At 44.2% G+C, this 72,089-nt stretch overlaps 1 protein-coding gene across 5 annotated transcripts; it reads right to left on the bottom strand.

The window, feature by feature from the left end:
* Positions 1-21,094: 21,094 nt before the first annotated feature.
* LOC142912577 (uncharacterized) lies at positions 21,095-53,680 on the bottom strand. Of its 5 annotated transcripts, none has more exons than XM_076060709.1 (16): positions 53,299-53,538; positions 44,181-45,061; positions 42,634-42,713; positions 35,718-35,882; positions 32,526-32,593; positions 31,218-31,291; positions 30,808-30,866; positions 30,606-30,675; positions 30,235-30,308; positions 29,469-29,577; positions 29,234-29,328; positions 28,150-28,325; positions 24,900-24,967; positions 24,669-24,721; positions 22,142-22,246; positions 21,099-21,949 (listed from the first exon to the last, which is right to left on the bottom strand). In XM_076060709.1, exons 2-16 carry the CDS (start codon positions 45,022-45,024, stop codon positions 21,842-21,844), a joined length of 2,148 nt encoding a protein of 715 aa, XP_075916824.1. In that variant the 5' UTR covers positions 45,025-45,061; positions 53,299-53,538; the 3' UTR covers positions 21,099-21,841. The 5 variants fall into 5 exon arrangements, with proteins under 5 accessions (XP_075916829.1, XP_075916824.1, XP_075916828.1 ...); XM_076060713.1 differs by having other exon boundaries at positions 21,100-21,949; positions 44,948-45,061; XM_076060714.1 differs by lacking the exon at positions 44,181-45,061 and having other exon boundaries at positions 21,095-21,949; positions 53,299-53,680.
* Between the last annotated feature and the right edge of the window lie 18,409 nt (positions 53,681-72,089).

Below are 72,089 nucleotides of genomic sequence, written 5' to 3'. Positions count from 1 at the left end.
CTGTATGTAAGTGTCTGTATGTAAGTGGATGTAAGCGTCTGTATGTAAGTGTCTGTATGTAAGTGTCTCAGTGTCTGTATGTAAGTGTCTGTATGTAATTGTCTGTATGTAAGTGTCTGTATGTAAGTGTTTGTATGTAAGTGTCTGTATGTAAGTGTCTCAGTGTCTGTTTGTAAGTGTCAGTATGTAAGTTTCTGTATGTAAGTGGCTAAGTGTCTGTATGTAAGTGTCTTTATGTAAAAGTCTGTATGTAAGTGTCTGTATGTAATTGTCTAAGTGTCTGTATGTAAGGGTCTGTATGTAAGTGTCTGTATGTAAGTGTCTGTATGTAAGTGTTTGTATGTAAGTGTCTGTATGTAAGTGTCTCAGTGTCTGTTTGTAAGTGTCAGTATGTAAGTGTCTGTATGTAAGTGTCTATGTAAGTGTCTGTATGTAAGTGTCTGTATGTAAGTGTCTGTATGTGTCTGTATGTAAGTGTCTGTATGTAAGTGTCTGTATGTAAGTGTATGTATGTAAGTGTCTGTATGTAAGTGTCTGTATGTAAGTGTCTGTATGTAAGTGTTTGTATGTAAGTGTCTGTATGTAAGTGTCTCAGTGTCTGTTTGTAAGTGTCAGTATGTAAGTGTCTGTATGTAAGTGTCTATGTAAGTGTCTGTATGTAAGTGCCTGTATGTAAGTGTCTGTATGTAAGTGTCTGTATGTAAGTGTTTGTATGTAAGTGTCTGTATGTAAGTGTCTGTATGTAAGTGTCTGTATGTAAGTGTCTCAGTATCTGTATGTAAGTGTCTGTATGCAAGTGTCTGTATGTAAGTGTCTCAGTGTCTGTTTGTGTCAGTATGTAAGTGTCTGTATGTAAGTGTTTGTATGTAAGTGTCTGTATGTAAGTGTCTCAGTGTCTGTATGTAAGTGTCTATATGTAAGTGTCTGTATGTAAGTGTCGCAGTGTCTGTATGTAAGTGTCGCAGTGTCTGTATGTAGGTGTCTGTATGTAAGTGTCTGTATGTAAGTGTCTGTATGTAAGTGTCTGTATGTAAGTGTCTGTATGTAATTGTCTGTATGTGTCTGTATGTAAGTGTCTAAGTGTCTGTATGTAAGTGTTTGTGTGTCTGTATGTAAGTGTATGTATGTAAGTTTCTGTATGTAAGTGTCTGTATGTAAGTGGCTAAGTGTCTGTATGTAAGTGTCTTTATGTAAGAGTCTGTATGTAAGTGTCTGTATGTAAGTGTCTGTATGTAATTGTCTGTATGTGTCTGTATGTAAGTGTCTCAGTGTCTGTATGTAAGTGTCTGTATGTAAGTGTCTGTATGTAAGTGTTTGTATTTAAGTGTCTCAGTGTCTCTAAGTAAATGTCTAAGTAAGTGTCTGTATGTAAGTGTCTGTATGTAAGTGTCTCAGTGTCTGTATGTAAGTGTCTGTATGTAAGTGTCTGTATGTAAGTGTCTGTATGTAAGTGTCTGTATGTTAAGTGTCCGTATGTAAGTGTCTGTATGTAAGTATCTCAGTGTCTGTATGTAAGTTTCTGTATGTAAGTGTCTGTATGTAAGTGTCTGTATGTAAGTGTCTCAGTGTCTGTATGTAAGTGTCTGTATCTAAGTGTCTGTATGTGTCTGTATGTAAGTGTCTGTATGTAAGTCTCTGTATGTAAGTCTCTGTATGTAGGTGGCTGTATTTAAGTGTCTGTAAGTGTCTGTATGTAAGTATCTGTATGTAAGTGTCTGTGTGTAAGTTTCTGTATGTAAGTGTCTGTTTGTAAGTGTCTGTATGTAAGTGTCTGTATGTAAGTGTCAGTATGTAAGTGTCTGTATGTAAGTGTCTTCGTGTCTGTATGTAAGTGTCTGTATGTAAGTGTCTGTATGTAAGTGTCTCAGCGTCTGTATGTGTCTGTATGTAAGTGTCTGTATGTAAGTGTCTCAGTGTCTGTATGTAAGTGTCTGTATGTAAGCATCTGTATGTAAGTGTCTATGTAAGTGTCTCAGTGTCTTTATGTAAGCGTCTGTATGTAAGTGTCTCAGTGTTTGTATGTAAGTGTCTGTATGTAAGTGTCTCAATGTCTGTATGTAAGTGTCTGTATGTAAGTGTCTGTATGTAAGTGTATGTATGTAAGTGTCTCAGTGTCTGTATGGAAGTGTCTGTATGTAAGTGTCTCAGTGTCTGTATGTAAGTGTCTGTATGTAAGTGTCTGTATGTAAGTATATGTATGTAAGTGTCTCAGTGTCTGTATGTAAGTGTATGTAAGCGTCTGTATGTAAGTGTCTATGTAAGTGACTCAGTGTCTGTATGTAAGTGTCTGTATGTAAGTGTCTGTATGTAAGTGTCTTAGTGTCTGTATGTAAGTGTTTGTATGTAACTGTCTGTATGTAAGTGTCTTTATGTAAGAGTCTGTATGTAAGTGTCTGTATGTAAGTGGCTAAGTGTCTGTATGTAAGTGTCTTTATGTAAGAGTCTGTATGTAAGTGTCTGTATGTAAGTGTCTGTATGTTTGTTTCTGTATGTAAGTGTCTGTAAGTGTCTGTATGTCAGTGTCTGTATGTATTGGTCTGTTTGTAAGTGTCTGTATGTAAGTGTCTCAGTGTCTGTATGTAAGTGTCTGTATGTAAGCGTCTGTATGTGTCTATGTAAGTGTCTCAGTGTCTGTATGTAAGTGTCTGTATGTAAGTGTCTGTATGTAAGTGTCTCAGTGTCTGTATGTAAGTGGATGTAAGCGTCCGTATGTAAGTGTCTATGTAAGTGTGTCAGTGTCTGTATGTAAGTGTCTGTATGTAAGTGTCTGTATGTAAGTGTCTGTATGTAAGTGTCTGTATGTAATTGTCTGTATGTAAGTGTCTTTATGTAAGAGTGTATGTAAGTGTCTGTATGTAAGTGGCTAAGTGTCTGTATGTAAGTGTCTTTATGTAAGAGTCTGTATGTAAGTGTCTGTATGTAATTGTCTAAGTGTCTGTATGTAAGGGTCTGTATGTAAGTGTCTGTATGTAAGAGTCTGTATGTAAGTGTTTGTATGTAAGTGTCTGTATGTAAGTGTCTCAGTGTCTGTTTGTAAGTGTCAGTATGTAAGTGTCTGTATGTAAGTGTCTATGTAAGTGTCTGTATGTAAGTGTCTGTATGTAAGTGTCTGTATGTAAGTGTCTGTATGTAAGTGTCTCAGTATCTGTATGTAAGTGTCTGTGTGTAAGTGTCTGTATGTAAGTGTCTGTATGTAAGTGTCTGTATGTAAGTGTTTGTATGTAAGTGTCTGTATGTAAGTGTCTCAGTGTCTGTTTGTAAGTGTCAGTATGTAAGTGTCTGTATGTAAGTGTCTATGTAAGTGTCTGTAAGTGCCTGTAGGTAAGTGTCTGTATGTAAGTGTCTGTATGTAAGTGTCTGTATGTAAGTGTCTGTAAGTGTCTGTATGCAAGTGTCTGTGTGTCTGTATGTAAGTGTATGTATGTAAGTGTCTGTATGTAAGTGTCTGTATGAAAGTGTCTGTATGTAAGTGTCTGTATGTAAATGGCTGTGCGTCTGTATGTAAGTGTTTGTATGTAAGTGGCTGTAAGTAAGTGTCTACTTGTCTGTATGTAAGTGTCTGTATGTAAGTGTCTGTATGTAAGTGTCTGTATGTAAGTGTCTGTAAGTGTCTGTATGTAAGTGTCTGTGTGTCTGTATGTAAGTTTATGTATGTAAGTTTCTGTATGTAAGTGTCTGTATGAAAGTGTCTGTATGTAAGTGTCTGTATGTAAGTGGCTGTGTGTCTGTATGTAAGTGTTTGTATGTAAGTGTCTGTAAGTAAGTGTCTACTTGTCTGTATGTAAGTGTCTGTATGTAAGTGTCTGTATGTAAGTGTCTGTATGTAAGTGTCTGTATGTAAGTGTCTGTGTGTCTGTATGTAAGTGTATGTAAGTGTCTGTACGTAAGTGTCTGTATGTAAGTGTCTGTATGTAAGTGTCCGTATGTAAGTGTCTGTATGTAAAAGTCTGTATGTAAGTGTCTGTATATAAGTGTCTGTCTGTAAGTGTCTGTATGTAAGTGTGTGTATGTAAGTGTGTGTATGTAAGTGTCTGTATGTAAGTATCTGTATGTAAATGTGTGAATGTAAGTGTGTGTACATGAGTGGCTGTATGTGAGTGTCTGTACGTAAGTGTCTGTACGTGTCTGTACATAAGTGTCTGTACGTAAGTGTCTGTATGTAAGTGTCTGTCTGTATGTAAGTGTCTGTATGTAAGTGTGTATGTAAGTGTCTCAGTGTCTGTTTGTAAGTGTCAGTATGTAAGTGTCTGTATGTAAGTGTCTGTCTGTATGTAAGTGTCTGTACGTAAGTGTCTGTAAGTGTCTGTATGTGAGTGTCTGTATGTAAGTGTCTGTATGTAAGTGTCTGTAAGTGTCTGTATGTAAGTGCCTGTATGTAAGTGTCTCAGTGTCTATGTAAGTGTCTTTATGTAAGTGTCTGTATGTAAGTGTCTGTATGTTTGTTTCTGTATGTAAGTGTCTGTAAGTGTCTGTATGTCAGTGTCTGTATGTATTGGTCTGTTTGTAAGTGTCTGTACATAAGTGTCTCAGTGTCTGTATGTAAGTGTCTGTATGTAAGCGTCTGTATGTGTCTATGTAAGTGTCTCAGTGTCTGTATGTAAGTGTCTGTATGTAAGTGTCTGTATGTAAGTGTCTCAGTGTCTGTATGTAAGTGGATGTAAGCGTCTGTATGTAAGTGTCTGTATGTAAGTGTCTCAGTGTCTGTATGTAAGTGTCTGTATGTAATTGTCTGTATGTAAGTGTCTGTATGTAAGTGTTTGTATGTAAGTGTCTGTATGTAAGTGTCTCAGTGTCTGTTTGTAAGTGTCAGTATGTAAGTTTCTGTATGTAAGTGGCTAAGTGTCTGTATGTAAGTGTCTTTATGTAAAAGTCTGTATGTAAGTGTCTGTATGTAATTGTCTAAGTGTCTGTATGTAAGGGTCTGTATGTAAGTGTCTGTATGTAAGTGTCTGTATGTAAGTGTTTGTATGTAAGTGTCTGTATGTAAGTGTCTCAGTGTCTGTTTGTAAGTGTCAGTATGTAAGTGTCTGTATGTAAGTGTCTATGTAAGTGTCTGTATGTAAGTGTCTGTATGTAAGTGTCTGTATGTGTCTGTATGTAAGTGTCTGTATGTAAGTGTCTGTATGTAAGTGTATGTATGTAAGTGTCTGTATGTAAGTGTCTGTATGTAAGTGTCTGTATGTAAGTGTTTGTATGTAAGTGTCTGTATGTAAGTGTCTCAGTGTCTGTTTGTAAGTGTCAGTATGTAAGTGTCTGTATGTAAGTGTCTATGTAAGTGTCTGTATGTAAGTGCCTGTATGTAAGTGTCTGTATGTAAGTGTCTGTATGTAAGTGTTTGTATGTAAGTGTCTGTATGTAAGTGTCTGTATGTAAGTGTCTGTATGTAAGTGTCTCAGTATCTGTATGTAAGTGTCTGTATGCAAGTGTCTGTATGTAAGTGTCTCAGTGTCTGTTTGTGTCAGTATGTAAGTGTCTGTATGTAAGTGTTTGTATGTAAGTGTCTGTATGTAAGTGTCTCAGTGTCTGTATGTAAGTGTCTATATGTAAGTGTCTGTATGTAAGTGTCGCAGTGTCTGTATGTAAGTGTCGCAGTGTCTGTATGTAGGTGTCTGTATGTAAGTGTCTGTATGTAAGTGTCTGTATGTAAGTGTCTGTATGTAAGTGTCTGTATGTAATTGTCTGTATGTGTCTGTATGTAAGTGTCTAAGTGTCTGTATGTAAGTGTTTGTGTGTCTGTATGTAAGTGTATGTATGTAAGTTTCTGTATGTAAGTGTCTGTATGTAAGTGTCTGTATGTAAGTGTCTGTAAGTGTCTGTATGTAAGTGTCTGTATGTAAGTTTATGTATGTAAGTGTCTGTATGTAAGTGTCTGTATGAAAGTGTCTGTATGTAAGTGTCTGTATGTAAGTAGCTGTGTGTCTGTATGTAAGTGTTTGTATGTAAGTGTCTGTAAGTAAGTGTATACTTGTCTGTATGTAAGTGTCTGTATGTAAGTGTCTGTATGTAAGTGTCTGTATGTAAGTGTCTGTATGTAAGTGTCTGTATGTAAGTGTCTGTTGGTAAGTGTCTGTGTGTCTGTATGTAAGTTTATGTAAGTGTCTGTACGTAAGTGTCTGTACGTGTCTGTACGTAAGTGTCTGTACGTAAGTGTCTGTATGTTAGTGTCATTATGTAAGTGTCTGTACATAAGTGTCTGTACGAAAGTGTATGTACGTAAGTGTCTGTGCGTAAGTGTCTGTATGTAAGTGTCTGTCTGTATGTAAGTGTCTGTATGTAAGTGTGTGTATGTAAGTGTCTCAGTGTCTGTTTGTAAGTGTCAGTATGTAAGTGTCTGTATGTAAGTGTCTGTCTGTATGTAAGTGTCTGTATGTAAGTGTCTGTAAGTGTTTGTAGGTCAGTGTCTGTATGTTTGTTTCTGTATGTAAGTGTCTGTAAGTGTCTGTATGTCAGTGTCTGTATGTAATGGTCTGTATGTAAGTGTCTGTATGTAAGTGTCTCAGTGTCTGTATGTAAGTGTCTGTATGTAAGCGTCTGTATGTGTATATGTAAGTGTCTCAGTGTCTGTATGTAAGTGTCTGTATGTAAGTGTCTCAGTGTCTGTATGTAAGTGTATGTAAGCATCTGTATGTAAGTGTCTATGTAAGTGTCTCAGTGTCTGTATGTAAGTGTCTGTATGTAAGTGTCTATGTAAGTGTCTCAGTGTCTTAATGTAAGTGTCTGTATGTAATTGTCTGTATGTAAGTGTCTTTATGCAAGAGTGTATGTAAGTGTCTGTATGTAAGTGTCTAAGTGTCTGTATGTAAGTGTCTTTATGTAAGAGTCTGTATGTAAGTGTCTGTATGTAATTGTCTAAGTGTCTGTATGTAAGGGTCTGTATGTAAGTGTCTGTATGTAAGTGTCTGTATGTAAGTGTATGTATGTAAGTGTCTGTATGTAAGTGTCTCAGTGTCTGTTTGTAAGTGTCAGTATGTAAGTGTCTGTATGTAAGTGTCTATGTAAGTGTCTGTATGTAAGTGCCTGTATGTAAGTGTCTGTATGTAAGTGTATGTATGTAAGTGCCTGTATGTAAGTGTCTGTATGTAAGTGTCTGTATGTAAGTGTGTGTATGTAAGTGTCTCAGTGTCTGTTTGTAAGTGTCAGTATGTAAGTGTCTGTATGTAAGTGTCTGTCTGTATGTAAGTGTCTGTATGTAAGTGTCTGTAAGTGTCTGTATGTCAGTGTCTGTATGTAAGTGTCTGTATGTAAGTGTCTGTAAGTGTCTGTATGTAAGTGTCTGTATGTAAGTGTCTCAGTGTCTATGTAAGTGTCTTTATGTAAGTGTCTGTATGTAAGTGTCTGTATGTTTGTTTCTGTATGTAAGTGTCTGTAAGTGTCTGTATGTCAGTGTCTGTATGTAATGGTCTGTATGTAAGTGTCTGTATGTAAGTGTCTCAGTGTCTGTATGTAAGTGTCTGTATGTAAGCGTCTGTATGTGTCTATGTAAGTGTCTCAGTGTCTGTATGTAAGTGTCTGTATGTAAGTGTCTGTATGTAAGTGTCTCAGTGTCTGTATGTAAGTGTATGTAAGCATCTGTATGTAAGTGTCTATGTAAGTGTCTCAGTGTCTGTATGTAAGTGTCTGTATGTAAGTGTCTATGTAAGTGTGTCAGTGTCTTAATGTAAGTGTCTGTATGTAATTGTCTGTATGTAAGTGTCTTTATGCAAGAGTGTATGTAAGTGTCTGTATGTAAGTGTCTAAGTGTCTGTATGTAAGTGTCTTTATGTAAGAGTCTGTATGTAAGTGTCTGTATGTAATTGTCTAAGTGTCTGTATGTAAGGGTCTGTATGTAAGTGTCTGTATGTAAGTGTTTGTATGTAAGTGTCTGTATGTAAGTGTCTCAGTGTCTGTTTGTAAGTGTCAGTATGTAAGTGTCTGTATGTAAGTGTCTATGTAAGTGTCTGTATGTAAGTGCCTGTATGTAAGTGTCTGTATGTAAGTGTCTGTATGTAAGTGTCTGTATGTAAGTGTCTGTATGTAAGTGTCTCAGTATCTGTATGTAAGTGTCTGTATGTAAGTGTCTGTATGTAAGTGTCTGTATGTAAGTCTCAGTGTCTGTATGTCAGTGTGTGTTTGTAAGTGTCTGTATGTAAGTGTCTGTATGTAAGTGTCTGTATGTCAGTGTCTGTATGTAAGTGTCTGTATGTAAGTGTCTGTATATAAGTGCCTGTATGTAAGTGTCTGTATGTAAGTGTCTCAGTGTCTGTATGTAAGTGTCTGTATGTAAGTGTCTCAATGTAAGTGTCTGTATGTAAGTGTCTGTATGTAAGTGTCTCAATGTAAGTGTTTGTATGTAATTGTCTGTATGTAAGTGTCTTTATGTAAGAGTCTGTATGTAAGTGTCTGTATGTACGTGTCTAAGTGTCTGTATGTAAGTATCTCTATGTAAGAGTCTGTATGTAAGTGTCTGTATGTAAGTGTCTAAGTGTCTGTATGTAAGGGTCTGTATGTAAGTGTCTATATGTAAGTGTCTGTATGTTAGTGTCTGTATGTAAGTGTCTGTATGTAAGTGTCTGTATGTAAGTTTCTGTATGTAAATGTCTGTGTGTAAGTGTCTGTATGTAAGTGTCTTAGTGTCTGTATGTAAGTGTCTGTATGTAAGTGTCTGTTTGTGTCTGTATGTAAGTGTCTGTATGTAAGTGTCTGTATGTAAGTGGCTGTATGTAAGTGTCTGAAAGTGTCTGTATGTAAGTATCTGTTTGTAAGTGTCTGTATGTAAGTTTCTGTATGTAAGTGTATGGTTGTAAGTGTCTGTATGTAAGTGTCTGTATGTAAGTGCCTGTTTGTAAGTGTCTGTATGTAAGTGTCTGTATATAAGTGCCTGTATGTAAGTGTCTGTATGTAAGTGTCTCAGTGTCTGTATGTAAGTGTCTGTATGTAAGTGTCTCAGTGTCTGTATGTAAGTGTCTGTATGTAAGCTTCTGTATGTAAGTGTCTGTAAGTAGTGTCTCTATGTAAGTGTCTCAGTGTCTGTATGTAAGTTTCTGTATGTAAGTGTCTCAATGTAAGTGTCTGTATGTAAGTGTCTGTATGTCAGTGTCACAGTGTCTGTATGTAAGTGTCTGTATGTAAGTGTCTCAGTGTCTGTATGTAAGTGTCTGTATGTAAGCGTCTGTATGTGTCTATGTAAGTGTCTCAGTGTCTGTATTTAAGTGTCTGTATGTAAGTGTCTGTATGTAAGTGTCTCAGTGTCTGTATGTAAGTGTATGTAAGTGTCTGTATGTAAGTGTCTGTATGTAAGTGTATGTAACTTTCTGTATGTGTCTATGTAAGTGTTTCAGTGTCTGTATGTAAGTGTCTGTATGTAAGTGGATGTAAGCGTCTGTATGTAAGTGTCTGTATGTAAGTGTCTCAGTGTCTGTATGTAAGTGTCTGTATGTAATTGTCTGTATGTAAGTGTCTGTATGTAAGTGTTTGTATGTAAGTGTCTGTATGTAAGTGTCTCAGTGTCTGTTTGTAAGTGTCAGTATGTAAGTTTCTGTATGTAAGTGGCTAAGTGTCTGTATGTAAGTGTCTTTATGTAAAAGTCTGTATGTAAGTGTCTGTATGTAATTGTCTAAGTGTCTGTATGTAAGGGTCTGTATGTAAGTGTCTGTATGTAAGTGTCTGTATGTAAGTGTTTGTATGTAAGTGTCTGTATGTAAGTGTCTCAGTGTCTGTTTGTAAGTGTCAGTATGTAAGTGTCTGTATGTAAGTGTCTATGTAAGTGTCTGTATGTAAGTGTCTGTATGTAAGTGTCTGTATGTGTCTGTATGTAAGTGTCTGTATGTAAGTGTCTGTATGTAAGTGTATGTATGTAAGTGTCTGTATGTAAGTGTCTGTATGTAAGTGTCTGTATGTAAGTGTTTGTATGTAAGTGTCTGTATGTAAGTGTCTCAGTGTCTGTTTGTAAGTGTCAGTATGTAAGTGTCTGTATGTAAGTGTCTATGTAAGTGTCTGTATGTAAGTGCCTGTATGTAAGTGTCTGTATGTAAGTGTCTGTATGTAAGTGTTTGTATGTAAGTGTCTGTATGTAAGTGTCTGTATGTAAGTGTCTGTATGTAAGTGTCTCAGTATCTGTATGTAAGTGTCTGTATGCAAGTGTCTGTATGTAAGTGTCTCAGTGTCTGTTTGTGTCAGTATGTAAGTGTCTGTATGTAAGTGTTTGTATGTAAGTGTCTGTATGTAAGTGTCTCAGTGTCTGTATGTAAGTGTCTATATGTAAGTGTCTGTATGTAAGTGTCGCAGTGTCTGTATGTAAGTGTCGCAGTGTCTGTATGTAGGTGTCTGTATGTAAGTGTCTGTATGTAAGTGTCTGTATGTAAGTGTCTGTATGTAAGTGTCTGTATGTAATTGTCTGTATGTGTCTGTATGTAAGTGTCTAAGTGTCTGTATGTAAGTGTTTGTGTGTCTGTATGTAAGTGTATGTATGTAAGTTTCTGTATGTAAGTGTCTGTATGTAAGTGTCTGTATGTAAGTGTCTGTAAGTGTCTGTATGTAAGTGTCTGTATGTAAGTTTATGTATGTAAGTGTCTGTATGTAAGTGTCTGTATGAAAGTGTCTGTATGTAAGTGTCTGTATGTAAGTAGCTGTGTGTCTGTATGTAAGTGTTTGTATGTAAGTGTCTGTAAGTAAGTGTATACTTGTCTGTATGTAAGTGTCTGTATGTAAGTGTCTGTATGTAAGTGTCTGTATGTAAGTGTCTGTATGTAAGTGTCTGTATGTAAGTGTCTGTTGGTAAGTGTCTGTGTGTCTGTATGTAAGTTTATGTAAGTGTCTGTACGTAAGTGTCTGTACGTGTCTGTACGTAAGTGTCTGTACGTAAGTGTCTGTATGTTAGTGTCATTATGTAAGTGTCTGTACATAAGTGTCTGTACGAAAGTGTATGTACGTAAGTGTCTGTGCGTAAGTGTCTGTATGTAAGTGTCTGTCTGTATGTAAGTGTCTGTATGTAAGTGTGTGTATGTAAGTGTCTCAGTGTCTGTTTGTAAGTGTCAGTATGTAAGTGTCTGTATGTAAGTGTCTGTCTGTATGTAAGTGTCTGTATGTAAGTGTCTGTAAGTGTTTGTAGGTCAGTGTCTGTATGTTTGTTTCTGTATGTAAGTGTCTGTAAGTGTCTGTATGTCAGTGTCTGTATGTAATGGTCTGTATGTAAGTGTCTGTATGTAAGTGTCTCAGTGTCTGTATGTAAGTGTCTGTATGTAAGCGTCTGTATGTGTATATGTAAGTGTCTCAGTGTCTGTATGTAAGTGTCTGTATGTAAGTGTCTCAGTGTCTGTATGTAAGTGTATGTAAGCATCTGTATGTAAGTGTCTATGTAAGTGTCTCAGTGTCTGTATGTAAGTGTCTGTATGTAAGTGTCTATGTAAGTGTCTCAGTGTCTTAATGTAAGTGTCTGTATGTAATTGTCTGTATGTAAGTGTCTTTATGCAAGAGTGTATGTAAGTGTCTGTATGTAAGTGTCTTTATGTAAGAGTCTGTATGTAAGTGTCTGTATGTAATTGTCTAAGTGTCTGTATGTAAGGGTCTGTATGTAAGTGTCTGTATGTAAGTGTCTGTATGTAAGTGTATGTATGTAAGTGTCTGTATGTAAGTGTCTCAGTGTCTGTTTGTAAGTGTCAGTATGTAAGTGTCTGTATGTAAGTGTCTATGTAAGTGTCTGTATGTAAGTGCCTGTATGTAAGTGTCTGTATGTAAGTGTCTGTATGTAAGTGCCTGTATGTAAGTGTCTGTATGTAAGTGTCTGTATGTAAGTGTGTGTATGTAAGTGTCTCAGTGTCTGTTTGTAAGTGTCAGTATGTAAGTGTCTGTATGTAAGTGTCTGTCTGTATGTAAGTGTCTGTATGTAAGTGTCTGTAAGTGTCTGTATGTCAGTGTCTGTATGTAAGTGTCTGTATGTAAGTGTCTGTAAGTGTCTGTATGTAAGTGTCTGTATGTAAGTGTCTCAGTGTCTATGTAAGTGTCTTTATGTAAGTGTCTGTATGTAAGTGTCTGTATGTTTGTTTCTGTATGTAAGTGTCTGTAAGTGTCTGTATGTCAGTGTCTGTATGTAATGGTCTGTATGTAAGTGTCTGTATGTAAGTGTCTCAGTGTCTGTATGTAAGTGTCTGTATGTAAGCGTCTGTATGTGTCTATGTAAGTGTCTCAGTGTCTGTATGTAAGTGTCTGTATGTAAGTGTCTGTATGTAAGTGTCTCAGTGTCTGTATGTAAGTGTATGTAAGCATCTGTATGTAAGTGTCTATGTAAGTGTCTCAGTGTCTGTATGTAAGTGTCTGTATGTAAGTGTCTATGTAAGTGTGTCAGTGTCTTAATGTAAGTGTCTGTATGTAATTGTCTGTATGTAAGTGTCTTTATGCAAGAGTGTATGTAAGTGTCTGTATGTAAGTGTCTAAGTGTCTGTATGTAAGTGTCTTTATGTAAGAGTCTGTATGTAAGTGTCTGTATGTAATTGTCTAAGTGTCTGTATGTAAGGGTCTGTATGTAAGTGTCTGTATGTAAGTGTTTGTATGTAAGTGTCTGTATGTAAGTGTCTCAGTGTCTGTTTGTAAGTGTCAGTATGTAAGTGTCTGTATGTAAGTGTCTATGTAAGTGTCTGTATGTAAGTGCCTGTATGTAAGTGTCTGTATGTAAGTGTCTGTATGTAAGTGTCTGTATGTAAGTGTCTGTATGTAAGTGTCTCAGTATCTGTATGTAAGTGTCTGTATGTAAGTGTCTGTATGTAAGTGTCTGTATGTAAGTCTCAGTGTCTGTATGTCAGTGTGTGTTTGTAAGTGTCTGTATGTAAGTGTCTGTATGTAAGTGTCTGTATGTCAGTGTCTGTATGTAAGTGTATGTATGTAAGTGTCTGTATATAAGTGCCTGTATGTAAGTGTCTGTATGTAAGTGTCTCAGTGTCTGTATGTAAGTGTCTGTATGTAAGTGTCTCAATGTAAGTGTCTGTATGTAAGTGTCTGTATGTAAGTGTCTCAATGTAAGTGTTTGTATGTAATTGTCTGTATGTAAGTGTCTTTATGTAAGAGTCTGTATGTAAGTGTCTGTATGTACGTGTCTAAGTGTCTGTATGTAAGTATCTCTATGTAAGAGTCTGTATGTAAGTGTCTGTATGTAAGTGTCTAAGTGTCTGTATGTAAGGGTCTGTATGTAAGTGTCTATATGTAAGTGTCTGTATGTTAGTGTCTGTATGTAAGTGTCTGTATGTAAGTGTCTGTATGTAAGTATCTGTATGTAAATGTCTGTGTGTAAGTGTCTGTATGTAAGTGTCTTAGTGTCTGTATGTAAGTGTCTGTATGTAAGTGTCTGTTTGTGTCTGTATGTAAGTGTCTGTATGTAAGTGTCTGTATGTAAGTGGCTGTATGTAAGTGTCTGAAAGTGTCTGTATGTAAGTATCTGTATGTAAGTGTCTGTATGTAAGTTTCTGTATGTAAGTGTATGGTTGTAAGTGTCTGTATGTAAGTGTCTGTATGTAAGTGCCTGTTTGTAAGTGTCTGTATGTAAGTGTCTGTATATAAGTGCCTGTATGTAAGTGTCTGTATGTAAGTGTCTCAGTGTCTGTATGTAAGTGTCTGTATGTAAGTGTCTCAGTGTCTGTATGTAAGTGTCTGTATGTAAGCTTCTGTATGTAAGTGTCTGTAAGTAGTGTCTCTATGTAAGTGTCTCAGTGTCTGTATGTAAGTTTCTGTATGTAAGTGTCTCAATGTAAGTGTCTGTATGTAAGTGTCTGTATGTCAGTGTCACAGTGTCTGTATGTAAGTGTCTGTATGTAAGTGTCTCAGTGTCTGTATGTAAGTGTCTGTATGTAAGTGTCTGTATGTAAGTGTCTCAGTGTCTGTATGTAAGTGTATGTAAGTGTCTGTATGTAAGTGTCTGTATGTAAGTGTATGTAACTTTCTGTATGTGTCTATGTAAGTGTTTCAGTGTCTGTATGTAAGTGTCTGTATGTAAGTGTCTGTATGTAAGTGTCTGTATGTAAGTGTCTGTATATAAGTGTCTGTATGTAAGTGTCTGTATGTAAGCTTCTGTATGTACGTGTCTGTAAGTAGTGTCTCTATGTAAGTGTCTCAGTGTCTGTATGTAAGTGTCTGTATGTAAGTGTCTCAATGTAAGTGTCTGTATGTAAGTGTCTGTATGTACGTGTCTCAAGGTAAGTGTCTGTATGTAATTGTCTGTATGTAAGTGTCTTTATGTAAGAGTCTGTATGCAAGTGTCTGTATGTACGTGTCTAAGTGTCTGTATGTAAGTATCTCTATGTAAGAGTCTGTATGTAAGTGTCAGTATGTAAGTGTCTAAGTGTCTGTATGTAAGGGTCTGTATGTAAGTGTCTATATGTAAGTGTCTGTATGTAAGTGTCTGTATGTAAGTGTCTGTATGTAAGTATCTGTATGTAAGTGTCTGTATGTAAGTGTCTGTATGTAAGTGTCTGTATGTAAGTGTCTGTATGTAAGTGTCTGTATGTAAGTGTCTCAGTATCTGTATGTAAGTGTCTGTATGTAAGTGTATGTAAGTGTCTGTATGTAAGTGTCTGTATGTAAGTGTCTTTATGTAAGTGGCTGTATGTAAGTGTCTGTAAGTGTCTGTATGTAAGTATCTGTATGTAAGTGTCTGTATGTAAGTTTCTGTATGTAAGTATATGTTTGTAAGTGTCTGTATGTAAGTGTCTGTATGTAAGCGCCTGTTTGTAAGTGTCTGTATGTAAGTGTCTGTATATAAGTGCCTGTATGTAAGTGTCTGTATGTAAGTGTCTCAGTGTCTGTATGTAAGTGTCTGTGTGTAAGTGTCTCAGTGTCTGTATGTAAGTGTCTGTATGTAAGCTTCTGTATGTAAGTGTCTCAATGTAAGTGTCTGTATGTAAGTGTCTGTATGTCAGTGTCACAGTGTCTGTATGTAAGTGTCTGTATGTAAGTGTCTCAGTGTCTGTATGTAAGTGTCTGTATGTAAGCGTCTGTATGTGTCTATGTAAGTGTCTCAGTGTCTGTATTTAAGTGTCTGTATGTAAGTGTCTGTATGTAAGTGTCTCAGTGTCTGTATGTAAGTGTATGTAAGTGTCTGTATGTAAGTGTCTGTATGTAAGTGTCTCAGTGTCTGTATGTAAGTGTATGTAAGTTTCTGTATGTAAGTGTCTATGTAAGTGTTTCAGTGTCTGTATGTAAGTGTCTGTATGTAAGTGTCTGTATGTAACTGTCTGTATGTAAGTGTCTGTATATAAGTGTCTGTATGTAAGTGTCTGTATGTAAGTGTATGTAAGTTTCTGTATGTAAGTGTCTATGTAAGTGTCTCAGTGTCTGTATGTAAGTGTCTGTATGTAACTGTCTGAATGTAAGTGTCTGTATATAAGTGTCTGTATGTAAGTGTCTGTATGTAAGTGTATGTAAGTTTCTGTATTTAAGTGTCTATGTAAGTGTCTCAGTGTCTGTATGTAAGTGTCTGTATGTAAGCGTCTGTATGTGTCTATGTAAGTGTCTCAGCGTCTGTATTTAAGTGTCTGTATGTAAGTGTCTGTATGTAAGTGTCTCAGTGTCTGTATGTAAGTGTATGTAAGTGTCTGTATGTAAGTGTCTGTATGTAAGTGTATGTAAGTTTCTGTATGTGTCTATGTAAGTGTTTCAGTGTCTGTATGTAAGTGTCTGTATGTAAGTGTCTGTATGTAAGTGTCTGTATGTAAGTGTCTGTATATAAGTGTCTGTATGTAAGTGTCTGTATGTAAGCTTCTGTATGTAAGTGTCTGTAAGTAGTGTCTCTATGTAAGTGTCTCAGTGTCTGTATGTGTCTGTATGTAAGTGTCTCAATGTAAGTGTCTGTATGTAAGTGTCTGTATGTACGTGTCTCAAGGTAAGTGTCTGTATGTAATTGTCTGTATGTAAGTGTCTTTATGTAAGAGTCTGTATGCAAGTGTCTGTATGTACGTGTCTAAGTGTCTGTATGTAAGTGTCTCTATGTAAGAGTCTGTATGTAAGTGTCAGTATGTAAGTGTCTAAGTGTCTGTATGTAAGGGTCTGTATGTAAGTGTCTATATGTAAGTGTCTGTATGTAAGTGTCTGTATGTAAGTGTCTGTATGTAAGTGTCTGTATGTAAGTATCTGTATGTAAATGTCTGTGTGTAAGTGTCTGTATGTAAGTCCGGCAAAACAACCCCCTACCTCCTCGCGGTGCCGGACGGGCAACTCTGTCGTGGACAGTGCTGTGGGGGGAGTTCCAATTTTGATTGGCTCCTCCCCTCATGGCATATGTGTCCACCACAGGGGCTAAACGGGGGCTCTGGACGGGTGCGAGGGGCTGGTAACCCCTCCACCTTCAATTAATTACCACAAAACCACGAATTAAAGTGAAATATGTAACAACTAAGCTTGTGCCGGAGGCCCCGGGGGGCCAGGCGTCTATGACGTCTCCTGGCCAAACCCCAATTGGCGGAGCCAGGAGATTGAATACCTACCCTCGGGGCTACTCCAGAAACAACGAAAAGCCACTACGGGTGGCCACGTGGAATGTTCGAACGCTCACTGCAGAGGAGAGGCTGCCACTCCTCTGTCGGGAGCTGGACCGGTACCGCCTGGATCTATGCGGCATTCAGGAGGTCCGGTGGACCGGCTCTGGCTCCTGCCACCATGAGGGGTGGACAGTCCTCTACTCGGGGCAGCAGACTGCCAAACAACAGGGTGTGGGTCTTCTTTTGAACAAAAGAATGAAGGGGGCGTGGGAGCGTGGCGGTGAGGTGTGGGAAGCTGTAAGCCCCAGGCTACTTTGGGCTCGCCTTCCCATCAACCGGAGGCGAGGAATGGTGGTCGTGGTTACTTATGCCCCCACCGAAGATGAACATCCGTGGAGGGATGCAGGCAAAGCCGATGAGTCAGATGCCTTCTATGACCTCCTGTCACAGGTGCTGGCTAAAGTGGCCCCTCGGGATAGAGTCATCATGTTGGGTGACTTCAATGCCCGAGTTGGTCATGATACTGGCACCTGGTCTGGAGTGATTGGAGGGCATGGGCCAGATCAGCTCAATAACAACGGTAGGAGGCTGCTAGATTTTTGTGCAGCCCATGGGCTTGTAATTACCAACACGCTGTTCCGGCATCGGCGCATCCACACAACATCATGGATGCATGCCGGGTCCAAGCAAGAACATCTGCTGGACTACATAGTGACGGACCAGCGAATGCGAGCCCATGTCCTTGACACCAGGACCTACCGTGGAGCTGATCTGCCCTCTGACCATCGACTAGTCATCTGTAAGATGCGCCTGCCATTCTTCCACTCCGGTGGTGGGTGTACACCCAGGACCCCATTCCAACCTAAAGTGGCCTGGTCTCAGTTATCTGATGAAAGTTGCAAGCGAGAATTTCATCATCGCTTGCGGCTGGGATTGGCATCGTCCCCGACTCCTCCTGATGTCGAGGGTAAATGGGCGAGGTTTAGGACTGTGACTCATGCAGCTGCAATGGCTGCTTTGGGTACGCGGTCCAGACCTCCCCAGACACCCTGGATGACAGAGGAGTTGTTCAGGATGGTTGAGAAAAAGCGACAGGCCCACTGTCATCGGCTACAGAATCCCACGTCAGAGAATGAGGAGGCTTACCGCAGCCTTCGCTCGGAGGTTCGGAGAGCCGTGAGGCGCTGCAAGGATGGGTGGTGGTCGCGGGTTGCTGAGGAGATGGAGTCTGCCTCAGTGGCCCGTGATCACAAATCGCTATTTAACTCCATCAAAAAAGTAACCTGCAGCGCCACACCTATTACCATCATTAGGGGAAAAAACGGTGATCCAATTTCCGACCCCCAGGAACAGGTTCGCAGATTTGCTGAGCATTTCTGTGAGGTCCTGGGGGAGGGAAAATCCCACAGCCAGGAAAACATCGTGGCACAAAGTGAGGATGACCCTGCTGAGGCTGCGGTGCCTCAAATATTGGATGAAGTCACCCCCTGTGAGTGGCTGGCTGAGGTGCCATCTGCTGAGGAAGTATTGAAGGCGATCCGGAGTCTGAGACCAGGAAAGGCAGCGGGCAGAGATGATCTCCCAAGCGAAATGCTGAGGGAGGGTGGCGTTTGTGCACAGACTGCCCTATATGACATCATAACAACAGTCTGGACCACTGGACGGGTTCCGCAGGATTGGAAGGATGCCCTGGTGGTCCCCCTTTTTAAGAAGGGGGACCGCAGAGACTGTAACAACTACAGGGGCATCTCACTCCTCAGTGTGCCGGGAAAGGTCCTGGCAAGGATTATTCAGCATCGCCTTGCCAGGCACGCTGAGGAGAGGCTTGCGGAGCCCCAATGCGGTTTCAGGAAAGGGCGGTCCTGCACAGATGCCATATTTTCTGTCCGTCTGCTACAGCAGAGGTGTAGGGAATTCCAACAAGACCTACATCTCTGCTTTATTGACCTGGTCAAGGCCTATGATACCATCAGTAGGCCTGGGCTCTGGGTCGTTCTTCGTGCTTTTGGAGTACCTGACCCTCTGCTCACGATCATTAAGGACCTTCATGATGGTGAGCGGGCCCGGGTAAAACTACGTGGCCGGGAGTCAGAGCCATTCCCTGTACACCTTGGGGTGCGACAGGGATGTCCTCTGGCTCCCACATTATTTAACATCTATTTTGACCACGTAGTTCGTGAAGCCTTCAATAGCTGTACCGGGGGAATCTCCATATGGTACAGATATAATGGGAGGCTAATCGATGCCCGGGTGCGGTCAAGGGATGGCTCCCTATTGCTCAACCACGTTATGTATGCTGATGACTTGGTAATAGCTGCTCAGTCAGAGGAGGAGTTGGAGACGCTGCTGCTGAGACTGGAGCGTGCCACTAAGAGGTGGGGCCTTACCATCAGCCCCACCAAAACTAAGCACCTGCCTGGGTATTTTGTACCATCGGACACTCCACCCCAACAACTCTCCATCGGTGATGGGGCAGTTGTGGAGAGAGTGGAGAGTTTCCCATACCTGGGCAGTGTGCTTATGACTGGCTCCAGTTTAACAGCAGAGGTCTCACTCCGAATCAGTCGAGCGGCAATATCTTTTCATCGGTTGCGTAACGCTGTGTGGAAGCTACCTGGTCTGTCGCTCCGCACTAAGCTTCAGGTCTTCTCGGCCACGGTCATTCCCTCCCTTCTCTACGCTTGCGAAACGTGGACCCCCCTAATGGAACATCTTCGCCGGTTGGAAACATTTAGGCTGACCTGCCTACGATCCATCCTGGGTTTAACCAGACTGGATTGTGTGAGGAGCTCACAAATCCTTGAAAGATCTGGGCAGGGTCCCATCGGTGAGCTCCTCCGGCAGGCAAGGCTGCGATGGCTGGGTCATGTAGCCCGCATGCCCAGCCACCGCATGCCGAAACAGCTTTTGTTTGGCCGGATTGAGGGGGCTAAGCGGGCGCGGCACGGGCTAGAGAAGAGATGGAGTGATGTGGTACAGGAGGACGTGGAGCTGAGTGGACTTGCCGATGACTGGTACCAGCGGTGTCAAGATCGGCCTCTGTGGAGGAGGCTCGTGAAGGATGCTACTGGGCAGTTGGAGGCAGTCGCCCTCCAACAACAACGGAGGGCGGAGGAGCGACGCTCACAACAGCGAGCGGAGCGCCGGGTGGCTAAAGCACAGCAGGTTGGCACAGTAGGGGGCACAGGTGGTGCATCAGCCAGTCATCTCAGTCAGTCGACCCGTGGCACCTGGGTCTGCCCCGTGACCTCCTGCCAGCGGGCGTTCGACACTTCACGTGGCCTCAGGGTGCACATAGCCTGGCACAAGCGTCGTGGTGACGTCACCGCCACTTAGTGGCGAATGGCGGTTGTTGTTGTTGTATGTAAGTGTCTTAGTGTCTGTATGTAAGTGTCTGTATGTAAGTGTCTGTGTCTGTATGTAAGTGTCTGTATGTAAGTGTCTGTATGTAAGCGTCTGTATGTAAGTGGCTGTATGTAAGTGTCTGTAAGTGTCTGTATGTAAGTATCTGTATCTAAGTGTCTGTATGTAAGTTTCTGTATGTAAGTGTATGTTTGTAAGTGTCTGTATGTAAGTGTCTGTATGTAAGTGCCTGTTTGTAAGTGTCTGTATGTAAGTGTCTGTATATAAGTGCCTGTATGTAAGTGTCTGTATGTAAGTGTCTCAGTGTCTGTATGTAAGTGTCTGTATGTAAGTGTCTCAGTGTCTGTATGTAAGTGTCTGTATGTAAGCTTCTGTATGTAAGTGTCTGTAAGTAGTGTCTCTATGTAAGTGTCTCAGTGTCTGTATGTAAGTTTCTGTATGTAAGTGTCTCAATGTAAGTGTCTGTATGTAAGTGTCTGTATGTCAGTGTCACAGTGTCTGTATGTAAGTGTCTGTATGTAAGTGTCTCAGTGTCTGTATGTAAGTGTCTGTATGTAAGCGTCTGTATGTGTCTATGTAAGTGTCTCAGTGTCTGTATTTAAGTGTCTGTATGTAAGTGTCTGTATGTAAGTGTCTCAGTGTCTGTATGTAAGTGTATGTAAGTGTCTGTATGTAAGTGTCTGTATGTAAGTGTCTCAGTGTCTGTATGTAAGTGTATGTAAGTTTCTGTATGTAAGTGTCTATGTAAGTGTTTCAGTGTCTGTATGTAAGTGTCTGTATGTAAGTGTCTGTATGTAACTGTCTGTATGTAAGTGTCTGTATATAAGTGTCTGTATGTAAGTGTCTGTATGTAAGTGTTTGTATGTAAGTGTCTCAGTATCTGTATGTAAATGTCTTTATGTAAGTGTCTGTATGTAAGTGTCTCAGTGTCTGTTTGTGTCAGTATGTAAGTGTCTGTATGTAAGTGTCTGTATGTAAGTGTCTATGTAAGTGTCTCAGTGTCTGTATGTAAGTGTCTGTATGTAAGTGTCTGTATGTAAGTGTCTTAGTGTCTGTATGTAAGTGTCTGTATGTAATTGTCCATATGTAAGTGTCTTTATGTAAGAGTCTGTATGTAAGTGTCTGTATGTAATGTCGTCTGTCTGTGTGTGTGTGTGTACCTTAAGCGTACATGTATGTAATGTCGTATGTAATGTCGTCTGTCTGTGTGTGTGTGTGTACGCTTAAGGTACACACACACAGACAGACGACATTGCCTGGGACTTGACACCTGTCAAGCACGCCGATTATTCACCGGCGTTTTATATCTTTAACCCGTCGATGCCATGTGTTTAAATAAACTCTACTTCCCTGGTGTCTACTTCCTTAACTCGGATAACCCTGTAGGGCAGTGGCTCTTCACAACCTGAGGGTGCGAGATTCCCTTTCTGGGGGGGTGCGAGACACGGCCAGATTTGTTTTCTTTAGAAGGTGAAAAAACAAAACGCAAATTTAGCGTGGATACGTTAGTACAACTACTTTGTTTCATCAACCCCTGTGTATTTATTGTGGCCTTACGTCCCACAGGGGGTGCAGAGGAGTTGCTGTGTACAGTAAAACCTTGGATTGCGAGTAACTTGGCCTGCGAGTGTTTGGCGAGACGGGCTACATTTGTAAATAAATATTAACTTGATAAACGAGCGAGGTTCTCGCAATACGCGCAGCGCACGTGTAGACACGCTTTGTACTGCCGGGCGTCACGTGATCACAACTGATGTACCGAGTGCTCTGATTATACGCGAGTGCTTTGGATTACAAAACACGTTTCCGGAACGAATCGAGCTCGCGATCCCACGGTTTCTACCGTATCGACGTTGTACGACGTTGTTAACGGCTGAGAGCCACAAGGGGTGGCAGGCTGCGGTCAAGGTGAAGAGACACCGCTCTCGGGGGAAGGACGGCCGGGGGTTGAAACGATAAAAGGGAGAGAGGGCGAAGGGGGAGGAGGAGGGGAACGCCTAAATGCGCCCGAATGAGCGAGCTGAAAAATAACGCTCCAACATTTACCTCTCCTGAGACAGCTCTGATTCCAGGACGTTCACCGCGTTCAAGGCGTCTCTGAGGTCATTCTCCAAGACGCGCTCTTTTGCTTTCGCTCCGTTGAGTTCGCTCTGGAAGGTAAACGACGCCCCAAGATGCGGCGCCGGGCGACGCGAATTGCCACATTTGTGCGCGCAAAAAAGAGCATCCGCAGCGACGACAATTGACGCAATTCTAACACGCGTTTGCAAACGATAACGCTCACAGGGAAGTGTTGCGCGGGTTATTATTTTACCCGTAGATTTAAGAAACGTTCGAAATACCTTGCTTTCGTTTTTCAGCGTTTCCATGGCGGCTATCCGCTGTTCCATTTGACAGACGGCTTCTTGGAGTGAAGCTCTCTCTCGTTTGAACGCGTCTAAGGATTCCTTCACGCAAGACACGACACGAGACCAACACTTCCTACGATACCCCAAGATGTGTTTATTGCACCACGGTGGGCGTAAGCTCTCGGATGCCGTAGCGATAGGTTTTACCCTTTTAACTGGCACCAAAAACTGACACCTTTATTCAAGGCATCATGTCTGCAATAACCGCAACACAAGCAGTCAAAATGCAAGCAAAAAAGAGACAACTCTGATAATGATATTGGCACTGTCCTTGAATTTGATTGGGCCACACCCGAGACGGCTTTTCTTAGAGCCTAGTCTCCACTGGTGTTGGACCAGAAGACGCCAAAAGGCGTACAACTCAAAAACAGCGCACTATCAGAGTATTGAGGGCTCGGGGTGAGCATTTACATTATGAGACCTCCTTTGCCAGTAACAAGATATAGGAATAGGTTTTTACCCTTTTAACTGGCACCAAAAACTGACACCTTTATTCAAGGCATCATGTCTGCAATAACCGCAACACAAGCAGTCAAAATGCAAGCAAAAAGACAACTCTGATAACGATATTGGCACTGTCCTTGAATTTGATTGGTCCACACCCGAGACGGCTTTTCTTAGAGCCTAGTCTCCACTGGTGTTGGACCAGAAGATGTCAAAAGGCGTACAACTCAAAAACAACGCACTATCAGAGTATTGAGGGCTCGGGGTGAGCATTTACATTATGAGACCTCCTTTGCCAGTAACAAGATATAGGAATAGGTTTTTACCCTTTTAACTGGCACAAAAAACTCAAATTCAAGGACAGTGCCAATATTATTATCAGAGTTGTCTCTTTTGTTTGCATTTTGACTGCTTGTGTTGTGGTTATTGCAGACATGATGCCTTGAATAAAGGTGTCAGTTTTTCGTGCCAGTTTAAAAGGGTAGAACCTATTACTATATCTTGTTACTGGCAAAGGAGGTCTCATAATGTAAATGCTCTCGGATGCCGTCTGAACGTTCCCTTTCTCTCCCCCCTCCCCCCCCCCCACGTGCTCCCCGAGCCTCTCAGGAGCTCAACGTGAAACGCCTTGCCAAGCAAAACAAAAAATATTGGGACGCGACCCAAAGGCCGTTGCGAGCACAGCGACGGAGACCGACGCAGTGGCCGGCGTTCCGTGTTTGATAAAATCGAAAAGCACCGTTAGACCTCCTTTGCCAGTGCCAAAATATAATAATATAATAGGGGTTTTCCCCCTTTTTTCTGGCAACAAAACTGAAACCTTTTTTTACAAGGATTCATGTCGCTGCATCGACCACAATACCTGCAGTCAAAACGCAAACAAAAAAACCTACTATGATAATATATGTGGCATTGTCCTTGAAACTGATTGGTCCACACCTAGGGACGGCTTTCTTTTGAGCCTCGACCCAATTGGTGCTAGACCACATGACGCCAAAAGGCGTCACACAGCTCAAAGACAATGCACTATCCAGGTAATGAGGGCTCGGGGTGAGCATCTACATCATTGGACCTCCTTTGCCAGTGCCAAAATATAATAATAGAGGGGTTTTCCCCCTTTTTTTGGCAACAAAACTGAAACCTTTTTTTACGAGGAGTCACGTCGCTGCATTGACCACAATATACCTGCAGTCAAAATTCAAACAAAAAACCTACTATGATAATATATGTGGCATTGTCCTTGAAACTGATTGGTCCACGCCAAAAGGCGTCACACAGCTCAAAGACAATGTACGCCTTTTGGCGTCATCTTGTCGAGCACCAATTGGGTCGAGGCTCAAAAGAAAGCCGTCCCTTGGTGTGGACCAATCAGTTTCAAGGACAATGCCACATATATATTATCATAGTAGGTTTTTTGTTTGCATTTTGACTGCAGGTATTGTGGTTAATGCAGTGACGTGAATCCTCGTAAAAAGGTTTCAGTTTTATTGCCAGAAAAAAAGGGGAAAAACCCTATTATTATAAATCGAAAAGCGATTGTGTTTTTTTTTGGGTAACAAAGTGCGAGCCCCAATATGGCAACGCTGCATAGCTTGCTCAAGCAGGTGACTTCGCTGGCGGAAAACAATCCCAACGCAATTGAACCATTTCAGAGAAGTGGGGTGGGTGGGAAGATAAATCGAAATCATTTAATGTAGCTGCTACAAAGCTTTGGAACCATCTAGCATCGTCTCTTAGCACCTTCACTCTGTCATCTCTGTCCTCACCTAAACCGACTGTTAAGATCACAAAAGTTTCAAATGTGAATGTAAATAGTACAATCTAATTGATTTATTTTAAAAATGTGAACCTGTGTAATTGTTCAAATAGAATGATTTGCTGAGCCACCATTGACAAAGAGCTTTTTTGGCTCATTGGGCTTTACTTGGCTAATGAACTTGTGAACTACAATCGCGACGTTGAACGTCGTCCGCTCTTCTGGCTGATATTGCGATAGACGACATTGAAATGTGCTCACCAGCGTTTCGCGATGTTTCATGTCGTTATTGTCGCTTGCAATCTTCAAATTACCTAAAAATATTAATCGAGTGATAATATTAATTAAGGATTACCAATAAACGTTGGACAACGATGAAAATATATTAAACAGACGTTAACAATGTACACTCCTGATAGAGGTCAAATGTCACACGTGCGATAAATAATTAACACTCGCAATGGTCACTGACACTCTCAAAACGTTGCCTACCTATTTCTGTATTTTTTTCACGAATATTTCTTTCAAGCCTGCTACGAATCTCAGCTTCTTCGCTGCGCCTGATAAAAAAAAAAAAACATAACAAGACATCTGCCTCATTTAATTGTTAAAAAAAATGTCATACGCAACGCAGCACACAATCAATGCAAGACGAAAATCGTCCCCGTGTAGCCTTAACAGACTGTTGGGTCAAGTGCTGCTCGCGAGCATCATTGTTAAGGCCGGCACGGTACACGAGGGGGTGGGTGGCCAGCACCACGCCCGGCCGCCTTTGTCTCCCCAGTGGCAATGTTCACACACCGCACCAGGGTACTCATTTGAGGCCGAGTTGAGTGGAGGCCCGGGACCGGTTCGGATAATCGTCACGCGGACGTTGTGTTCGTGATGTGCGGCAGAAGCCAGATTAAACGATGCAGAAAACTGCATCGGTAAACAAACTGTACTCTATTATTGGTTCTTTCGGTAAAGTCACCACGTAGAAGGGAAACAATAAAATAATAAAAATATAAAACGATAAAATTCTCACGTGTGAAAACCACATATCAAGAAAATTTTCTTGCAGTGGTTTTCACACCTGACGATGATTGCTTGCGTTGCAGTCGAAACGTCGTGAGAATTTAATTGTTTTATATTTTTATTATTTTAGTGTTTCCCTTCTACGTGGTGACTTTACCGAAAGAACCAAGAATATAAATCGCTGCAGTCACGAAAGCTTTAAATAAAAATTTAAACTGTACTGTATTTGTTTTGCTTTACAGATACAACAACAGTCAGAGATGTTCTACGCAATGCAGCGCCTTCTCCTTAGTAGCTCCCAACGTCTGAAATTCACAAACTTGAAAACTCGCTAATAACTTAATTGGGGGAAACACGAAGCAACTGTCGCCCCCTACTGCAAAATAATTGCAGACCCAGCGCATCGTGGCTGCTTCTCCCTCTCCCCCCTCCTCCGTTCCGAACAATGATGGACTCGTCCGTCTGAACAAAGCTCGTCGCTTTCCGTGGTGCTAACGTTGAAACAAGGAAAAAATAAACCGGCATGCTAATCCCTCACACTAACATTCTGCCTTTAACATCCTGCTAATCCAACACATTAACACAGCTATTTCAATGCTAAATTATTCTGTTGATATGTAAACTCGGACTTTAACACCCTGCTAATCCAACACATTAACACAGCTACTTCAATGCTAAATCCTTCTGTTGATATGTAAACTCTGACTTTAACATAGTTACTTCCGTGACCAGTCACATGCTGATCCCTCACACTAACATCATGCTAATCTCCCAGTTACATTCTAATTTGTTGACTTTAACATCCTGCTAATCCAACACATTAACACAGCTACATCAATGCTAAATCCTTATGTTGATATGTAAACTCGGACTTTAACATAGCTACTTCCGTGACCAGTCACATGCTGATCCCTCACGTTAACATTCTGCTAATCTCCCAGTTACATGCTAATTCCTCACATCAACATCATGCTAATCTCCCAGTTACATGCTAATTCCTCACATTAACATCCTGCTAATCTCCCAGTTACATGCTAATTCCTCACATCAACATCATGCTAATCCAACACATTAACTTAGCTACTTCAATGCTAAATCCTTCTGTTGATATGTAAACTCTGACTTTAACATAGCTACTTCCGTGACCAGTCACATGCTGATCCCTCACACTAACATCATGCTAATCTCCCAGTTACATGCTAATTTCTGACTTTAACATCCTGCTAATCCAACACATTAACACAGCTACATCAATACTAAATCCTTATGTTGATATGTAAACTCGGACTTTAACATAGCTACTTCCGTGACCAGTCACATGCTGATCCCTCACGTTAACATTCTGCTAATCTCCCAGTTACATGCTAATTCCTCACATCAACATCATGCTAATCTCCCAGTTACATGCTAATTCCTCACATTAACATCCTGCTAATCTCCCAGTTACATGCTAATTCCTCACATCAACATCATGCTAATCTCCCAGTTACATGCTAATTCCTCACATTAACATCATGCTAATCCAACACATTAACTTAGCTACTTCAATGCTAAATCCTTCTGTTGATATGTAAACTCCTTCGTCAAGGGGCTCTGCTCCTCCCACCCAGCTTAAAAGACGCTGCCAAGCTTAGCAGTGTTCACTCGAGCGCCGTCTTCCCGACAGTTCTGTTCCTTCACCTGAGGAAGGCTACTTGTGTTGTGGCCGAAACGTCGTGAGAATTTTATTTTATGTTTTATTTTTATTATTTTATTTCCATTCTACGTGGTGGTGACTTTACCGAAAGAACCAAGAATATGAATCCCTGCAGTCACGAAAGCTTTAAATGGAAATTTAAACTGTACTGTATTTGTTTTGCTTTACAGATACCACAACAGTCAGAGATGTTCTACGCAATGCAGCGCCTTCTCCTTAGTAGCTCCCAACGTCTGAAATTCACAAACTTGAAAACTCGCTAATAACTTAATTGGGGGAAACACGAAGCAATTGTCGCCCCCTACTGCAAAACAATTGCAGACCCCCTTCTAAACGTGAACACTGCGGGGCAGTGTCCTTCACTGCAAGGCCGGCGGGCCACGAGCGGCCCCTGGTGGCCTCTTGTGCGGCCCCTGACAATACCCAGATCTGAAATCACCTCCCCATCGTCGTCGTCGTCGTCGTCCTCGTGTGCTGCTGTCAAACCCAGCGGTGTTAAAACGTGTGGCGGCCCTCACGCTGTACCGTGTCTTATCGGCGGACGTGCCCCACCCCCCCCGACCCGCCCTCGCCCTCCGCCACCTCTGAAAATGAGTGAAGAACACCACCGTGGTGCTTTCCTGCGTCAACCAGCGTAGTACGTGACAATAGCGACGCAACGATAATTAACATCTTCTTTGGTTCTTTCGGTAAAGTCACCATCACGTAGATTGAGAATAAAATAATAAATTGATAAAATGACACGATAAAATTCTCACGACATTTCGGGCCACGACACAAGCGGCCTTCATCAGGTGAAGGGACGAGAATGTCTGGAGGACAGCGCTGGAGCGCTGAGGCAGTCTCGTCCCTTCACCTGATGAAGGCCGCTTGTGTTGTGGCCGAAACGTCGTGAGAATTTTATCGTGTTATTTAATTTTATTAATTTATTATTTAATACAATTAATCCTTGCAGTCACGAACGCTTTAAATCGATGATTAATGTCTCGGCACGCGCCACGTTCCGTGTTGTAAAAGTTCACCACTTGCCTCTGGCTGGCTGCTGCTGTCAACTCTTCGTTTGCCTTCTCCAGGTTTTGCACAATCACGTTCAGGTCCCGACGTTCGTGCTGCAGCTTGTCGCACGACAGCCGCTGCCCCGCGGTGCTTGCGGTGAACTCTCGCTCCTTCTCCGCAAAACTTCTCTCCGCGTTTTGCATCCCAGCCTGCATTCAGACCGTACAATGATGAAATCGATGAGGCGGGTGACCCGCTGCATTTGTTCAGATACAGTGAAAAAAGCTTGAGACTTTTCCAAAAAGGCTAAGAGAAAACCATTCCTTATTCTTGATTCTTTCGGTAAAGTCGCCACGTAGAAGGGAAACTATAAAATGATTAAAATATCAAACAATTAAATTCTCACGACGTTTCGACGGCAACACAAGCAATCATCATCAGATGTGAAAACCACAGCAAGAACATTTGGAATAAGTGGCGGTGAAAAATGTTTCTTGCTGTGGTGTTCACACCTGATGACGATTGCTTGAGTTGCCGTCGAAACGTCGTGAGAATTTTATTGTTGTATATTTTTATTATTTTATTGTTTCCTTTCTACGTGGCGACTTTACCCGAAAGAACCAAGAATATGAATCCCTGCAGTGACCAAAGCTTTAAATCAAAAAGAAAACCATTCCGTAAAAAATATCCAGTTAAGGAATGCAGACAATATTAGCGATGTAATAAATATGAACGGATACATATTCTTAGCTCTTTCGGTAAAGTCACGTTGAAGGGAAACAATAAAAATAATAAAATATATATAAAACAATAAAAATTCTCACGACGTTTCGACCATAACACAAACGGTCATCATCAGGTGTGTCGGTTTGCATTAATGTATTTATTTTTAAAACACCGTTTAAACACCGTTTAAAAATAAATTAATTAATGCAAACCGACACACCTGATGACGACCGTTTGTGTTATGGTCGAAACGTCGTGAGAATTTTTATTGTTTTAAATATATTTTATTATTTTGTTTCCCTTCAACGTGGTGACTTTACCGAAAGAGCTAAGAATATGAATCGCTGCAGTCACGAAAGCTTTAAATAAAAAAAATGAACGGATAGGTCACCTGCAGCGTGCTTTCAATTTCCCGATGGCGATTTACTTCGAGTTTCAGGGTACCACTTTCTTTCTGCATTTGCTCAAGCCGTGCTTGAAAGTTGCCTGTTAATTCACGCAAAACAAATGAAATCGGGATCGACTTTCACGGTCGGGACGTGCAGACATTTGCCCACCGCGCACACGCACAAACACATCCGGGCTCGTTGGCAATAAAAAGCGGGCAACTTGAAGTGTGCTCTCACGCTCTGTTTCTTCGAGTCGAGCGCAGCTTTCAATGGAATCTTGCAGTTTTTGCGAGGCCATTTTGAGCTCTTCATTTTTTAACTCCAACAGCTCGGACATTTCTTTGGCCTAAGAGCGAAAAGACGGAACTCTCTGTTTGCTAACTACTGAACGACAAAGATAATAATACGACTTTACGCACGGATCTATGAAATGACCTACTGCTGGGCAAGGCGAGTTTTCTGGTTTGAAAGTCATCATTGAAGTCAGATAAGTTGTGTTTACCAGACTGAAATGAACTTGAGAAATCAAGACAAAGAGGTCGAAATGTGCAGATCCCATATATTTCGTTGAACAAATGCGTTTAGGGCACTGAATACGTTCTAAAGTGGAAATAATTCACATTTTAAGCATTATATTGTTATACAGACGTTTGTAAATTGTAAAAGCAATGTATGAACACTGTACACAATGGCAATAGTAGGCGTTAAAGGCAATAGTTTGGGATAGGAACATTAATATATCAGTTTTTATTTGAAGGTGATCTTGATCTTCAAAGGATATTTTATGATTGAGACAGGCATGCCTTTAGGAGCTGCATTTCTTACATTTGAAATCAACAAAAATTAATGAGCCTGAATTATAACAGACCCTTGGGGTTTGAGCTATATATATACACACTGGTTTGTAAAAGGTAATGCATGGTCATTTAATCCAATTTTTTTTTTATCCCAACGTGCATTTAAAATGTGAGCAAAAGCGATCAGCTCGTGGATTCGCCCGAACCTGGCTTTCTTTAATCGTCAACTTGTTTACAAAGTCCCACCGCGCTCTTTCCATTTCTTCCACAGCTGCTTCCACTGCGTACGACACACGCGTCATGCATTTAAAATGTGAGCAAAAGCGATGAGCTCATGAATTCGCGCGAACCTGGCTTTCTTTAATCGTCAACTTGTTTACAAAGTCCCACCGCGCTCTCCCCGTCGCTTCCACGGCTGCTTCCACTGCGTACGACACACGCGCGTCGCACGTTCGACAAAGTGGCTGAGCGCGTCAATATTCATCCAGTAAAAACCACAACGGTCATTGATCATCATCGACAGTGCTCTGCGTATCACTGAGCAGCCGTGCATTGCGTCACCCGGCACGAGACTCACCTTTGCCCAACGCAATATTCTTGTCATTTTGAGACTTTAAATTCAATTCGCTGAAAGTCACCGCAAACGTCTTTAAGAGAGGATGACAGCGGGGATCCAGCATTAATGTTAAATGTGCACGTGCGTACGTTTATACCGTTACACGTTTCTCAAGAAATACAATTAAATGAAAACAAAATTTAAAAAGCATCACACATTTTACCTTCAGTTCTGCTTTCAGCGACGAATGAACAGCTTCCACTTCTTCTTGTTCTGTTTCAGCTGCCATTATCACCGTGCGGACGTGACCCACGTGAGTCAACGACAAGCAAGTTTAATCACTAAACGTGTTACACCGTCAACGTCCATTATCACCGTACGCACGTGACCCACGTGAGTCAACGACAATCAAGTTTAATCACTAAACGTGTTACACCGTCAATGTCATTATCACCGTACGCATGTGACCCACGTGAGTCAACGACAATCAAGTTTAATCACTAAACGTGTTACACCGTCAACGTCCATTATCACCGTACGCACGTGACCCACGTGAGTCAACGACAAGCAAGTTTAATCACTAAACGTGTAACACCGGCAACGTCCAATGGTCGGCGAATGTTGAGAATGTACCTCTGGTTAATGTTTGTTGCACTGAAGAGGACTGGCCCTTCAGATCGTCACACATCTGCCTGGTGGCACGGATCCTTACGGACACGGGCACATTGCAAGGACGGCGGGTCAGAAAACCTTCGTAGGAACGTATCCGCCATTTTAAGGCAAAGCGCATTGCAGATGAAGATATTCTTGGTTCTTTCGGTGAAGTCACGTAGAAGGGAAACAACAAAATAAAAACTCACCGTGATTTTGTTGTTTTCTGTGACTTTACAGAAATAACCAAAGAACGTGAATTCCTGCAGTCGCGAAAGTTTTTAAAATGAAAATGCAGAGAGGATGTTGGTGTCATCAACAAGTCGCTTGTTTGTTCTGCCGGCGTGACCTCTGACCTCCACCCAGTAGTCCACTCAGGGGCGGAGCAACAGGGGGGGATGGGGGGGGTCAGCCCCCCCCCCTGAAAATTTGGGGAAGTCGGCAATCGGGATAACCGGATATCCGGCTGCTGCAAAATGCCGCAGGCTGCCACCTTGTGATGCCACCTTGTGTGCTGCCCTGCAGGCTGTCACCTTGTGCTGCCCTGCAGGCTGCCACCTCGTGTGCTGCCCTGCAGGCTACCACCTTGTGTGCTGCCCTGCAGGCTACCACCCCGTGTGCTGCCCTGCAGGCTACCACCTTGTGATGTCACCTTGTGCTGCCCTGCAGACTGCCACCTTGTGCTGCTGCCCTGCCAGCTGCCACCTTGTGATGTCACCTTGTGTGCTGCCACCTCGTGCTGCCCTGCAGGCTGCCACCTTGTGCTGCCCTGCAGGCTGCCACCTTGTGTGCTGCCCTGCAGGCTGTCACCTTGTGCTGCCCTGCAGGCTACCACCTTGTGCTGCCACCTTGTGATGTCACCTTGTGATGTCACCTCGTGCTGCCCTGCAGGCTGCCACCTTGTGTGCTGCCCTGCAGGCTGCCACCTTGCGTGCTGCCCTGCAGGCTGCTTGAGCGGCAGCCTTGCGAACTTATCGAACTTACTGGCCACGTCGGCGGCTCCGACCTATTAATAAACTCCGCAGCTCAAATCCAATAATTAGTTTTATACATTTGTGGTGCCCATTGGAAAACACAAACACACTGAGATATCTCAGAATGTTGAAGTCAGCAACCCCCCCAAAGTCAAAATCCTGGCTCCTCGCCCCTGAGTCCACCGGACATCTCTGAAATCTACCGGACATTTGTTACAAAAAAAAGAGCTTCATTGCTCTTCGGGTTTCTCCAGTAAGTTTAGGAACCTAAACAGAGGACAAAGATGAAATTCGAGGGAAATGAATAACTTCTTACTTCTCCATTAAATCTCCTTTGATGTCAATCACGTCTTGAAGTTGCACGCTGAGGTGTACATTTTCAAGCTGAAAGGAAACACGACACACACACTTCGCTGAGGTGACGCATACCGCTTCAACACAGTTGTCTGATAATTGTTATCTGACACACAGCACTGATAATGACGTTCGGGTTTCATAAAGCATCGTCAATCATGCAGACAAAGCGATCGCTGAGGAACCACAGACACAAATCTTATTGCTGTCCAGTTGAAGCTACAAACAGATTAGAAGCACCTTTAAATTATTGTCTTGGCAAACCAAGTGTTTCTCTATTTTAGTTAACAATGACGAATGATGAGTGGACACAATTACCAATCATAATGATGACTATGGGGAATCCACAAAAACAACCTAATCGTGATTATAACCAGACGAAATTAATGAGTCTGAAACAATATGCAAATGTAGCAACGTTATTTGAGATGCCACTGCATCTCCCATTGAGCACGGTTGGCTACGTACGGTGTGAAAGAAGTTCAACATACACACACGTAGCACGGTTGGCTACGTACTGTGTGAAAGATGTTCAACATACACACACATAGCACGGTTGGCTACGTACGGTGTGAAAGAAGTTCAACAAACACACACACAGCACGGTTGGCTACGTACGGTGTGAAAGATGTTCCACATACACACACGTAGCACGGTTGGCTACGTACGGTGTGAAAGATGTTCAACATACACACACACATAGCACGGTTGGCTACGTACGGTGTGAAAGAAGTTCAACATACACACACGTAGCACGGTTGGCTACGTACGGTGTGAAAGAAGTTCAACATACACACACATAGCACAGGTGGCTACGTACGGTGTGAAAGAAGTTCAACAAACACACACATAGCACGGTTGGCTACGTACGGTGTGAAAGAAGTTCAACATACACACACACGTAGCACGGTTGGCTACGTACGGTGTGAAAGAAGTTCAACATACACACACGTAGCACGGTTGGCTACGTACGGTGTGAAAGATGTTCAACATACACACACATAGCACGGTTGGCTACGTACGGTGTGAAAGAAGTTCAACATACACACACACACATAGCACGGTTGGCTACGTACGGTGTGAAAGAAGTTCAACATACACACACATAGCACGGTTGGCTACGTACGGTGTGAAAGATGTTCAACATACACACACGTAGCACGGTTGGCTATGTACGGTGTGAAAGAAGTTCAACATACACACACGTAGCATGGTTGGCTACGCACGGTGTGAAAGATGTTCAACATACACACACGTAGCACGGTTGGCTACGTACGGTGTGAAAGATGTTCAATATACACACACAGCACGGTTGGCTACGTACGGTGTGAAAGAAGTTCAACATACACACAGTGCACTGAGGAAAACCAAACCTGATCATTGGCTACGTGTCTACGTCAAAAGATTGATGAAGTTTACCGATTAGCTGACAATAAATGTTTGGGTTTGGAGAAATGAGGAGCCACTCACACCAACATTGAATGAAAGCGTTTCACTGCTTTAGTCGACAAGACTAAGAGATTTATTTTTGGTTCTTTCGGTAAAGTCACCACGTAGAAGGGAAACAATAAAGTAATAAAAATATAAAACAATATAATTCTCACGACGTTTCGATGGCAACACAAGCAATCATCGTCAGGTGTGAAAACCACAGCAAGAAAATTTTAAAAAAGTGGCGGTGACATTTTTTTCTTGCGGTGGTTTTCACACCTGATGATGATCGCTTGCGTTGCAGTCGAAACGTCGTGAGAATTTTATTGTTTTAAATTTTTATTATTTTATTTTTTCCCTTCTACGTGGCGACTTTACCGAAAGAATCAAGAAGAAGACGAAGAAGAGATTTGAAGTTTACGTCACTGCAGGAATCCATAATCTTTGGTTCATTCGGTAAAGTCACCACCACGTAGAAGGGAAACAATAAAATAATAAAAAATATCAAACAATAAAAGTCTCACGACGTTTCGACTGCAACACAAGCAATCATCATCAGGTGTGAAAACCACAGCAAGAATTTTTTTTTAAAGAGCGGCGGTGAAAATTGTTTTCTTGCTGTGGTTTTCACACCTGACGATGATCGCTTGCGTTGCAGTCGAAACGTCATGATAATTTGATCGTTTTAAATTTTTATTATTTTATTGATTCCCTTCTACGTGGCGGTGACTTTACCGAAAGAACCAAGAATATGAATCCCTGCAGTCACGAAATATTTAAATAAAAATTTAATAAGACTAAGAGATTTGAAGTTTTTCGTCACCGCAGGAATCCACAGTCTTTGCTTTCATTCAAGTAAAGTCGCGTAGCGCGTATAAAAATACAACACAAAATAATAAATCAAATCACGACGTTTCCATCGCGACACCACAGGCGGCGGTCGTCCTCAGGCGAAAATAAAAATTAAACCTCTTGCTGCTGCTGCTGTTGTTGTTGTTGTTGTGACAGGACTCTCTCGCTGGTTCAGCAGTTCCACTGCAGGGATTACTTTTTTTACCGCCCTAGGACAAAGCGCTTGAGGTGTTGCGATCGAAACGTCGTGGACATTTTATCATCTTTATACCTACCACGTGACTTTACCGAAGTAACCAAAGATTAAAGGCCAAGAGAATGACCGCGCGCAATGCACAAATACTCCGCGGAAACTCGACAAGTCGTCGGCCCGCAAACCAACTCAGCCATTCGCTTGTTTCTCTAAATAGCAGTAACACTAAATCACTCATATTACGGGAATACAAACGCTTTATTTTTTTAAACGCAGCTACGAGGTTTTTTTTTAGGGGGGGCGCATTTAGACCCGAGGGTTAAGGTCGTTTTTCCTCACCTAATTTTTAAATATCACGAGTTTAATTTAATAATAATAATGACGTACATTGTAATTACTCTCCGGATCAGCCTGCGTCACAACCCCGCGACCACCCGGAGGAGCATGGAGGACCACCGGTGGTACGGGGGAGGGAGGGAGGGTGACCACACTGTGAGAAGCACTGCTTTAGAGAAATAAGACCACTTACTGCTGCTGCTGTTGCCCACCTGTGTTACTCACAGCCCTGAGGACCACCCGGAGGAGCGTGGTGGACCACCGGTGATACCGGGGGTGAGTGACCACACTGAGAAGCACTGCTTTAGAGAAATGAGACCACTTACTGCTGCTGCTACCCACCTGTGTTTGTCGAGTTGATTTCTGCAGAGTGTCGGCCGTCTCCTGGGCCATTCTGACAGCTTCCTCCTTTTTGCTGAGCTCAGAGTGAACTCTGACCTTCCACATGTTCAACTTGTTCATTTCACAGCGCAAAGAATTGTACGTCCTTGACACGTGATCTTTATTCTGCGAAGAAAAAAAAACAACCAAACACAACACACGGCATGAGGAGCGTGTGTCAGCAGCTTCCCAAGCCGTAGTGTCGTGAACACATCAAGATTTTCCGCTGCCCGATGACCGATCATTCGCGATAAACGTTCTTGGGTTGGCTCGCGTAAGTGTGTGTCGTTACCCTCCACCACCCGACCCAGCCAGTGAGGTTTGTCACGTAAACAAAACGCGCCAGTGAATTACTACTTCGGCCCACCGGTGTGTCGGAGAGTAAATCCACAACATTTACACATTCATACTTTACGCGATATAACCCAAAAAACATTTATTATACGAATATAATTGGTCGTGAAAGCCTACGTGTTGAACTGATTATTATTACTCCATTTCAACCGAAAACTCGATCAAGTCATGTACAAGCACAAATACACGGTTTTTTTATTTTTTAAATTAACTTTCCCTTAAAACGTCTTTGCCAAGTGCTGTGAACGTAAAAATGTTTAAGGCGCAGATCTGAAATTGTTTGATCGTAATCACTGCTGGCAAAAGGGCCTCCACTAGAGGGCGCTCAGTAGAGGCTGAACTCTTCCACGCTGTTCAAGACGTCTTGGAAGAGAAACCCTCACTAGGGGCTGAACTCTTCCACGCTGGGGAGACGTCTTGGTAGAGAAACCCTCACTAGGGGCTGAACTCTTCCACGCTGTTCAAGACGTCTTGGAAGAGAAACCCTCCCTAGGGGCTGAACTCTTCCACGCTGGGGAGACGTCTTGGTAGAGAAACCCTCACTAGGGGCTGAACTCTTCCACGCTGTTCAAGACGTCTTGGAAGAGAAACCCTCCCTAGGGGCTGAACTCTTCCACGCTGGGGAGACGTCTTGGTAGAGAAACCCTCACTAGGGGCTGAACTCTTCCACGCTGTTCAAGACGTCTTGGAAGTGAAACCCTCACTAGGGGCTGAACTCTTCCACGCTGTTCAAGACGTCTTGGTAGAGAAACCCTCACTAGGGGCTGAACTCTTCCACGCTGTTCAAGACGTCTTGGAAGAGAAACCCTCACTAAGGGCTGAACTCTTCCACGCAGTTCAAGACGTCTTCGTAGAGAAACCCTCACTAGGGGCTGAACTCTTCCACGCTGTTCAAGACGTCTTAAAGGAAGAGAAACCCTCACTAGGGGCTGAACTCTTCCACGCTGTTCAAGACGTCTTGGTTAGAGAAACCCTCACTAGGGGCTGAACTCTTCCATGCTGTTCAAGACGTCTTGGTAGAGAAACCCTCACTAGGGGCTGAACTCTTCCACGCTGTTCAAGACGTCTTGGAAGAGAAACCCTCACTAGGGGCTGAACTCTTCCACGCTGTTCAAGACGTCTTGGTAGAGAAACCCTCACTAGGGGCTGAACTCTTCCACGCTGGGGAGACGTCTTGGAAGAGAAACCCTCACTAGGGGCTGAACTCTTCCATGCTGTTCAAGACGTCTTGGAAGAGAAACCCTCACTAGGGGCTGAACTCTTCCACGCTGTTCAAGACGTTTTGGTAGAGAAACCCTCACTAGGGGCTGAACTCTTCCACGCTGTTCAAGACGTCTTGGTAGAGGAACCCTCACTAGGGGCTGAACTCTTCCACGCTGTTCAAGACGTCTTGGTAGAGAAACCCTCACTAGGGGCTGAACTCTTCCACGCTGTTCAAGACGTCTTGGAAGTGAAACCCTCACTAGGGGCTGAACTCTTCCACGCCGTTCAAGACGTCTTGGTAGAGGAACCCTCACTAGGGGCTGAACTCTTCCACGCTGTTCAAGACGTCTTGGTAGAGAAACCCTCACTAGGGGCTGAACTCTTCCACGCTGTTCAAGACATCTTGGAAGAGAAACCCTCACTAGGGGCTGAACTCTTCCACGCTGTTCAAGACGTCTTGGAAGAGAAACCCTCACTAGGGGCTGAACTCTTCCACGCTGTTCAAGACCTCTTGGTAGAGAAACCCTCACTAGGGGCTGAACTCTTCCACGCTGTTCAAGACGTCTTGGTAGAGGAACCCTCACTAGTGGCTGAACTCTTCCACGCTGTTCAAGACGTCTTGGTAGAGGAACCCTCACTAGGGGCTGAACTCTTCCACGCTGTTCAAGACGTCTTGGAAGAGAAACCCTCACTAGGGGCTGAACTCTTCCACGCTGTTCAAGATGTCTTGGTAGAGAAACCCTCACTAGAGACTGAACTCTTCCACGCTGTTCAAGATGTCTTGGTAGAGAAGCCCTCACTAGGGGCTGAACTCTTCCACGCTGTTCAAGACGTCTTGGAAGAGAAACCCTCACTAGGGGCTGAACTCTTCCACGCTGTTCAAGACGTCTTCGTAGAGAAACCCTCACTAGGGGCTGAACTCTTCCACGCTGTTCAAGACGTCTTGGAAGAGAAACCCTCACTAGGGGCTGAACTCTTCCACGCTGTTCAAGACGTCTTAAAGGAAGAGAAACCCTCACTAGGGGCTGAACTCTTCCACGCTGTTCAAGACGTCTTGGTAGAGGAACCCTCACTAGGGGCTGAACTCTTCCACGCCGTTCAAGACGTCTTGGTAGAGAAACCCTCACTAGGGGCTGAACTCTTCCACGCTGTTCAAGACGCCTTGGAAGTGAAACCCTCACTAGGGGCTGAACTCTTCCACGCCGTTCAAGACGTCTTGGTAGAGGAACCCTCACTAGGGGCTGAACTCTTCCACGCTGTTCAAGACGTCTTGGTAGAGAAACCTTCACTAGGGGCTGAACTCTTCCACGCTGTTCAAGACATCTTGGAAGAGAAACCCTCACTAGGGGCTGAACTCTTCCACGCTGTTCAAGACGTCTTGGAAGAGAAACCCTCACTAGGGGCTGAACTCTTCCACGCTGTTCAAGACGTCTTGGTAGAGAAACCCTCACTAGGGGCTGAACTCTTCCACGCTGTTCAAGACGTCTTGGTAGAGGAACCCTCACTAGGGGCTGAACTCTTCCACGCTGTTCAAGACATCTTGGAAGAGAAACCCTCACTAGGGGCTGAACTCTTCCATGCTGTTCAAGATGTCTTGGTAGAGAAACCCTCACTAGGGGCTGAACTCTTCCATGCTGTTCAAGACGTCTTGGAAGAGAAACCCTCACTAGGGGCTGAACTCTTCCACGCTGTTCAAGACGTCTTAAAGGAAGAGAAACCCTCACTAGGGGCTGAACTCTTCCACGCTGTTCAAGACGTCTTGGTAGAGGAACCCTCACTAGGGGCTGAACTCTTCCACGCCGTTCAAGACGTCTTGGTAGAGAAACCCTCACCAGGGGCTGAACTCTTCCACGCTGTTCAAGACGTCTTGGAAGTGAAACCCTCACTAGGGGCTGAACTCTTCCACGCCGTTCAAGACGTCTTGGTAGAGGAACCCTCACTAGGGGCTGAACTCTTCCACGCTGTTCAAGACGTCTTGGTAGAGAAACCCTCACTAGGGGATGAACTCTTCCACGCTGTTCAAGACATCTTGGAAGAGAAACCCTCACTAGGGGCTAAACTCTTCCACGCTGTTCAAGACGTCGTGGAAGAGAAACCCTCACTAAGGGCTAAACTCTTCCACGCTGTTCAAGACGTCTTGGAAGAGAAACCCTCACTAGGGGCTGAACTCTTCCACGCTGTTCAAGACGTCTTGGAAGAGAAACCCTCACTAGGGGCTGAACTCTTCCACGCTGTTCAAGACGTCTTGGTAGAGGAACCCTCACTAGGGGCTGAACTCTTTCACGCCGTTCAAGACGTCTTGGTAGAGAAACCCTCACTAGGGGCTGAACTCTTCCACGCTGTTCAAGACGTCTTGGAAGTGAAACCCTCACTAGGGGCTGAACTCTTCCACGCCATTCAAGACGTCTTGGTAGAGGAACCCTCACTAGGGGCTGAACTCTTCCACGCTGTTCAAGACGTCTTGGTAGAGAAACCCTCACTAGGGGCTGAACTCTTCCACGCTGTTCAAGACATCTTGGAAGAGAAACCCTCACTAGGGGCTGAACTCTTCCACGCTGTTCAAGACGTCTTGGAAGAGAAACCCTCACTAGGGGCTGAACTCTTCCACGCTGTTCAAGACCTCTTGGTAGAGAAACCCTCACTAGGGGCTGAACTCTTCCACGCTGTTCAAGACGTCTTGGTAGAGGAACCCTCACTAGTGGCTGAACTCTTCCACGCTGTTCAAGACGTCTTGGTAGAGGAACCCTCACTAGGGGCTGAACTCTTCCACGCTGTTCAAGACGTCTTGGAAGAGAAACCCTCACTAGGGGATGAACTCTTCCACGCTGTTCAAGATGTCTTGGTAGAGAAACCCTCACTAGAGACTGAACTCTTCCACGCTGTTCAAGATGTCTTGGTAGAGAAGCCCTCACTAGGGGCTGAACTCTTCCACGCTGTTCAAGACGTCTTGGAAGAGAAACCCTCACTAGGGGCTGAACTCTTCCACGCTGTTCAAGACGTCTTGGTAGAGAAACCCTCACTAGGGGCTGAACTCTTCCACGCTGTTCAAGACGTCTTGGAAGAGAAACCCTCACTAGGGGCTGAACTCTTCCACGCTGTTCAAGACGTCTTCGTAGAGAAACCCTCACTAGGGGCTGAACTCTTCCACGCTGTTCAAGACGTCTTGGAAGAGAAACCCTCACTAGGGGCTGAACTCTTCCACGCTGTTCAAGACGTCTTAAAGGAAGAGAAACCCTCACTAGGGGCTGAACTCTTCCACGCTGTTCAAGACGTCTTGGTAGAGGAACCCTCACTAGGGGCTGAACTCTTCCACGCCGTTCAAGACGTCTTGGTAGAGAAACCCTCACTAGGGGCTGAACTCTTCCACGCTGTTCAAGACGCCTTGGAAGTGAAACCCTCACTAGGGGCTGAACTCTTCCACGCCGTTCAAGACGTCTTGGTAGAGGAACCCTCACTAGGGGCTGAACTCTTCCACGCTGTTCAAGACGTCTTGGTAGAGAAACCTTCACTAGGGGCTGAACTCTTCCACGCTGTTCAAGACATCTTGGAAGAGAAACCCTCACTAGGGGCTGAACTCTTCCACGCTGTTCAAGACGTCTTGGAAGAGAAACCCTCACTAGGGGCTGAACTCTTCCACGCTGTTCAAGACGTCTTGGTAGAGAAACCCTCACTAGGGGCTGAACTCTTCCACGCTGTTCAAGACGTCTTGGTAGAGGAACCCTCACTAGGGGCTGAACTCTTCCACGCTGTTCAAGACGTCTTGGAAGAGAAACCCTCACTAGGGGCTGAACTCTTCCACGCTGTTCAAGATGTCTTGGTAGAGAAACCCTCACTAGGGGCTGAACTCTTCCACGCTGTTCAAGACGTCTTGGAAGAGAAACCCTCACTAGGGGCTGAACTCTTCCACGCTGTTCAAGACGTCTTAAAGGAAGAGAAACCCTCACTAGGGGCTGAACTCTTCCACGCTGTTCAAGACGTCTTGGTAGAGGAACCCTCACTAGGGGCTGAACTCTTCCACGCCGTTCAAGACGTCTTGGTAGAGAAACCCTCACTAGGGGCTGAACTCTTCCACGCTGTTCAAGACGTCTTGGAAGTGAAACCCTCACTAGGGGCTGAACTCTTCCACGCCGTTCAAGACGTCTTGGTAGAGGAACCCTCACTAGGGGCTGAACTCTTCCACGCTGTTCAAGACGTCTTGGTAGAGAAACCCTCACTAGGGGATGAACTCTTCCACGCTGTTCAAGACATCTTGGAAGAGAAACCCTCACTAGGGGCTGAACTCTTCCACGCTGTTCAAGACATCTTGGAAGAGAAACCCTCACTAGGGGCTGAACTCTTCCACGCTGTTCAAGACGTCTTGGAAGAGAAACCCTCACTAGGGGCTGAACTCTTCCACGCTGTTCAAGACGTCTTGGAAGAGAAACCCTCACTAGGGGCTGAACTCTTCCACGCTGTTCAAGATGTCTTGGAAGAGAAACCCTCACTAGAGACTGAACTCTTCCACGCTGTTCAAGATGTCTTGGTAGAGAAGCCCTCACTAGGGGCTGAACTCTTCCACGCTGTTCAAGACGTCTTGGTAAAGACACCCTCACTAGGGGCTGAACTCTTCCACGCTGTTCAAGACGTCTTGGTAGAAAAACCCTCACTAGGGGCTGAACTCCTCCACGCTGGGGAGACATCTTGGAAGTGATGGTAGTACCCACACTTTACCCCACCACATGCGGCCTGCCATTCAACTGCGGTGTACCAATATATACTGCAGAGTGGACAGAGGTGGGACATTGTAGACACGTGCCTATTAAACCTGGCACGCCTGGACATCACGACCTTGTGGACCGCAAGTCCAGCGTGCTGAACCATTGCGCACCGTGGCAGCAGCCCCAAGCTTCGTGAAACTAAATAAATTTTCACTTGAAGCTTTCACGACTGCAGTGATTCACATTCTCGGTTCTTTCGGTAAAGTCACCGCCACGTAGAAAGGGAAACAATAAAATTATCACGACGTTTCGACTGCAACACAAGCAGCGATCATCGTCAGGTGTGAAAACCACAGCAAGAAAATTTGAAAAAGTTTTTTTTAAACGTCAGTACCACGGAGAGCGATTTGGCAGCTTGTTCAGATGTTTGAAACGTCGCGATAATTTTATTGTTTTATATTTTTATTATTGTATCGTTTCCCTTCTACGTGGTGACTTTACCGAAAGAACCGAGAATATGAAACTAGATGAATCGGTATTTTCTTAGAATGACCGTATTATTAATGTGAAATAACGATGCACATCTGTGGACACGTTTCAATGTGATCAGCGAGTCATCTTGCCTCTTGCCCATCAAGCGGCAGCGGCGGCGGCGGTGGCGTGCTCTGCCGAGGTTGATGCTGCTCAGTGATGTTTGCTTGAGCTGCGAACAAAAATTGCGCACAATTAAGTTAAAGTACATCCTAGATTTAAAGCTTTCGTGACTGCTAGGATCCATACTCTTTGGTTCTATTGGGTTTATTTTCACCTACGTGACTTTACCCAATAGAACCAAAGAGTATTAAAGTACATCGTTCATAATAGCACCGCACGAGATGTACATTGGTACACGTTGACACACGTATCGCTTTTTAGAACTTTCCAACTGAGGTTTAGTGCTCAGCTCAGTCGGGGTGTCTGTCGGCAATGAGAGGTTATGATGAGCATCATAAATATGAATAAATCTTCAGTAAAATTGCGTTCTGATATAAAGTGCTTGCCCTGTAGAAAAATCGGCGAACTGACCAAAAGTTTTTTCCCAAAAAAACTTTGGAGACAAAAGCCAGCATTAAAGGAACCCATCAACTAAACGAAACTAAACTTGTTATTTTACCACGTAAGAGCCCGCTCGGATACGTAGCTCTTGTTCAGAAGCGACCTGGCCACAGTTGATAAGCTCAACAAAGTGGTTCATCACCACGTGTCAATGTATATCAGCCGCATTACTCTTAAACGTCACGTTTTTCTAAATGCGCGGGGAAACAACGCAGGGCATGGAGCAACATCAACACCGCCGTGGGGAGAACGCGCAAACTTTCAAACGCACGGGCGTCAGGGGTCGGGATCGAACCCATGCCCCTCCTGCGTACCGGGCGAGGTAGTTAACATCTCCTAGCCAGCGTGATGATGATGATGATGATGAGAGAGAGACACGCAAACTCCAAATACACAGCAACAGGCGTCAGGGTTGGGATCGAACCCACGACCCTCCTGCGTACCGGGCGAGGTAGTTAACATCTCCTAGCCACCGTGATGATGATGATGAGAGAGAGACACGCAAACTCCAAATACACAGCAACAGGCGTCAGGGGTCGGGATCGAACCCACGACCTCCTGCGTACCGGGCGAGGTAGTTAACGTCTCCTAGCCACCGTGATGATGATGATGAGAGAGAGACACGCAAACTCCAAATACACAGCAACAGGCGTCAGGGGTCGGGATCGAACCCACGACCCTCCTGCGTACCAGGCGAGGTAGTTAACGTCTCCTAGCCAACGCGGTCCACCTGCCCTAGGCACGCACACCTAGGCCGAGCCGCTTTTCATCGCGGCGTGACGGACGTACCGCCTCTTGCGTTCCTGGGGCAAGCGCTGCCTAACCATCGTTATCGTCAATGACTAAGCAGAGCACCGCACCGTACTTCTGACGTCAAACGCCGGTTGAAAAGCGCAAGCGGAATTCGTGCTCGGCGATCAATGTGGACATCGGAGGATTGAGATCGTTTTAAGTAAAATAAGCGGCGCGATTGGTTTACAGATTGGAGCCAGGCGATACACGGGGCCATGATCTACAGCTGAAAGGAATACCTTGACCTTGGCGGTGTCACTTGACCATGACCAAGTTGACTGACCTTGCAATAGCATCCTCTGTGCTTGACCTTGTTGAACCTGTCCAGTTTCACCACGACCCACTTGACCTTGTCCAAGTTGACCCCAAGCGTGACCCAATGGCTCCTGGACTTGGCCCAGTGGACAATGAGATTGCCTTGGCTGACTCAGGCCCTGATTAGGTTGACCTCGGCCTTGCCCCAGCAGACCATGGGCGTGCCCTGACAGTCCCTGGCCCTGCTCGGGTTGACGCTGACCCTGTTTTGGCTGAGTCTGACCTCGGCCCAATTGGGGTTTTTTTTTCCCGTCGTGATATTGGCTCTGCCCTGGCTGATTGTGGCCTTGAATTGCCACTCCGTCGCCTTCCCCCGGCTGACCCTGCCCTTTATTACCCCAACCTTGAGTCGATGGCCCCTGCCCTGGCTGATTGTGGCCTTGAATTGCCACTCCGTCGCCTTCCCCCGGCTGACCCTGCCCTTTATTACCCCAACCTTGAATCGAAGGCCCCTGCCCTGGCTGATTGTGGCCTTGAATTGCCACTCCGTCGCCTTCCCCCGGCTGACCCTGCCCTTTATTACCCCAACCTTGAACCGATGGCCCCTGGATTTGCCCACCAGATTGACCTTCACCTTTTCCCATCTGACACCACCCGTGACCCAACATCACCTGGAATGGCCCCATTTGACCGCGACCTTGCCCTAGCTGACTCTGGCCACGGCTCGATGGCTCCCGGACCTGCCTAGATTGACGGTGACCTCGTTCATTCTCTGAAACACTGCCCAAGATGCACCGTATTTTGAAGTCGGGGAGCGTGGAAAAACTGCTGCCCAAATTTCGGCTGAAGGTTTCATTGTCGTTCCCCTCCATGTTGTATTCTTTGCACACTCCTCCGATAGCCGTCTTCCTGCATGACGCACAGACACCGTGTACGTGCACGCAAGAAAAAAACAAATGTGGAATTTATTAAGACAGCGCCACTGCTGCAGAGCAATCCAGATGGCACCAGCGAGATCTCTCGGCAAAGCAACTTACAAGTTTAAATGGGAATCATTTTTTTTAATTGCCACCGCCCGTCTGTTTACGCTGTAGCGTTAATGGAGGTGGGGGCAAACAGCGTTGTTGCTGCAATTTTTACATTTTTCAAAAATACGAATGCAACAAGTTTCCCAATACGTCAATCGGTAATTGTATTTTCATGGTGTTACTGTATTGATTTTGTGCTTTGCTGCACTGACAATGAGAATCTAGATTCATTTGTCGATTTAAAGCTTTCGTGACTGCAAGGATTCATCTTCTTTGGTTCTTTCGGTAAAGTCACCATCACGTAGAAAGAGAATAAAATAATAAATTGATAAAATAAAATAACACAATAAAATTCTCACGACGTTTCGGCCACAACACAAGTGGCCTTCATCAGATGAAGGGACGAGACTGTCTAGAGGACAGCGCTGGAGCGAGCGCTGTCCCTTCACCTGATGAAGGCCACTTGTGTTGTGGCCGAAACGTCGTGAGAATTTTATCGTGTTATTTTATTTTATTAATTTATTATTTTATTCTCATTCTACGTGGTGGTGACTTTACCGAAAGAACCAAAGAAGATGAATCTAGCTTAACATCAAAGTTCTTCAAATGGAGTTCCCTCAACGTAAGGCCTACCCCGTGCTCCTGATCATTGTGACCACACAATGCTATAATTAGCTGACACGTGCCTATTGATCCAAGAGCCACATCGAGTGAAATTTTTTTTTTCTTAAGTGTCCTGCATTTAGTTTTTATTTTATTTTAAGATGTAATAACAGTTGTGCTTATTATTGTTATTATACACGTGTGGGAGGAAATCGCAGCACCGGGAGAAAACTCCACGTGGCGTGCGAGGGGGAAACACTCAAACCCCCCCCAAAGAGATGGAAAGTGATGGCGATTTGAATACTTGCTGCCACTGCCTTCACCTGGCGTGCCCAGGGTATGGCCATCCCCTCGACGTCCACGGGAATAGAATTTCACAACATGTTGACATGTTTACACCAAACAATAACACAAAGATCCCACACCGTGTAGCCTGTAACAGGCTGTAGGGGCAAGTGCTGTTAGCGAGCAGCAGCTATGAAGGCTACCGGCACTGTGGCACACGAGGGGGGTGGGTGGCCAGCACCACGCCCGGCCGAATTTGTCTCCCCAGTGCTAGCGATGTTTTACTACTACACACCGCTACACCAGCTACTCATTTGAGGCTGAGTCGACCTAGGGGAGTCCCAGAACCGGTTGAGATAATCATCGCCGGCGGTGTTGGAAGGCCCGAAGTGAATCACTCAACAACAACAACACGGTGTGGTGATTAGACCACTAAGCTAGACACATTGTCAAGGCCCCAAGTGAATCACTCAACAACAACACCACGGTGTGGTGATTAGACCACTAAGCTAGACACATTGTCAAGGCCCCAAGTGAATCACTCAACAACAACAAGAACACCACGGTGTGGTGATTAGACCACTAAGCTAGACGCATTGTCAAGGCCCCAAGTGAATCAATCAACAACAACACCACGGTGTGGTGATTAGACCACTAAGCTAGACACATTGTCAAGGCCCCAAGTGAATCACTCAACAACAACAAAACAACACGGTGTGGTGATTAGACCACTAAGCTAGACACATTGTCAAGGCCCCAAGTGAATCACTCAACAACAACAACACCATGGTGTGGTGATTAGACCACTAAGCTAGACACATTGTCAAGGTCCCAAGTGAATCACTCAACAACAACAACACAGTGTGGTGATTAGACCACTAAGCTAGACACATTGTCAAGGCCACAAGTGAATCACTCAACAACAACATGGTGTGGTGATTAGACCACTAAGCTAGACACATTGTCAAGGCCCCAAGTGAATCACTCAACAACAACTACACGGTGTGGTGATTAGACCACTAAGCTAGACACATTGTCAAGGCCCCAAGTGAATCACTCAACAACAACAACAACACGGTGTGGTGATTAGACCACTAAGCTAGACACATTGTCAAGGCCCCAAGTGAATCACTCAACAACAACAACACTGTGTGGTGATTAGACCACTAAGCTAGACACATTGTCAAGGCCCCAAGTGAATCACTCAACAACACGGTGTGGTGATTAGACCACTAAGCTAGACACATTGTCAAGGCCCCAAGTGAATCACTCAACAACAACATGGTGTGGTGATTAGACCACTAAGCTAGACACATTGTCAAGGCCCCAAGTGAATCACTCAACAACAACTACACGGTGTGGTGATTAGACCACTAAGCTAGACACATTGTCAAGGCCCCAAGTGAATCACTCAACAACAACAACACCACGGTGTGGTGATTAGACCACTAAGCTAGACACATTGTCAAGGCCCCAAGTGGATCACTCAACAACAACACTGTGTGGTGATTAGACCACTAAGCTAGACACATTGTCAAGGCCCCAAGTGAATCACTCAACAACAACACCACGGTGTGGTGATTAGACCACTAAGCTAGACACATTGTCAAGGCCCCAAGTGAATCACTCAACAACAACAAGGTGTGGTGATTAGACCACTAAGCTAGACACATTGTCAAGGCCCCAAGTGAATCACTCAACAACAACAACACTGTGTGGTGATTAGGCCACTAAGCTAGACACATTGTCAAGGCCCCAAGTGAATCACTCAACAACACGGTGTGGTGATTAGACCACTAAGCTAGACACATTGTCAAGGCCCCAAGTGAATTACTCAACAACAACAACAACACCACGGTGTGGTGATTAGACCACTAAGCTAGACGCATTGTCAAGGCCCCAAGTGAATCACTCAACAACAACACTGTGTGGTGATTAGACCACTAAGCTAGACACATTGTCAAGGCCCCAAGTGAATCACTCAACAACAACAACAACACTGTGTGGTGATTAGACCACTAAGCTAGACACATTGTCAAGGCCCCAAGTGAATCACTCAACAACAACAACACCAAGGTGTGGTGATTAGACCACTAAGCTAGACACATTGTCAAGGCCCCAAGTGAATCACTCAACAACAACAACACCAAGGTGTGGTGATTAGACCACTAAGCTAGACACATTGTCAAGGCCCCAAGTGAATCACTCAACAACAACAACACTGTGTGGTGATTAGACCACTAAGCTAGACACATTGTCAAGGCCCCAAGTGAATCACTCAACAACACGGTGTGGTGATTAGACCACTAAGCTAGACACATTGTCAAGGCCCCAAGTGAATCACTCAACAACAACATGGTGTGGTGATTAGACCACTAAGCTAGACACATTGTCAAGGCCCCAAGTGAATCACTCAACAACAACTACACGGTGTGGTGATTAGACCACTAAGCTAGACACATTGTCAAGGCCCCAAGTGAATCACTCAACAACAACAACACCACGGTGTGGTGATTAGACCACTAAGCTAGACACATTGTCAAGGCCCCAAGTGGATCACTCAACAACAACAACACTGTGTGCTGATTAGACCACTAAGCTAGACACATTGTCAAGGCCCCAAGTGAATCACTCAACAACAACACCACGGTGTGGTGATTAGACCACTAAGCTAGACACATTGTCAAGGCCCCAAGTGAATCACTCAACAACAACAAGGTGTGGTGATTAGACCACTAAGCTAGACACATTGTCAAGGCCCCAAGTGAATCACTCAACAACACCAACACTGTGTGGTGATTAGGCCACTAAGCTAGACACATTGTCAAGGCCCCAAGTGAATCACTCAACAACACGGTGTGGTGATTAGACCACTAAGCTAGACACATTGTCAAGGCCCCAAGTGAATTACTCACCAACAACAACAACACCACGGTGTGGTGATTAGACCACTAAGCTAGACGCATTGTCAAGGCCCCAAGTGAATCACTCAACAACAACAACAACACTGTGTGGTGATTAGACCACTAAGCTAGACACATTGTCAAGGCCCCAAGTGAATCACTCAACAACAACAACAACACTGAGTGGTGATTAGACCAGTAAGCTAGACACATTGTCAAGGCCCCAAGTGAATCACTCAACAACAACAACACCAAGGTGTGGTGATTAGACCACTAAGCTAGACACATTGTCAAGGCCCCAAGTGAATCACTCAACAACAACAACACCAAGGTGTGGTGATTAGACCACTAAGCTAGACACATTGTCAAGGCCCCAAGTGAATCACTCAACAACAACACCAAGGTGTGGTGATTAGACCACTAAGCTAGACGCATTGTCAAGGCCCCTAGTGAATCACTCAACAACAACAACACCAAGGTGTGGTGATTAGACCACTAAGCTAGACGCATTGTCAAGGCCCCAAGTGAATCACTAAACAACAACAAAACAACACGGTGTGGTGATTAGACCACTAAGCTAGACACATTGTCAAGGCCCCAAGTGAATCACTCAACAACAACACCACGGTGTGGTGATTAGACCACTAAGCTAGACACATTGTCAAGGCCCCAAGTGAATCACTCAACAACAACACCAAGGTGTGGTGATTAGACCACTAAGCTAGACGCATTGTCAAGGCCCCTAGTGAATCACTCAACAACAACAACACCAAGGTGTGGTGATTAGACCACTAAGCTAGACGCATTGTCAAGGCCCCAAGTGAATCACTAAACAACAACAAAACAACAGGGTGTGGTGATTAGACCACTAAGCTAGACACATTGTCAAGGCCCCAAGTGAATCACTCAACAACAACACCACGGTGTGGTGATTAGACCACTAAGCTAGACACATTGTCAAGGCCCCAAGTGAATCACTCAACAACAACAAGAACACCACGGTGTGGTGATTAGACCACTAAGCTAGACGCATTGTCAAGGCCCCAAGTGAATCAATCAACAACAACAACACGGTCTGGTGATTAGACCACTAAGCTAGACACATTATCAAGGCCCCAAGTGAATCACTCAACAACAACAACAACACCACGGTGTGGTGATTAGACCACTAAGCTAGACACATTGTCAAGGCCCCAAGTGAATCACTTAACAACAACAAAACAACACGGTGTGGTGATTAGACCACTAAGCTAGACACATTGTCAAGGCCCCAAGTGAATCACTCAACAACAACAACACCATGGTGTGGTGATTAGACCACTAAGCTAGACACATTGTCAAGGTCCCAAGTGAATCACTCAACAACAACAACACAGTGTGGTGATTAGACCACTAATCTAGACACATTGTCAAGGCCACAAGTGAATCACTCAACAACAACATGGTGTGGTGATTAGACCACTAAGCTAGACACATTGTCAAGGCCCCAAGTGAATCACTCAACAACAACTACACAGTGTGGTGATTAGACCACTAAGCTAGACACATTGTCAAGGCCCCAAGTGAATCACTCAACAACAACAACAACACGGTGTGGTGATTAGACCACTAAGCTAGACACATTGTCAAGGCCCCAAGTGAATCACTCAACAACAACAACAACACTGTGTGGTGATTAGACCACTAAGCTAGACACATTGTCAAGGCCCCAAGTGAATCACTCAACAACACGGTGTGGTGATTAGACCACTAAGCTAGACACATTGTCAAGGCCCCAAGTGAATCACTCAACAACAACATGGTGTGGTGATTAGACCACTAAGCTAGACACATTGTCAAGGCCCCAAGTGAATCACTCAACAACAACTACACGGTGTGGTGATTAGACTACTAAGCTAGTCACATTGTCAAGGCCCCAAGTGAATCACTCAACAACAACAACACCACGGTGTGGTGATTAGACCACTAAGCTAGACACATTGTCAAGGCCCCAAGTGGATCACTCAACAACAACAACACTGTGTGGTGATTAGACCACTAAGCTAGACACATTGTCAAGGCCCCAAGTGAATCACTCAACAACAACACCACGGTGTGGTGATTAGACCACTAAGCTAGACACATTGTCAAGGCCCCAAGTGAATCACTCAACAACAACAAGGTGTGGTGATTAGACCACTAAGCTAGACACATTGTCAAGGCCCCATGTGAATCACTCAACAACAACAACACTGTGTGGTGATTAGGCCACTAAGCTAGACACATTGTCAAGGCCCCAAGTGAATCACTCAACAACACGGTGTGGTGATTAGACCACTAAGATAGACACATTGTCAAGGCCCCAAGTGAATTACTCACCAACAACAACAACACCACGGTGTGGTGATTAGACCACTAAGCTAGACGCATTGTCAAGGCCCCAAGTGAATCACTCAACAACAACAACAACACTGTGTGGTGATTAGACCACTAAGCTAGACACATTGTCAAGGCCCCAAGTGAATCACTCAACAACAACAACAACACTGTGTGGTGATTAGACCACTAAGCTAGACACATTGTCAAGGCCCCAAGTGAATCACTCAACAACAACAACACCAAGGTGTGGTGATTAGACCACTAAGCTAGACACATTGTCAAGGCCCCAAGTGAATCACTCAACAACAACAACAACACCAAGGTGTGGTGATTAGACCACTAAGCTAGACACATTGTCAAGGCCCCAAGTGAATCACTCAACAACAACACCAAGGTGTGGTGATTAGACCACTAAGCTAGACGCATTGTCAAGGCCCCAAGTGAATCACTCAACAACAACAACACCAAGGTGTGGTGATTAGACCATTAAGCTAGACGCATTGTCAAGGCCCCAAGTGAATCACTCAACAACAACAACACCACGGTGTGGTGATTAGACCACTAAGCTAGACGCATTGTCAAGGCCCCAAGTGAATCACTCAACAACAACAACACCACGGTGTGGTGATTAGACCACTAAGCTAGACACATTGTCAAGGCCCCAAGTGAATCACTCAACAACAACAACACCAAGGTGTGGTGATTAGACCACTAAGCTAGACACATTGTCAAGGCCCCAAGTGAATCACTCAACAACAACAACAACACAGTGTGGTGATTAGAACACTAAGCTAGACACATTGTCAAGGCCCCAAGTGAATCACTCAACAACAACACGGTGTGGTGATTAGACCACTAAGCTAGACACATTGTCAAGGCCCCAAGTGAATCACTCAACAACAACAACACCAAGGTGTGGTGATTAGACCACTAAGCTAGACACATTGTCAAGGCCCCAAGTGAATCACTCAACAACAACACCAAGGTGTGGTGATTAGACCACTAAGCTAGACACATTGTCAAGGCCCCAAGTGAATCACTCAACAACAACACCAACACGGTGTGGTGATTAGACCACTAAGCTAGACGCATTGTCAAGGCCCCAAGTGAATCACTCAACAACAACAACACCACGGTGTGGTGATTAGACCACTAAGCTAGACACATTGTCAAGGCCCCAAGTGAATCACTCAACAACAACACCAAGGTGTGGTGATTAGACCACTAAGCTAGACGCATTGTCAAGGCCCCAAGTGAATCACTCAACAACAACAACACCAAGGTGTGGTGATTAGACCATTAAGCTAGACGCATTGTCAAGGCCCCAAGTGAATCACTCAACAATCTCTCTGTAATGATGATGATGATCGTGAACAATGTCTCTCTGTAATGATGATGATGATCGTGAACAATCTCTCTCTGTAATGATGATGATGATCGTGAACAATGTCTCTCTGTAATGATGATGATCGTGAACAATCTCTCTCTGTAATAATGCTGATCGTGAACAATCTCTCTCTCCATAATGATGATGATTGTGAACAATCTCTCTCTCTGTAATGATGATCATGAACAATCTCTCTCTGTAATGATGATGATCGTGAACAATCTCTCTCTGTAATGATGATGATGATCGTGAACAATCTCTCTCTGTAATAATGCTGATCGTGAACAATCTCTCTCTCCATAATGATGATGATCGTGAACAATCTCTCTCTCTGTAATGATGATCGTGAACAATCTCTCTCTGTAATGATGATGATCGTGAACAATCTCTCTCTGTAATGATGATGATGATCGTGAACAATCTCTCTCTGTAATGATGATGATCGTGAACAATCTCTCTCTGTAATGATGATGATCGTGAACAATCTCTCTCTGTAATGATGATCGTGAACAATCTCTCTGTAATGATGATGATGATCGTGACGTCTGGCACAGATGATGATAGAGTTAGGCCCAAATCAACCTTCGCGATGCTTTGATCCGCCGGCGATTGTAGGCGCAGGAGTCGCCTCGATTGTTGCGGCCTGTACGCCTTGCGGTATACTTCGTACAACTACAGACTCCTAAAGCAACTTAACGGGACGTGAAAGTTAAAACTTTTAAAAATAAAAACCTCCACCACCAAGCCGCGCTGCGTGAGTAGAATAGTGACGCTCGCGCGCCAAGAATCGACTCTTTAAATCGAGAGTAAAGGAATCGAAGGTTGTAGATTCCTTTAGAATCGGCCTATTCCCGTTTAATCGATGCCACAGACGCTCACCGGATATCGATTCTCGCCGGTCGTGCACCGTGCGATAAAGGTCCGTTACCCGAAACGTCGCCTGTTAAATATTGGTGATTAGACCACTAAGCTAGACACATTGTCAAGGCCCCAAGTGAATCACTCAACAACAACACCACGGTGTGGTGATTAGACCACTAAGCTAGACACATTGTCAAGGCCCCAAGTGAATCACTCAACAACAACAAGAACACCACGGTGTGGTGATTAGACCACTAAGCTAGACGCATTGTCAAGGCCCCAAGTGAATCAATCAACAACAACAACACGGTCTGGTGATTAGACCACTAAGCTAGACACATTGTCAAGGCCCCAAGTGAATCACTCAACAACAACAACAACACCACGGTGTGGTGATTAGACCACTAAGCTAGACACATTGTCAAGGCCCCAAGTGAATCACTCAACAACAACAAAACAACACGGTGTGGTGATTAGACCACTAAGCTAGACACATTGTCAAGGCCCCAAGTGAATCACTCAACAACAACAACACCATGGTGTGGTGATTAGACCACTAAGCTAGACACATTGTCAAGGTCCCAAGTGAATCACTCAACAACAACAACACAGTGTGGTGATTAGACCACTAAGCTAGACACATTGTCAAGGCCACAAGTGAATCACTCAACAACAACATGGTGTGGTGATTAGACCACTAAGCTAGACACATTGTCAAGGCCCCAAGTGAATCACTCAACAACAACTACACAGTGTGGTGATTAGACCACTAAGCTAGACACATTGTCAAGGCCCCAAGTGAATCACTCAACAACAACAACAACACGGTGTGGTGATTAGACCACTAAGCTAGACACATTGTCAAGGCCCCAAGTGAATCACTCAACAACAACAACACTGTGTGGTGATTAGACCACTAAGCTATACACATTGTCAAGGCCCCAAGTGAATCACTCAACAACACGGTGTGGTGATTAGACCACTAAGCTAGACACATTGTCAAGGCCCCAAGTGAATCACTCAACAACAACATGGTGTGGTGATTAGACCACTAAGCTAGACACATTGTCAAGGCCCCAAGTGAATCACTCAACAACAACTACACGGTGTGGTGATTAGACTACTAAGCTAGTCACATTGTCAAGGCCCCAAGTGAATCACTCAACAACAACAACACCACGGTGTGGTGATTAGACCACTAAGCTAGACACATTGTCAAGGCCCCAAGTGGATCACTCAACAACAACAACACTGTGTGGTGATTAGACCACTAAGCTAGACACATTGTCAAGGCCCCAAGTGAATCACTCAACAACAACACCACGGTGTGGTGATTAGACCACTAAGCTAGACACATTGTCAAGGCCCCAAGTGAATCACTCAACAACAACAACACCAAGGTGTGGTGATTAGACCATTAAGCTAGACGCATTGTCAAGGCCCCAAGTGAATCACTCAACAATCTCTCTGTAATGATGATGATGATCGTGAACAATGTCTCTCTGTAATGATGATGATGATCGTGAACAATCTCTCTCTGTAATGATGATGATGATCGTGAACAATGTCTCTCTGTAATGATGATGATCGTGAACAATCTCTCTCTGTAATAATGCTGATCGTGAACAATCTCTCTCTCCATAATGATGATGATTGTGAACAATCTCTCTCTCTGTAATGATGATCATGAACAATCTCTCTCTGTAATGATGATGATCGTGAACAATCTCTCTCTGTAATGATGATGATGATCGTGAACAATCTCTCTCTGTAATAATGCTGATCGTGAACAATCTCTCTCTCCATAATGATGATGATCGTGAACAATCTCTCTCTCTGTAATGATGATCGTGAACAATCTCTCTCTGTAATGATGATGATCGTGAACAATCTCTCTCTGTAATGATGATGATGATCGTGAACAATCTCTCTCTGTAATGATGATGATCGTGAACAATCTCTCTCTGTAATGATGATGATCGTGAACAATCTCTCTCTGTAATGATGATCGTGAACAATCTCTCTGTAATGATGATGATGATCGTGACGTCTGGCACAGATGATGATAGAGTTAGGCCCAAATCAACCTTCGCGATGCTTTGATCCGCCGGCGATTGTAGGCGCAGGAGTCGCCTCGATTGTTGCGGCCTGTACGCCTTGCGGTATACTTCGTACAACTACAGACTCCTAAAGCAACTTAACGGGACGTGAAAGTTAAAACTTTTAAAAATAAAAACCTCCACCACCAAGCCGCGCTGCGTGAGTAGAATAGTGACGCTCGCGCGCCAAGAATCGACTCTTTAAATCGAGAGTAAAGGAATCGAAGGTTGTAGATTCCTTTAGAATCGGCCTATTCCCGTTTAATCGATGCCACAGACGCTCACCGGATATCGATTCTCGCCGGTCGTGCACCGTGCGATAAAGGTCCGTTACCCGAAACGTCGCCTGTTAAATATTGGTGATTAGACCACTAAGCTAGACACATTGTCAAGGCCCCAAGTGAATCACTCAACAACAACACCACGGTGTGGTGATTAGACCACTAAGCTAGACACATTGTCAAGGCCCCAAGTGAATCACTCAACAACAACAAGAACACCACGGTGTGGTGATTAGACCACTAAGCTAGACGCATTGTCAAGGCCCCAAGTGAATCAATCAACAACAACAACACGGTCTGGTGATTAGACCACTAAGCTAGACACATTGTCAAGGCCCCAAGTGAATCACTCAACAACAACAACAACACCACGGTGTGGTGATTAGACCACTAAGCTAGACACATTGTCAAGGCCCCAAGTGAATCACTCAACAACAACAAAACAACACGGTGTGGTGATTAGACCACTAAGCTAGACACATTGTCAAGGCCCCAAGTGAATCACTCAACAACAACAACACCATGGTGTGGTGATTAGACCACTAAGCTAGACACATTGTCAAGGTCCCAAGTGAATCACTCAACAACAACAACACAGTGTGGTGATTAGACCACTAAGCTAGACACATTGTCAAGGCCACAAGTGAATCACTCAACAACAACATGGTGTGGTGATTAGACCACTAAGCTAGACACATTGTCAAGGCCCCAAGTGAATCACTCAACAACAACTACACAGTGTGGTGATTAGACCACTAAGCTAGACACATTGTCAAGGCCCCAAGTGAATCACTCAACAACAACAACAACACGGTGTGGTGATTAGACCACTAAGCTAGACACATTGTCAAGGCCCCAAGTGAATCACTCAACAACAACAACACTGTGTGGTGATTAGACCACTAAGCTATACACATTGTCAAGGCCCCAAGTGAATCACTCAACAACACGGTGTGGTGATTAGACCACTAAGCTAGACACATTGTCAAGGCCCCAAGTGAATCACTCAACAACAACATGGTGTGGTGATTAGACCACTAAGCTAGACACATTGTCAAGGCCCCAAGTGAATCACTCAACAACAACTACACGGTGTGGTGATTAGACTACTAAGCTAGTCACATTGTCAAGGCCCCAAGTGAATCACTCAACAACAACAACACCACGGTGTGGTGATTAGACCACTAAGCTAGACACATTGTCAAGGCCCCAAGTGGATCACTCAACAACAACAACACTGTGTGGTGATTAGACCACTAAGCTAGACACATTGTCAAGGCCCCAAGTGAATCACTCAACAACAACACCACGGTGTGGTGATTAGACCACTAAGCTAGACACATTGTCAAGGCCCCAAGTGAATCACTCAACAACAACAAGGTGTGGTGATTAGACCACTAAGCTAGACACATTGTCAAGGCCCCAAGTGAATCACTCAACAACAACAACACTGTGTGGTGATTAGGCCACTAAGCTAGACACATTGTCAAGGCCCCAAGTGAATCACTCAACAACACGGTGTGGTGATTAGACCACTAAGATAGACACATTGTCAAGGCCCCAAGTGAATTACTCACCAACAACAACAACAACACCACGGTGTGGTGATTAGACCACTAAGCTAGACGCATTGTCAAGGCACCAAGTGAATCACTCAACAACAACAACAACACTGTGTGGTGATTAGACCACTAAGCTAGACACATTGTCAAGGCCCCAAGTGAATCACTCAACAACAACAACAACACTGTGTGGTGATTAGACCACTAAGCTAGACACATTGTCAAGGCCCCAAGTGAATCACTCAACAACAACAACACCAAGGTGTGGTGATTAGACCACTAAGCTAGACACATTGTCAAGGCCCCAAGTGAATCACTCAACAACAACAACAACACCAAGGTGTGGTGATTAGACCACTAAGCTAGACACATTGTCAAGGCCCCAAGTGAATCACTCAACAACAACACCAAGGTGTGGTGATTAGACCACTAAGCTAGACGCATTGTCAAGGCCCCAAGTGAATCACTCAACAACAACAACACCAAGGTGTGGTGATTAGACCATTAAGCTAGACGCATTGTCAAGGCCCCAAGTGAATCACTCAACAACAACAACACCACGGTGTGGTGATTAGACCACTAAGCTAGACGCATTGTCAAGGCCCCAAGTGAATCACTCAACAACAACAACACCACGGTGTGGTGATTAGACCACTAAGCTAGACACATTGTCAAGGCCCCAAGTGAATCACTCAACAACAACAACACCAAGGTGTGGTGATTAGACCACTAAGCTAGACACATTGTCAAGGCCCCAAGTGAATCACTCAACAACAACAACAACACAGTGTGGTGATTAGAACACTAAGCTAGACACATTGTCAAGGCCCCAAGTGAATCACTCAACAACAACACGGTGTGGTGATTAGACCACTAAGCTAGACACATTGTCAAGGCCCCAAGTGAATCACTCAACAACAACAACACCAAGGTGTGGTGATTAGACCACTAAGCTAGACACATTGTCAAGGCCCCAAGTGAATCACTCAACAACAACACCAAGGTGTGGTGATTAGACCACTAAGCTAGACACATTGTCAAGGCCCCAAGTGAATCACTCAACAACAACACCAACACGGTGTGGTGATTAGACCACTAAGCTAGACGCATTGTCAAGGCCCCAAGTGAATCACTCAACAACAACAACACCACGGTGTGGTGATTAGACCACTAAGCTAGACACATTGTCAAGGCCCCAAGTGAATCACTCAACAACAACACCAAGGTGTGGTGATTAGACCACTAAGCTAGACGCATTGTCAAGGCCCCAAGTGAATCACTCAACAACAACAACACCAAGGTGTGGTGATTAGACCATTAAGCTAGACGCATTGTCAAGGCCCCAAGTGAATCACTCAACAATCTCTCTGTAATGATGATGATGATCGTGAACAATGTCTCTCTGTAATGATGATGATGATCGTGAACAATCTCTCTCTGTAATGATGATGATGATCGTGAACAATGTCTCTCTGTAATGATGATGATCGTGAACAATCTCTCTCTGTAATAATGCTGATCGTGAACAATCTCTCTCTCCATAATGATGATGATTGTGAACAATCTCTCTCTCTGTAATGATGATCATGAACAATCTCTCTCTGTAATGATGATGATCGTGAACAATCTCTCTCTGTAATGATGATGATGATCGTGAACAATCTCTCTCTGTAATAATGCTGATCGTGAACAATCTCTCTCTCCATAATGATGATGATCGTGAACAATCTCTCTCTCTGTAATGATGATCGTGAACAATCTCTCTCTGTAATGATGATGATCGTGAACAATCTCTCTCTGTAATGATGATGATGATCGTGAACAATCTCTCTCTGTAATGATGATGATCGTGAACAATCTCTCTCTGTAATGATGATGATCGTGAACAATCTCTCTCTGTAATGATGATCGTGAACAATCTCTCTGTAATGATGATGATGATCGTGACGTCTGGCACAGATGATGATAGAGTTAGGCCCAAATCAACCTTCGCGATGCTTTGATCCGCCGGCGATTGTAGGCGCAGGAGTCGCCTCGATTGTTGCGGCCTGTACGCCTTGCGGTATACTTCGTACAACTACAGACTCCTAAAGCAACTTAACGGGACGTGAAAGTTAAAACTTTTAAAAATAAAAACCTCCACCACCAAGCCGCGCTGCGTGAGTAGAATAGTGACGCTCGCGCGCCAAGAATCGACTCTTTAAATCGAGAGTAAAGGAATCGAAGGTTGTAGATTCCTTTAGAATCGGCCTATTCCCGTTTAATCGATGCCACAGACGCTCACCGGATATCGATTCTCGCCGGTCGTGCACCGTGCGATAAAGGTCCGTTACCCGAAACGTCGCCTGTTAAATATTGGTGATTAGACCACTAAGCTAGACACATTGTCAAGGCCCCAAGTGAATCACTCAACAACAACACCACGGTGTGGTGATTAGACCACTAAGCTAGACACATTGTCAAGGCCCCAAGTGAATCACTCAACAACAACAAGAACACCACGGTGTGGTGATTAGACCACTAAGCTAGACGCATTGTCAAGGCCCCAAGTGAATCAATCAACAACAACAACACGGTCTGGTGATTAGACCACTAAGCTAGACACATTGTCAAGGCCCCAAGTGAATCACTCAACAACAACAACAACACCACGGTGTGGTGATTAGACCACTAAGCTAGACACATTGTCAAGGCCCCAAGTGAATCACTCAACAACAACAAAACAACACGGTGTGGTGATTAGACCACTAAGCTAGACACATTGTCAAGGCCCCAAGTGAATCACTCAACAACAACAACACCATGGTGTGGTGATTAGACCACTAAGCTAGACACATTGTCAAGGTCCCAAGTGAATCACTCAACAACAACAACACAGTGTGGTGATTAGACCACTAAGCTAGACACATTGTCAAGGCCACAAGTGAATCACTCAACAACAACATGGTGTGGTGATTAGACCACTAAGCTAGACACATTGTCAAGGCCCCAAGTGAATCACTCAACAACAACTACACAGTGTGGTGATTAGACCACTAAGCTAGACACATTGTCAAGGCCCCAAGTGAATCACTCAACAACAACAACAACACGGTGTGGTGATTAGACCACTAAGCTAGACACATTGTCAAGGCCCCAAGTGAATCACTCAACAACAACAACACTGTGTGGTGATTAGACCACTAAGCTATACACATTGTCAAGGCCCCAAGTGAATCACTCAACAACACGGTGTGGTGATTAGACCACTAAGCTAGACACATTGTCAAGGCCCCAAGTGAATCACTCAACAACAACATGGTGTGGTGATTAGACCACTAAGCTAGACACATTGTCAAGGCCCCAAGTGAATCACTCAACAACAACTACACGGTGTGGTGATTAGACCACTAAGCTAGTCACATTGTCAAGGCCCCAAGTGAATCACTCAACAACAACAACACCACGGTGTGGTGATTAGACCACTAAGCTAGACACATTGTCAAGGCCCCAAGTGGATCACTCAACAACAACAACACTGTGTGGTGATTAGACCACTAAGCTAGACACATTGTCAAGGCCCCAAGTGAATCACTCAACAACAACACCACGGTGTGGTGATTAGACCACTAAGCTAGACACATTGACAAGGCCCCAAGTGAATCACTCAACAACAACAAGGTGTGGTGATTAGACCACTAAGCTAGACACATTGTCAAGGCCCCAAGTGAATCACTCAACAACAACAACACTGTGTGGTGATTAGGCCACTAAGCTAGACACATTGTCAAGGCCCCAAGTGAATCACTCAACAACACGGTGTGGTGATTAGACCACTAAGCTAGACACATTGTCAAGGCCCCAAGTGAATTACTCACCAACAACAACAACACCACGGTGTGGTGATTAGACCACTAAGCTAGACGCATTGTCAAGGCCCCAAGTGAATCACTCAGCAACAACAACAACACTGTGTGGTGATTAGACCACTAAGCTAGACACATTGTCAAGGCCCCAAGTGAATCACTCAACAACAACAACACTGTGTGGTGATTAGACCACTAAGCTAGACACATTGTCAAGGCCCCAAGTGAATCACTCAACAACAACAACACCAAGGTGTGGTGATTAGACCACTAAGCTAGACACATTGTCAAGGCCCCAAGTGAATCACTCAACAACAACAACAACACCAAGGTGTGGTGATTAGACCACTAAGCTAGACACATTGTCAAGGCCCCAAGTGAATCACTCAACAACAACACCAAGGTGTGGTGATTAGACCACTAAGCTAGACGCATTGTCAAGGCCCCAAGTGAATCACTCAACAACAACAACAACAACACCAAGGTGTGGTGATTAGACCATTAAGCTAGACGCATTGTCAAGGCCCCAAGTGAATCACTCAACAACAACAACACCACGGTGTGGTGATTAGACCACTAAGCTAGACACATTGTCAAGGCCCCAAGTGAATCACTCAACAACAACAAGAACACCACGGTGTGGTGATTAGACCACTAAGCTAGACGCATTGTCAAGGCCCCAAGTGAATCAATCAACAACAACAACACGGTCTGGTGATTAGACCACTAAGCTAGACACATTGTCAAGGCCCCAAGTGAATCACTCAACAACAACAACAACACCACGGTGTGGTGATTAGACCACTAAGCTAGACACATTGTCAAGGCCCCAAGTGAATCACTCAACAACAACAAAACAACACGGTGTGGTGATTAGACCACTAAGCTAGACACATTGTCAAGGCCCCAAGTGAATCACTCAACAACAACAACACCATGGTGTGGTGATTAGACCACTAAGCTAGACACATTGTCAAGGTCCCAAGTGAATCACTCAACAACAACAACACAGTGTGGTGATTAGACCACTAAGCTAGACACATTGTCAAGGCCACAAGTGAATCACTCAACAACAACATGGTGTGGTGATTAGACCACTAAGCTAGACACATTGTCAAGGCCCCAAGTGAATCACTCAACAACAACTACACAGTGTGGTGATTAGACCACTAAGCTAGACACATTGTCAAGGCCCCAAGTGAATCACTCAACAACAACAACAACACGGTGTGGTGATTAGACCACTAAGCTAGACACATTGTCAAGGCCCCAAGTGAATCACTCAACAACAACAACACTGTGTGGTGATTAGACCACTAAGCTATACACATTGTCAAGGCCCCAAGTGAATCACTCAACAACACGGTGTGGTGATTAGACCACTAAGCTAGACACATTGTCAAGGCCCCAAGTGAATCACTCAACAACAACATGGTGTGGTGATTAGACCACTAAGCTAGACACATTGTCAAGGCCCCAAGTGAATCACTCAACAACAACTACACGGTGTGGTGATTAGACCACTAAGCTAGTCACATTGTCAAGGCCCCAAGTGAATCACTCAACAACAACAACACCACGGTGTGGTGATTAGACCACTAAGCTAGACACATTGTCAAGGCCCCAAGTGGATCACTCAACAACAACAACACTGTGTGGTGATTAGACCACTAAGCTAGACACATTGTCAAGGCCCCAAGTGAATCACTCAACAACAACACCACGGTGTGGTGATTAGACCACTAAGCTAGACACATTGACAAGGCCCCAAGTGAATCACTCAACAACAACAAGGTGTGGTGATTAGACCACTAAGCTAGACACATTGTCAAGGCCCCAAGTGAATCACTCAACAACAACAACACTGTGTGGTGATTAGGCCACTAAGCTAGACACATTGTCAAGGCCCCAAGTGAATCACTCAACAACACGGTGTGGTGATTAGACCACTAAGCTAGACACATTGTCAAGGCCCCAAGTGAATTACTCACCAACAACAACAACACCACGGTGTGGTGATTAGACCACTAAGCTAGACGCATTGTCAAGGCCCCAAGTGAATCACTCAGCAACAACAACAACACTGTGTGGTGATTAGACCACTAAGCTAGACACATTGTCAAGGCCCCAAGTGAATCACTCAACAACAACAACACTGTGTGGTGATTAGACCACTAAGCTAGACACATTGTCAAGGCCCCAAGTGAATCACTCAACAACAACAACACCAAGGTGTGGTGATTAGACCACTAAGCTAGACACATTGTCAAGGCCCCAAGTGAATCACTCAACAACAACAACAACACCAAGGTGTGGTGATTAGACCACTAAGCTAGACACATTGTCAAGGCCCCAAGTGAATCACTCAACAACAACACCAAGGTGTGGTGATTAGACCACTAAGCTAGACGCATTGTCAAGGCCCCAAGTGAATCACTCAACAACAACAACAACAACACCAAGGTGTGGTGATTAGACCATTAAGCTAGACGCATTGTCAAGGCCCCAAGTGAATCACTCAACAACAACAACACCACGGTGTGGTGATTAGACCACTAAGCTAGACGCATTGTCAAGGCCCCAAGTGAATCACTCAACAACAACAACACCACGGTGTGGTGATTAGACCACTAAGCTAGACACATTGTCAAGGCCCCAAGTGAATCACTCAACAACAACAACACCAAGGTGTGGTGATTAGACCACTAAGCTAGACACATTGTCAAGGCCCCAAGTGAATCACTCAACAACAACAACACAGTGTGGTGATTAGAACACTAAGCTAGACACATTGTCAAGGCCCCAAGTGAATCACTCAACAACAACACGGTGTGGTGATTAGACCACTAAGCTAGACACATTGTCAAGGCCCCAAGTGAATCACTCAACAACACGGTGTGGTGATTAGACCACTAAGCTAGACACATTGTCAAGGCCCCAAGTGAATCACTCAACAACAACAACACCACGGTGTGGTGATTAGACCACTAAGCTAGACACATTGTCAAGGCCCCAAGTGAATCACTCAACAACAAGGTGTGGTGATTAGACCACTAAGCTAGACACATTGTCAAGGCCCCAAGTGAATCACTCAACAACAACACTGTGTGGTGATTAGACCACTAAGCTAGACACATTGTCAAGGCCCCAAGTGAATCACTCAACAATCTCTCTCTGTAATGATGATGATGATCGTGAACAATGTCTCTCTGTAATGATGATGATGATCGTGAACAATCTCTCTCTGTAATGATGATGATGATCGTGAACAATGTCTCTCTGTAATGATGATGATCGTGAACAATCTCTCTCTGTAATAATGCTGATCGTGAACAATCTCTCTCTCCATAATGATGATGATCGTGAACAATCTCTCTCTCTCTCTGTAATGATGATCGTGAACAATCTCTCTCTGTAATGATGATGATCGTGAACAATCTCTCTCTGTAATGATGATGATCGTGAACAATCTCTCTCTGTAATGATGATGATCGTGAACAATCTCTCTCTGTAATGATGATCGTGAACAATCTCTCTGTAATGATGATGATGATCGTGACGTCTGGCACAGATGATGATAGAGTTAGGCCCAAATCAACCTTCGCGATGCTTTGATCCGCCGGCGATTGTAGGCGCAGGAGTCGCCTCGATTGTTGCGGCCTGTACGCCTTGCGGTATACTTCGTACAACTACAGACTCCTAAAGCAACTTAACGGGACGTGAAAGTTAAAACTTTTAAAAATAAAAACCTCCACCACCAAGCCGCGCTGCGTGAGTAGAATAGTGACGCTCGCGCGCCAAGAATCGACTCTTTAAATCGAGAGTAAAGGAATCGAAGGTTGTAGATTCCTTTAGAATCGGCCTATTCCCGTTTAATCGATGCCACAGACGCTCACCGGATATCGATTCTCGCCGGTCGTGCACCGTGCGATAAAGGTCCGTTACCCGAAACGTCGCCTGTTAAATATTATTCCCCCCCTTTTTAAAGCCGGAGTTAACGACGACTGACGCCGTTGAGTTCGGGTTTGGCTAATTGTGTTGTGTGCCTGTTGCCCCACTGCCAAACGCAGCGCCACCAAATCACGTGGTTAAGTAATCGATTTCAAATCGATAATCGCAAATCGAAACGACGATTTTCCAGCAGCGGCTTGGGGGCCATCGACTGAGGCGAACGTCACCGGTGGCGTTCACGTTCGATGTGTGTGTGTCTGTGTGTATGTATGTGTGTGTCTGTGTGTATGTATGTGTGTATGTGTGTCTGTGTGTGTGTATGTGTGTGTCTGTGTGTGTGTGTATGTGTGTGTCTGTGTGTGTCTGTGTGTGTGTATGTGTGTGTGTCTGTGTGTGTCTGTGTGTGTCTGTGTGTGTCTGTGTGTGTCTGTGTGTCTGTGTGTGTCTGTGTGTGTGTGTATGTATGTCTGTGTGTGTGTGTGTCTGTGTGTGTCTGTGTGTGTGTCTGTGTGTGTGTGTCTGTGTGTGTCTGTGTGTCTGTGTGTGTGTGTCTGTGTGTGTGTGTCTGTGTGTGTCTGTGTGTGTGTGTGTCTGTGTGTGTGTGTCTGTGTGTGTGTCTGTGTGTGTGTGTCTGTGTGTGTGTGTGTGTGTCTGTGTGTGTGTCTGTGTGTACGTATGTGTCTGTGTGTATGTGTGTATGTATGTGTCTGTGTGTGTGTCTGTGTGTATGTCTGTGTGTGTCTGTGTGTGTGTGTCTGTGTGTGTGTCTGTGTGTGTGTATGTCTGTGTGTGTGTGTGGTTAGTGCGCTGCTCTACCAACATAACGACCCGAGTTTGATTCCCGCTCACAGCCAACACCCAGTGACGATTATTTGAACCGGTTCTGGGCCTCCCCTAGGTCGACTCAGCCTCAAGAGAGTACCCGGTGTGATGTGCAAACATCATTACTGGGGAGACAAAGGCGGTCGGGCGCGGTGCTGGCCACCCACCCCCTCGTGTACCGTTCCGGCCTTCATAGGTGGTGCTGCTACTTGCTAACAGCACTTGCCCCAACAGTCTGTTAAGGCTACACGGGGGACCTTTGTCTTTGTATCACCACCCGGAAGTCACGGAGCTTTTGAGGCTCCGAGCCACGTGGGGATCCACAACAGCGTCAGGTGGTGCCACTCACAGATGAGACTCGGGGATATGTGATTTTTAATCGATAGCCATCCGTCGGTTAACCCATCGCAACTGCTGAGTCTGTCACGCGACTTCCTCCTTCCAGCGAGCCTTTGACGCTTCACGTGGCCTCAAAGTGTACACAGTGTGTACGTATACACAATAATGTCCACGTTGTTGTTGCTGAGTTCACGCACTCAAGGGAGGGGGCAATGGAAAATTAATCTAAATCAACTTAAACTCCATCCCCATGACCTCATCGGCATGAAGTGCCAGCGGGAGGTGTACCTCGCTAGTGACGTCATGTCACCAAGGTATTCACACTCCCCCAACCCCGTCCACGGCGCTCTTGAGCGTGACGTCACTTCCGCTTGGGTCACTGCCGATATTAATCCAGTGGCAATCCTTATTTGGGCAAAGCTTCGCCCAGTGACTGGCGGTTCATTAACATAATGTAGCCGTTGAAGCCGTCGAGAGTTGATTGCGAGGCGTTCAGCAGCCACGCCCCATCCCTCGACATATGGGCTAGGCTCATTAACATAATTAATTCTGTTACAGAGCCGCTCGTGGGAAGGGCGTGTCTCTTACCCTGGAAGTGACGTCATGTTACCTGTTTACCCGCGTGACGTCGCGAAGTAAGAGGAGGCTGCCGATCCGCGCTTGCACTGAAATCCGAGGTGAGAAATTCTCATGGTGGTGGTTGTTGTTTACCAAGGTAGAGCCTCGCTCTCTCTCGTAGGAATGTCAGTTGAGTAGCAGCGAGCATGGGAATCGATGTCCAGGTTGGAACTTTACAACGCGGGGCCTAGCCACGCGGGGCCTTGCCTCCTGCCCTCGCCTGATTGCATTCACTTTAATTATCTCGCTTAAGTTTAATTTGTCTTCACCCGGCTCGCCACTTTGTAACTTTGTTTTATTGTAAATATTCACGCAGTTTTTATTTTCGTTCTTTTGTTAGCAGGCCAAGCCCGCTTGAGCTGCTATACCGCTCTTGTTATCAGAAGCGACCTGCCCACAACAACACAAGGTGAGGCTTTGTCAACGTGTGTGAATGTTTTGACTTAAAACTTTGGTGACTCCAGGAATTAATATTCTTGGTTCTTTCGGAAAAGTCACGTAGATAGAAAATTAAATAATAAAAATACATGAAAAAAAATAAAAATAAAACAATAAACCCACGACGTTTCGATCGCAACACAAGTGGTCTTTATCTTATTGAATTTAATCTGTTATTTTTATTTTCTATCTACGTGACTTTACTGAAAGAACCAACAATACGTGTATCAATGTAGCTATCGGTCAAAGACGCTAAGCGCGTGCCGCTGTTGACTCTGAATGTGTGGAGGGGAACACCTTCACCACGGGGAGAGAGAGACAGAGACACGGATAGCCTCGGCTATGTTGATTGATCCTCGATTCATTACTTGGTGGAGTGAGGAAGAATTAATGCTGAGCAGATGAAGGTGGCCAGGCATGGTTCTGGTCCCACCACCACCACCTGTTTACTCATGGCAGTGTGTGATAGTGTCAAGTTTGTGTTTGCAGTAAAGTCTATCAACTCTGTTGAACGTGGAGGTTATATCAAAACAATAGTTTATTTTTGTTTTCCTCTGGAACTCTTTATAAGAATGAAAACAGGAGGTGAACACAGCACACACCTTCAGCTGAAGTCAGAACTGTTCATCCCCAGCATTCAAGGACATCTGAGCCTGGATTCACACCTCTAAGTTGCGATTGAACATTAATTCATGCATTTCTGCAAAACACAAATAGTATTGTTTTCAACACCCTTTGCTATGTCAGCTGAATTTAGCGTTCATAAATATTCATTTTGTAGTCAGACAGCCGAAATTGTGTGCTTAGAGTTTTGGGTTACCATTCATCTTGATGATATGAAGGCTTACAGGCATATTAATGACATTTTCCCTCTCATTGTGTGCCATAACAACCCGTGGAGAGAAACCCTTCAGGTGCACTCTGTGCGGGAAGGCGTTTGCACGTTCATCAAATCTGATTAATTTGGGAAACTTTTTCACTACATCATGAATATATTAATAAGTATAGACGTGTAAGTCACGTGTGCATTCCTCTGTGCCTGACGTGTAGATGGTGTGGATATTCTTTTTTTATGTCTGCAGCTGACGCTTCCTCTGCAGATTTGGTCTGATGGAGCAAAGGCACTCAGCGCAGCTCGGTACGACAAGTCAACAATGCGACCAGCGTGCATACGGCACGGACCGAACTGGAAATCTGACACGGCACCAGAGAAGTCACACAGGAGAGAAACCCTTCAAATGTACTGTGTGTGGGAAGGTATTTTCATGGTCATCTGCTCTTAAAAATCACCAGAGAACACACACGAGAGAGAAACCCTTCAAGTGCAGTGTGTGTAGGAAGGCATTTTCAGATTTATCTACTCTTAAAAAACACCAGAGAACACACACAGGAGAGAAACCCTTCAAGTGCAGTGTGTGTGGGAAGACATTTTCAGATTTATCTACTCTTAAAAAACACCAGAGAACACACACAGGAGAGAAACCCTTCAAGTGCAGTGTGTGCGTGAAGGCATTTGCACAGTCATCTGATCTTGTAAAACACCAGAGAACACACACGGGAGAGAAACCCTTCAGGTGCACGATGTGCGGGATGGCGTTTGCACAGTCATGTAATCTTGTAACACACCAGAGAACACACACAGGAGAGAAACCCTTCAATTGCACTGTGTGTGGGAAGACATTTTCATATTCATCTCATCTTCAAAGACACCAGAGAACACACACGGGAGAGAAACCCTTCAAGTGCAGTGTGTGTGGGAAGACATTTGCAGATTCATTTGCTCTTAAAACACACCAGAGAACACACACGGGAGAGAAACCCTTCAAGTGCAGTGTGTGTGGGAAGGCATTTTCACATTTATCTACTCTTAAAAATCACCAGAGAACACAAACAGGAGAGAAACCCTTCAAGTGCAGTGTGTGTTGGAAAACATTTTCAGATTTATCTACTCTTAAAAAACACCAGAGAACACACACAGGAGAGAAACCCTTCAAGTGCAGTGTGTGCGTGAAGGCATTTGCACAGTCATCTGATCTTGTAAAACACCAGAGAACACACACAGGAGAGAAACCCTTCAGGTGCACGATGTGCGGGATGGCGTTTGCACAGTCATGTAATCTTGTAACACACCAGAGAACACACACAGGAGAGAAACCCTTCAATTGCACTGTGTGTGGGAAGGCATTTTCAGATTCATCTCATCTTCAAAGACACCAGAGAACACACACGGGAGATAAACCGTTCAAGTGCAGTGTATGTGGGAAGACATTTGCAGATTCATTTGCTCTTAAAACACACCAGAGAACACATACGGGAGAGAACCCCTTCAAGTGCAGTGTGTGGGAAGGCATTTTCACATTCATCTACTCTTAAAAAAACACCAGAGAACACACACGGGAGAGAAACCCTTCAAGTGCAGTGTGTGTGGGAAGACATTTTCAGATGTATCTACTCTTAAAAAACAACAGAGAACACACACAGGAGAGAAACCCTTCAAGTGCAGTGTGTGCGTGAAGGCATTTGCACAGTCATCTGATCTTGTAACACACCAGAGAACACACACAGGAGAGAAACCCTTCAGGTGCACGATGTGCGGGATGGCGTTTGCACAGTCATCTACTCTTGTAACACACCAGAGAACACACAGAGGAGAGAAACCCTTCAATTGCCCTGTGTGTGGGAAGACATTTTCAGATTCATCTACTCTTAAAACACACCAGAGAACACACACGGGAGAGAAACCCTTGTGCAGTGTGTCTGGGAAGACATTTTCACATTCATCTACTCTTAAAAAGCACCAGAGAACACACACGGGAGAGAAACCCTTCAGGTGCAGTGTGTGGGAAGACATTTTCACATTCATCTACTCTTAAAAAGCACCAGAGAACACACACGGGAGAGAAGCCCTTCAGGTGCAGTGTGTGTGGGAAGACATTTTCAGATTCATTTGCTCTTAAAACACACCAGAGAACACACACAGGAGAGAAACCCTTCAAGTGCAGTGTGTGTGGAAAGGCATTTTCAGATTCATCTGCTCTTAAAACACACCAGAGAACACACGGGAGAGAAACCCTTCAAGTGCACTGTGTGTGGGAAGGCATTTGCACAGTCATCTGCTCTTAAAAAAACACCAAAGAACACACACGGGAGAGAAACCCTTCAAGTGCACTGTGTGTGGGAAGACATTTTCAGATTCATCTGCTCTTTAAACACAACAGAGAACACTCACGGGAGAGAAACCCTTCAAGTGCACTGTATGTGGGAAGGCATTTGTACAGTCATCTGCTCTTAAAACACACCAGAGTACACAGAAGCATCAGAAGATCCACAAGGAGTGCAGTCTGAAATCAGCTTGTGAAAGTCAAAGTGCCACAATGAGCCCATCCCTCATGAAACACGAACCGGAAAAAAATCCCAGCTTGGACACTTTTAAAGGTATCGAGGTGAAATGTGAAGAAGTGATGGTGAAGAGGGAAGAAGTGAAGGTAAAATGTGAAGATGAAGATTCAACTCCAAAATGGGACCTTCACATCGATGGAGGCAACGTAAAGCAGGAGGAGAATTCTGACTGTGAGGCAGAGCGAGGCAACTCCCAGCAGTTTGTGGAAGTGGAGGTGTGGGTGGACTTCCTCCGAGACAATACAAAGTCAAGTGGAGACCCGGTAGATGTGTAAGCGTCAGACGATGTCGCTCCAATAGATGCACCTTTGTCACAGGCCTTTAATGACAAGAACGTGAAGTTGGACACTCAATGGCTATGTTCAACCTGCAGAGTAAGAGCGGCCAGTCTTTGTAGACCTGTGGGTTGCGTAGATATTTTACCAGGAGCGAGAGACAATAAGCCCCCAAGCATTCACTATGTTATCATAATTGCATTTACACGGTGCTTGCCTTATCGCCTCGGCAACTCGGAGTTTTATGTCGTACCTCGTCTGTAACACTCGAAGAGCATCCCCAAGTAGCAGCTGCCCCTGTGTGGCACAAGGTGGTGGCCCTGCACCGGCCTGCATGTGGACAAGAGCCTATCAGTAGGGGGCGATGATTGATGCGTCATCTCAGTTGTGTAGTTTGTAGGCAATCTTGATTCGAAGCTTTCGTGACTGCAGGAATCCACACTGTTGAGTTATTTCGGTAAAGTCACCACGTGGGTAGAAACATAACAGATCACGGCGTTTAGATCACAACACAAGCAATCGTCATCAGGTGGGACAACCACAGCAAGAGAAACTGCTGAAGTAGTAGGCGCCTACTCCAGCAGTTTCTTCTTATTGCTGCTGTGCTTGTCCCACCTGATGACGATTGCTTGTGTTGCCATCGAAGTGCCGTGATCTATTATTTGTAGCGTAATGTTTAGAATTTGCTACATTTTGACCCAGACGCCAGCATGCAATGGCCTACTCGTTTTGAATGATGCAACAATAGTACGGTGTACATACACTGTTAAGCAGACGGTGCGTATTTGTAAAATAACTTCTTGTTAATACGATGTAACGTGATGCAGTCAATTTCGCTGCAGTAATTCAATGTTAATATGCCCGTCAATAATTTAGAATTAAT

Source organism: Petromyzon marinus, unplaced genomic scaffold, assembly GCF_048934315.1.
Source record: "Petromyzon marinus isolate PM22_M1 ecotype Great Lakes invasive population unplaced genomic scaffold, UKy_Petmar_22M1.pri1.0 PM_G_Scaffold_21, whole genome shotgun sequence".
Classification (NCBI taxonomy): domain Eukaryota; kingdom Metazoa; phylum Chordata; class Hyperoartia; order Petromyzontiformes; family Petromyzontidae; genus Petromyzon; species Petromyzon marinus.
This window is presented reverse-complemented; position numbering and strand designations above follow the sequence as displayed.

Coding starts and splice junctions, on each gene's coding strand:
- LOC142912577 (XM_076060709.1), bottom strand. CDS start 45,024: ATGGAGGGGAACGACAATGAAACCTTCAGCCGAAATTTGGGCAGCAGT. Junction 29,329..29,468: donor TCGACTCGAAGAAACAGAGC/GTGAGAGCACAC, acceptor GTGAATTAACAG/GCAACTTTCAAGCACGGCTT. Junction 28,326..29,233: donor AAATTGAAAGCACGCTGCAG/GTGACCTATCCG, acceptor GTCTGAATGCAG/GCTGGGATGCAAAACGCGGA.